This window comes from Pempheris klunzingeri, chromosome 9, assembly GCF_042242105.1.
Source record: "Pempheris klunzingeri isolate RE-2024b chromosome 9, fPemKlu1.hap1, whole genome shotgun sequence".
In the NCBI taxonomy this organism is placed as follows: domain Eukaryota; kingdom Metazoa; phylum Chordata; class Actinopteri; order Acropomatiformes; family Pempheridae; genus Pempheris; species Pempheris klunzingeri.
Window position 1 is genome coordinate 21,671,559 of NC_092020.1, and position 72,089 is coordinate 21,743,647.

The 72,089-nt window shown below is 40.3% G+C and overlaps 2 protein-coding genes across 2 annotated transcripts; both read left to right on the plus strand.

Moving 5' to 3' along the window:
* The first annotated feature begins 4,688 nt into the window (after nucleotides 1–4,688).
* On the plus strand, nucleotides 4,689–20,852 carry npm1b (nucleophosmin 1b). The gene is made up of 11 exons (XM_070836632.1): nucleotides 4,689–4,744; nucleotides 5,062–5,144; nucleotides 6,107–6,226; nucleotides 6,505–6,598; nucleotides 6,967–7,058; nucleotides 7,179–7,237; nucleotides 7,441–7,510; nucleotides 12,150–12,248; nucleotides 16,378–16,473; nucleotides 16,565–16,639; nucleotides 17,853–20,852. Exons 1-11 carry the CDS (start codon nucleotides 4,696–4,698, stop codon nucleotides 17,904–17,906), a joined length of 891 nt encoding a protein of 296 aa, XP_070692733.1. The 5' UTR covers nucleotides 4,689–4,695; the 3' UTR covers nucleotides 17,907–20,852.
* Nucleotides 20,853–38,262: 17,410 nt separating this feature from the next.
* fgf24 (fibroblast growth factor 24) lies at nucleotides 38,263–50,795 on the plus strand. The gene is made up of 5 exons (XM_070836584.1): nucleotides 38,263–38,391; nucleotides 38,575–38,611; nucleotides 43,177–43,354; nucleotides 47,192–47,298; nucleotides 48,953–50,795. The coding sequence occupies exons 1-5, from the start codon at nucleotides 38,360–38,362 to the stop codon at nucleotides 49,229–49,231; spliced, it is 633 nt and encodes a 210-aa protein (XP_070692685.1). The 5' UTR covers nucleotides 38,263–38,359; the 3' UTR covers nucleotides 49,232–50,795.
* The last annotated feature ends 21,294 nt before the right edge of the window (nucleotides 50,796–72,089 follow it).

Genomic DNA, 72,089 nt, shown 5'->3' on the forward strand with positions numbered 1-72,089 from the left:
ACACAGCGCCTATGTTTAGTTTAGTTTTTAAGGGCATCTTGCCTGGTTGGGATCCTGTCAATAGCAGGCAGTTCTCCAGGTGACGCCTCCTCAACCCCCACTTCCTCCGCTCCCTGCTGCTTTCATCTCTCTGTCTCGGATGCCTTGAAGACGTGACTTGGCCCATTCTGGAAAAATTCCTCCCTTTGCTGTTTTCAAAACCCTGCATTGTGTTTTACTACAGGTGCTTAAAGATTTTTCTGCTCTCTTGTCATGTCTCATGTTTTTTTTCTCACCCCCCCCTTCTCCCCCCAGTCTCTCACTCTCTCTCTCTCTTGCTGCCAAACAGCCAAGCCCTTATCCAATAAAATGTCACCACACAAGATGAACAAGAGCAAGAGGCTCAGGGTATATCAGACTTCCTATCAAGCGCCCTGTTTTGAACAGGGGCACCAAAAAAACTGTTCAGTGCATACTCTGTGTTGTGCTCTGCGTCACGCTCCGTCTGCTCCCGTCAGTTGTTTCCATTCTTGAGAAACGCAGTAAACACTGAAATCATTTTCAGGCTGCTGATGGAGCTTCAGTGATCCAGTGAGTTGAACGCTGCCAGCTTTGTGAGTCTGACTCCTAAAGAGAGGCTGATAGACATTCTCCAGCAAATGTCATTTTGCTTTTGTATCAAATGGTCACTTTACGAGAATATACAGATCATTCAGACAGTTTAACAGTAATACGAGGTGACATCAACTAATATGATCAATGATTTGTCAAACACGAACATTACATAACCCAGAAAAGGCTTTTCTCATGCACACTTGGCAGATTTCAGAAGACTTCAGTCTCTTTATTGAATCCAGTATTTTCAACGTTCACTGTCTCTGTTTTAACCCTTTCATGCATGAATTATGATAACCTCAAATGTTCTTATTCATCTTTATTCATGAAAAACAAGGTTTGAACAACCCCAAATTTTATGAAGATATTTTTACATGTCCAGTAGTAGTTTAAAATCAATACTTGGAAAATGTAGCAATTGCATGACTCCTTACATGTTACCTGATGCCCCCATATTTTTCTTACCTGCAGGGGTCTCTTTTTATAGAAGGTTTGAACAGAAAGAAATGAGCAACTTGGTGTTTCTGGCTGTCTGTCGGCCATCTTGGCTTCCCACTGGGTGCAGTAGCTTCACTGTAGTGGCTGATGTGCAACTATGCCATCAAAACTCATGCATATACAAGAAAACAGCTTTTGAACAGCTGCACACTGTAGTGACCTCTGTGCATGAAAGGGTTAACGATTCCTTATACAAAGCTGAGCATTAGGTTTGTCTAAATAAAGATTACTTGTAGTTTTCTGAAGAGTCTGGTTTATCTAACATGTTTATTTAAGTGTGGCACGAGGGCCAAAATGTTCAGTGGGAACGTCTGCAACATTTCCCCATTTACAAATGACATGATTTGATACGAGCTTAAGGGTGATATGGAAATTCTGCCTCTTTTGCTTGTTTGTTTTATGTGTGATACCAGTTGTAATGAAGTTAGGCCACAGTCCTAACAACAGTTTTCTGGCCATGACAGCTGCTGTAACCACATCATTTCGTAGGAAAGCAATACCCACCACCAACTGCCAAACTCTCTATGATTGCTGCTAATGTGTTGACATGGAAGGCTTTGTTGACAAAAGGCTTTTATGGTTCTTGACATTAACATTCTGCCACTGTATGTTCGTTATGAGTTACTTGGAAAATAGTGATTGCTTATTTTTAGAGGAACTCTGCTGTGGAGGGACAATACTGGGAGTAGAGTTAGCTCTAAGTCCACAATAGGCCCTGATAGGCATATTCACTCTGATGTTTGGTCAACTATGAAGACTTCTTTCAATATATTGCCATAAACAGGTCTTTACATGTAGGTGAAATCAGAGTTCTCGAAGAAGACACAAATGAAAATCATGGACTAGTTTTGCTCCACTAAATGTGAAAGGCTAAGCACATTACATCTCTGAACCAGAGTCAACTGAGATGGAAAGCTCGAACCAGACCAGATCAGCTTGGCATTTGATCAACCAAATGAAAACATTTTACATGACAGATATGTCAATGATTTTCACTTCATTGGTCACCAAACATTAGGAATGACTCAGAACTCTTATTAATTATTTTTTTTGTTTTGCTTTCCAATGTATTATTGCATGGGAAACACATAAAGCTTTTCATGGTGTCCAGTGGGTTCTTTTGATTTGAATTGATTGATTTTGATTCAAATGAGGTGGAGACTGTTTTGAATGACACTAACTGGTTTGACAAGACATCCATCCATCCATTGTCTATGCCGCTTATCCACACAAACGTGGGGAGAACGCGCACATGCACACGGAAAGGTTCAAGGATCAAACCTGCCGGCTAGCGGATTCAAACCTGGAACCTTCTTGCGGTGAGACAACAGTGCTAACCACTTCACCACCAAGACGGTGTGACAAAACGGATTGACTTCTTATGTTTTTGGGCACAAAAGAACAAATTAGGGTGACTGGAGCTCCAAATTGCTTGTAAAAAATGCTTTTAATGGCATAACTTCTCAAAAGAGATGCAATTTAATTTATGTCTTAAGCAAATATCTACAAACAAACGTATGAAACTCAAGACACCTTGAATTCATAGAGGACTTTTACTAAAATGATGTATGCACCTGTATTGATTGTGACAGAGACGTGGAGGGGAACACTGTTAAAAATGTTATTTTTTTTAGTACTGTAAATCAACCTTTGGCTTTTCTTTTCGGTTGGCTGCTGTAGCAGGATGCTGCATGGAGACACGACCAGCTGAGTCAAGTGAAGAATGAAGAACTCTCTCTGCAGTCTGACAGCATGACAGAGACTTCAGAGCTAACTCAACCTGCTGGCATGACAGGCTTTCATCTCTCTCTCTCTCTCTCTCTCTCTCTCTCTCTCTCTGTTTCACATATGTGCATTCACTCACGTACACACGTCCTCACTCCCATAAACATGTACAAACATTTGGACGTAGTAGTTTTGCATAGAAGAGTGCATGCAGGGACAAAAATCAAGCATGCACATGCTCACACACATACATGAACATATTCCTATTGGCATTAGTGCTAAGCCAAAAGCAAGTAGGTACATTAAAACGTCAACTTTACGTTAAATTCTTGTAACTGGAAAACGGTAAACTAAAAATTGTAAACATCGATAAAGAATATATCTGTAGTGATGGAAGATGATGAGTCAATGCGGCATCAAGTTAATATAAAAAGCAACTTCTCATATCCCTACGCCTTCAGGAATGTGTACTAAAGTGCAAAGTAAATGTGTTGAGTAAGTCCACGGGCAACAGCACCGTATCAGCCATGAGAACAGATCTGCAGACATGTCCTTTCAATCTGCGACACGTTAAAACCTTCACAAGCTTTCAGGCATGCATGAAGACGACTCATTTCTTTTGGGTAATACTGGTACTATGGCTCAGTGACTCAACACCTGCTCAATACAGGCCAGCTACTGACACACTGTGAGGCACTTATTAAACTTTGAGAGATATTTCACAATTAATCAACTCAGCTGCTGTTTCACAATTGGATTGTAGGCATTTTGCTTAAGATGTGTCTGTTCCCTGACGTGTTGTCTTTTCTAATGGAAATGAAAAAAAGTCTAGTAGTAAGATAGTCGAGGAAAAGGCTGTTTTTCTGTCTCCAAAAAATTCTGTTAAGCCCGCAGTTGGTAAGTAGACTGTCCACCTACTGAGTGGCTTCGATTCAAGCTATAAGAATGTGCTTGAGCAAACAATTAATCCTCACCTGCTTTGGGAAACTGATACTAGGAGCAAGACGAGGAATCCAGAGTGCCAAAAATCAAAAATATAGGTATGGTATGACTGAACGTATGATCCTTGGTTTTGGAGCTACATGTACAAATCAGCTGATTTATATTACTCTCAACTTAAAAGAGGATGTATGATCTTAGCTTTCCCCCAAAACAAACAGTGCCATTGATAAAATCATTTAGTGTGCAGTTTGGGAAGTTTAATAAAAGCTTCATTTCTCTCTCTAATATCTGAGACTGCAATGACTCTCTGTTTTATTATCAATACTTTTAACAACCACGGAAGACTCTTCAAAGGCAGCAACTGCCCCCTGGGCTGGACTTTTAATATCACTGGCCAAAGGCCTCTTTTATTTAGTCCAAACAGCACATTAAGCGATGGACGTAGGGGAGAATATCCCAATCTTAATATAAAAGCTGTAATGCTTATTGGAGGAAGTCTTTACACGGAAGATTAGGGAGATACAAACAACTATATAAAGACCACGCAGATAATCAGAAAATTGGTGGAGGTGGGATCTATCTATCTATCTATCTATCTATCTATCTATCTATCTATCTATCTATCTATCTATCTATCTATCTATCTATCTATCTATCTATCTATCTATCTATCTATCTATCTATCTATCTTTAACATATACTAATACTATAATAGTTTTAGTTTTTGTAGATGTTATTTACTTGTAGGACCCTAAATCCATATTACGACATCCCCATCTAGTGTTCATCCTTTAACATTTACCAAATGTGGTCCCGCCCAAACTCCAATTCAATTGGCTTATTTTTTAGGTCTACGTCAGTATGTTCTGCTTATTCATTGGCTTGGCGACGTGTCTGTCACGCCAGTTTACGGAAGTGTAACCACCCACTTCAAAGATGGAGGACGATATCTCAGATTTGAGCAGACCACAAATGTATTTGTTTGGTGAGCTCGTTTATTTTGACAAACCTAATTTTTGTGCGGTCGCGCAATCAGTTTCGCTGTCATGTTATCACGCACATATAGCCATTAAACATTTTCAGTCGGAGGAAGTTGGCTAAATAGCTGGCTAACGTGCCTGCCCCTACTCGCGCCAATTCAGCTCTTTTGTTAGTTAGCTAGCCGAGCAAAGCATGGAGATACACAGCTATTGCAAAGAGTGAACCCTTGCATCTCAAACAGTTTCGTGCATTTGTGTATGTTGTTCAAGATGAATTCATAAGATAAGGTTAGTTACACGTTGCACGTATCGTTTTCTCTAGGTTGTACACTCAAATCGGACAGACGGGAGTTCAAAGTTGACGTAGACGACGACGATACGGAGCAGCAGCTGTCACTCAAAGCAGTAAGGAAGACACTTTCCAATGCATGAGGAATGTCTGTTCCCAGGCTGTAATGCACGATTGAAAGGGGGAGATCATAATGGTTAAATGTATAAATCTGCAGTTTGTTTGCACACAGTAGTGATGTCTTAATTTGGGCAAGCGTTAGGGTAGGTTACATTTATTTCTATCTGTCCTATGTGCTTTCCTGGCATGATCTGTAAAGACACAAGTGGTGCCAATGTATGTAATAGGAAATCTGTGACAAAGACAAAAAAAACCCTGCCCTATAATCATCAGCAGTGACTTAGAAAAAACATGTAATATCCATTCTAAGTACTTTTGTTAGGCTGTCTTTAATACACATCTAATCTGATTGTACAAACACAGGTCAGGTCAAAATCCATACATTGTATGTTCTACATTATTCAGATATGTATTTCATTAAAGTTTAAATCTGTATTGTCTTGTAGCAGCAGGTAGCAAACTGAGCTGCTGGTCTTGTAGTTTTCATGACTTCCCCAGTTTAAAAAAAGTTTTTCATTTGCTGGTATGGTCATAAAGGCTGGATACGCTCTGATAGAATACTGTAACATTTTGGGTGCACACAGAGTTTGTTCTCTTTGTTTTGCTGTCCTGGTGACAGTGGTTACAGATATGTTTTGGTGGTTTCCATGATTTCATATCACAGCCTTTTTAGTACTCGTTCCATCTCTGTCTAAAAAAGAGCAGCTGTCGAAAATCAAAAACATGCCAAAATGCTGCTCATTACATTGGACTGCACAGTTGAAGCTGCTGCCAATTATTATATTTAGTCGATTAATTTAGTATTTTATTATCAATAATTGTTTATTAAAGCAAGAAATTAGTCTGATTCTAGTCTGAGCTCTACTTTTAACAGCTGTACCCTGAAAGTTGGAACATTTCACCCATCATGGTGCATCAGGAGCGACGCTAGCCTGATGGAGGTGTGTTGCTTTTCCAGGTGTGTCTGGGAGCCGAGGCTGAGGATAAGTTCCACATGGTGGAAGTCGAGGGCCTCACTTATGATGGAAAAACTACCAAAGTTCCTCTGGTTGTCCTGAAACCATCCGTCCTGCCCTCTGTGAGTGAACGTCATAGCTGACAGCATTTTACAGTGCTACTCAATGGTATACAAGCAAAATAAACTCCCACCTATTAGTTGAAATGTGTCTCTCCGTCATGCTTAATAACATATATAACATGCTTAATAACTAAAAAGGAAAACTCATTCTTACCATGAAGCATACAGAAACCGGTAGTGACAAACGTAAATGCAAATCCTACATCCTAATGGAAGAATGCAAATTTGTATATTAATTATTAAATAGTTTGTGCAATTGTCATCTTTTTCTCGTCCAGATGAGCTTGGGGGCATTTGAGATCACACCTCCAGTTACCTTCCGTCTGCTGTCCGGCTCTGGACCAGTTCACATCAGCGGGCAGCATTTTGTTAGTGAGTATTAAGGCAACAGCTGCTGCTGCTGCTTCTTATAGAATTATTGACATACACGGATAAAGTATGACTCGGGCTGCACTTCACCACATCATTGAAATGAAGCTACTCTACACTATATCAGTCAAAGTTAGTCAATTATCTCTGCCTTCCAGAATTAGTTAATGGAGCCTCATTTGACGGACACATAAAATATCAATTTTTTCTATTTTCAGTTGTTAGAACATTCCACTGATTAATTGATAATAAATATCACTCTCTTTCACTTTCTAATGATGTTAAAAGTTCCCATAAGGGCTCTCCAGGTAAATCTAAACTGCTAACAATTCATCACTATGCAGCTACAGTAACCAGCGTTTGCTTTGTAGGTGTGAAGGATTCAGAGGATGAAGAAGAGGAGAACAACACGTCACCAGTAAAGCGGCCTGCGAGCCTGATGGCGGGGAAGAAGCCTCCATTGGTAGCTACTTCAGAGTGGTGTTTGAATTACTTTAGTCACAGAGCTTCAACTCTGAAGGAAGATTATGTCAAAGTAAAATTGTGATTTTTTTCACGAAAAGATGACTCATTTTCCTTGTAGAAAAAACTAAAGATGGATTCTGACGATGATGAAGATGACAGCGAAGACGATGATGACGAGTATGTGGTTTTTTTTTTTTTTTTAAATGCTGAATATTTCCAGTCACTGCCTCAAAAATGCCACATTCAAGTGCCTAAAATTTCAGTTGCATAAGAAATCATCTCATTCACTCTTTTTATTTTTTTCTAGCATTTTACAGAGCCATCTCAGCCATATTGTTTTTTTTTACTTGAGTTAACGGTTTTTTCCCTCCTCTTTGTAGTGATGATGAAGATGACAGTGATGAAAATGATGTGAAACCTCAGAAGAATGTCGGCAAAGACTTCAAAAGGGTAGGTCTGTTTTATTTCTGTGTATAAATAATATAATCAACATTTGATTGTACCTGTTTTTTTAGTTAAGTTCTTTTACTAACGTGATGCACATATTTTTAGATTCAGTGTGATACACTCCAAGGACATCCATGTCTAATTCTGATGTGTATCACAAATTAGTGGCCATAAACCTGGGTACAAATCAGAGAAAAAAAAGATGTGCTGGTGAGATGCATTTGTCTCGATGAAGGCGGGACTCAGTGTCAGACTGAAAAGCCCTGACGTCTGATGTGTGATACAAAGGTGGTTATGGTGACGTAAACATATATAATTACCATCAGAAGCAAACACCAACCATTAAGAAGCACTTGCAGTATCACTAATCTGTGACTGGAGCAACCCAGTGTGACCACCATGACCTTAAAGGGAAAGGGCAGATTTATTTTTTATTTTTAAATGGGGTTTTATGAGGTGCTTATCCATAGTCAGGTGTATTACTTATGCTAGACTGCAGTCAGCACACCCCCAGCTTGGAGAAGCAGGCAGGAGTCTTGGTACAGACACTGAGCAATGTACAGCTGTGGACAGAGTCTGCAGAAAACCATGTTTTAGCCACCTAAAGAAAAGCCCACACAAAAATATTAATGTCATTTTAAGTCTACGTTATATTGAGATTATTTTCACTGCTTCACCGTGCTGCCAGACAGCTCTTTGACGGGGAACTGAAGTCGTTCTTTTTTAGGTGGAACTTTCTTTTACGTGACTAAAGTCTGTTTTGCTGCTGACCCCGTCCACAGCAGCACATTGCTTAATGTCTGCGTCAGGACCCCTGCCTGCGTCACCAAACTGGTGTGCTGACTGCCATCAACTTTAATTAGTACAGTGTTTTAACATTGTGGAGTATTAACCTAGTGGGGTTCACCTGTGCAAGTGAAACAATTAGGTGAAACTACGTCAACTTGAGTGGAACCAAATAATCAAACTAATGCAGGTTGAAAGATGAGTTTCAGTCCTGTGTAAAAGAAACAAGCAACTTTAACATCAAATGTTTGTAGGTTTTTGTTCATTGTTCACATTTGGTGAGTGCCATGTTTTGAAAGCCTGTTGTGATACAATGAGTCTGAACAGATTGTCCTCGATAATCAGTTACTTCATCAGCTTTTCTTTTGGGTTATGGGCATTAATAGTATCAGATTGCATTTGAATAAAATGATATAGCCTGGAATGAGATTAGTTTTTTTGGCTTTTGAGATGTAGGTGTTTAAGATTCCTGCAGTGTTTGTTCATCTTCCAGTGTTTTTTAAAGATTTGGACTGTTTTTTAACCCCATTCCCTAATTTCCATCACTGCTCAAACCAAACTAAAACAGACATTGATTTGTAGTGGATTGAAGTAGCTTGGAGTGTTTCCAGTCCCTTGTTGTCCACCAGGTGTCAGGGTAGCCCTCATTTGGTTTGCGTAAGAAGAATTTCTCTGTGTTGCAGCAATCTGTCCGCTCCCCTTTTGTTTCTACCACGTAATTTAAACTCCCAGAGACTGTATTCTATAGTAGCATTTCATTTCAGTTGGCCCTTCCCATCCCTGCACTCACTGACCGGCCGCCTTTTTGTATGAGACAAAACATGCAACTTTTTCATCCTGTTCACTCATGTACCCACCTGTTTTCCACGAGTAAAACACAGGGTCTGTGTGGCATAATGATTGGATTTCTCCTCTGTAATCTGCTTGAATTCTCACTGTCTCACCAACAAGACGGCACTATGTTATCCTATACATACTCTCACACACACACATTAACACACGAGCACACACACACACACACACTTAAAGCTGTATATACTCACACTTTAGACTTGTACTCTTATGTGTAAGTCCACGTGCATACTTGCAAAAATGCACACAGTCTGCAAACATTAACAGTCCATTTCTACAGCACATATGCAGAGATGCTCACATTAAATACAGTTCAGTATACATAATCGCACACACACACACACACACACACACACACACACCAGTTAAGGGAAACGTTTTCCCCCACTTTTCTGTAACACTGCATATCTTTGTCCCTCTGTCATCCCACTGTTAATATGATTGCTCCTTTTTATCGTCTCTCATGCCATTTCAGCTTTGCACCTGGCCTTTGCCTTTGAACACTTGTTTTGCATGTTACCACAATCATTTGCAAGTGTGTGGGTGTATGTGTGTATCGGCCTCGTTTTTTACGTCTGTGTCTGTTTGTGATTTCTTTTTTCTTTTTTTTTTTTTTAACACGCTATCCCGGTGCAAACTGTGCCAGGCAAAAGATCAAAGCAAGGCAGATGCGCATACCTGCGACGTGAGCGCCGATCCTTGCCTCAGGGTCAGATGACAGCTGAGCATTTCTGTCACCTGTTGATTTATTCTGTTGTCTTCTCCTCCACCTCCTGCTCCCCACACCCTCCCCTCCCCTTAATCCTTTTCTTCACCGTTCTTCTCTTTAGTTCCACAGATATCCAGTCTCATTCTGTAGTAATGAAAGCCTAAGAATGTCAAAATTAGGGCTGGGAACAATTATTACTTTTTTGATGGCTGCTTCATCAATGTATCACTATGCTTTTGTTGTGTTGAATCTCAAAACTGTGGTATGGAAAATCAAATGCTTGGTACTAATATAATATTATAATAACACTTGTTCTTTGATCAGATTTGTTCTGAACAGGAAATGAGGAAGCATTTCTACATCTAGACCAAATCGTAAACTGTCAAAGTTGTAGTACGGCTGCTTGCACTATTATCAAGTACTGAATAAGTATCTTTTCGTGTACTGGTATTGAAACTCATTACATGCAGACACAGTGGCATTGCTCTAATCTGAGCTCGATTTTACTTTCAACCGCACTCAGCTGAAAGTGTGGCTGTGTTGAATTTTCCTGTCACGGTATTTTAATGTTCTCTGCTCTATGTGAAGAGCAAACACGTTTATGGAGTTGCATCATTTTCCATTCAGATTTGGACCACATTGGATGTGTTTTACAAAATAAGCTCTTGAGGCATGTGGTCTACGTGAGACTTGTATTTAGATCAGTCTGACAGTCTTGAGGAAAGAAAATAGCTTAGACTCCTTGGGTTTTGTTCAGTCAAAACCTGTTGCCTCTCAGACAAGCACTGGGTAGCTGGTTTCAAATAAGCAGATCTTCACTACGACAGAGACAGGTGTTTAGCCTTTGTCTCCTTCCAAACATGACATGAACAATGCAATGACTTTGGTCTTGTCACATGTACAAAAACACCAACGAAGAAATATGATTATGATTATTGCCAAAAGACTGTTGCACTAAACAAAGACCAGAATAGAGGCAAGCACAATATTTCTCTACTACTTTCTCACTAGTTCTGTCCTATATGTATTCATATCCTTCTGTCTTGGCAGCCACCCCGAAGCAGCCTTACAGCTTCTTGTGTTACCAGGTATTGCTCTAGGAAAGAACATGTGTAATTGCCTTGTAGTAGTTATGTCAACACTGGCAATTACACTTCTTGCCCATTCCAAGGTGAATACCAGTGATTGCAAAAATGGGTTGGTGCTCAGGAAATGCAGTTACCTGGCTCGGCTATTACAAGGTAATTACACAGGTGACTGAGAGCAATGGAAACCTGACGGGAAGGCCTCCAGTGTGGAGCAGAACAATGACAGGTTATTGGGGTACTAAGTATTTGATCAGTGACAAATTACCAAGTATGTCTCGTACTTCCTCCGTAATTTCATATAGTGATGGTGCTTGGAGATAATTTCAGTTTTGGCTGCACATTATCCTCACTTTGGTTGCAGTTATGTTTTTCGTACAGTCTTCAGACGGACAAACATTACTGAGTCCAAATAAACTATCAATTTTGAACATTAGGACTGCCACTACTCCTTTATCTTTTGTAATGACTTTATCCTGTTGTCCTTGTTGTTTCTTTTGTAGATTGTGTTTTTTTTTTTTCATCTTCTATAGTTAAAATACTTTTAAAGTTACTGTGTAAGTTACTTTGCCAATATTAGCTCAAAAACTAGAAAGGTATATCTCACGCTGCCTCCAACCTCTCTGGGTAACGAGTGTCACTATTACATGTGCACAGCATTTAACCCCAACTTGCTCCAAACCCACAAAACCAGCCTGGAAATGAAGGAAATCTGAAATGATTGCATTAGAAGCTATGGAGCACAGCTGTATAGTAGACCCTAGTCAGACCCTGGTCAGACCCTGGTCAGACCCTGGTCAGACCCTGGTCAGACCCTGGTCGGAGCTGGTCAGTGTCACGCTGTCATTGGCCAGTCAGCGTTTGAGGGGAGGGACTCAGCTAAAGGTCGATTGGCCAACAATGTAACCTGACCCACCTTTGTAGCAGTGTTTGCAATTCTTACTTTGTTCAAAGTTTTGCTAAAATTTTCAGCTGCTTGTGTAACTTCAGTATGGCGCCCCCTGCTGTCAGCTCACATTTGATTTTGTTTGCTGTGATCAAACTTCAATAATCAGTTTAGCATACATTTCCTTTTTCCTTGTTCTGCTTGTTTTCTTTTTATTTTCTCTTTGATTATCTCATATATTATCACAATTTTTGTAAAGCTGAACATGGGACTATCATGCTACGGATGTCTTATTTATGAATTTTGCTGGTGTTTCATTTTCAGAGCCCCGAGTTGTCAGCAAAGAAGCCTAACAAGACGCCAGTGAAACAAAACGGCCCTGCAGGAAAACCATCAGGATCAGCTGTCAAACCACAGGCTCAGGTAGGAAGGGCTGTACCAACTGCTTTGTTTTGTTTACTTATAGTTATTTCATTGATTGAGTGACAACCATTAGAAAGTGGGACAGCTGTTAGGATCGACAATGATCGCCATTTTTATTCATCAATTTTTATTGGAAGAACAACAACAGGTTTACAATACAATACAGGTGGAACAGTTTTTTCCAGATTTAAACAAAATAATGAGATGTCTGGAGTTACACCAAACTAAAGTCAAAGCCAGTAATTATTCCTAATGAAAGACATCATGCCACTCTCAAAAGTACCCTGGGGAATGGTAGATGATGAAAATGGGAGAAGGAGCACTCATATTTCTACTGCGTCATTAAGGGGCAACTTTGATAGGCGTAGTGCTACCAAATGTATTGTGTCACAACACATGCAGAAAGGAAATCAAGTTTCCACAGAATAAAGCAGTGCAGAGCAACAAATTGAAAACTCCCTCTTCTTTGCAAACAGACACGAACCTCCCACTACTTTCAGTATGTCTGAAGTCAAAATCTGATAAGGCCAGGAAGCAAAATGCATTATAACGTGTAGTGCACCTAAAAAACAAACAAACAAAATAAACACTAAAACAATTTGATCCTTTTGTGTTAAATTATTTCTGTTGTTTGCATGTATTGGCATTTGCAATTGAAAGATGCCAAAAAAAGAAAAAAAAACTTGGGAGAGCCGTGCCATTCCTCTGCCAAGGAATGTGATAAATGCACATTGCAATTAGCTCAACCTGATAGTTAATTTCTTGGATGGAATGTCTTGGACAGCCGCCTCTCAAAACCCAAAGCTTGAACTCTGCCTCTCTTAAAGCAAACACACCTGACCTCTAAACGGGTTTCCTGGGGCAAGGTTTAAACCTGCGACCCCTTGGCCTGACCCTGCCATCATGAGTTGCAGCCACCTTTGATGCCCCCCAACCCCCTGTAGCACACATACACATCAGGGGATACAAATGGGCAAGATTTGCTGGAAGTTTACACGTTTTAGAAAAACACTAGAGTGATAAAAATGATTTGGACAGAAACTCAGTTTAGATAAGGCATTGTGTGCTAAAACATGGCTTAGGCACACCGTCTCACATACTCACGCACCCATTGCTCATAAGAACACTGTCATTTCTTGCCGGACATCTTTTAAAGAAAGCTGTGTATATTTATAAAGTTTAACACTGAGCCTCAGGTTTGCTAAATTCCTACGGCAAGAAGCGATTGCCTGGGGGCCAGCGTTCTTGGTGTGTGGGAGAGTGCAGCTAATTCTGTAGTAGCCGCTGCCCAGACATAACACAGTGACTCTTAAACCGCTCTGGGGTTTTAGCTGATGGGCAGCTGAACTGCTGAAACCATCCTGCAACGTTAACTTTCTGGTCTGTGGAGCTCGAACTGCCCCCATCTCCTCTACACTTATACACAACAACTGTTCCCTCTCTACAACCTCTTCACACCCCTCGCTTCCTGGACACACCTTCTCCCAATTGCTCTCATTACCAGTGTTTGATGTCTGGTGCAGCTTGCGCTTCCAGATGCCCCAGAGGAGCGAGGAAGCGGGCGTGGATGTCTGTTTTTTCTTTACTAAATGCAGGTGACTGGTCATTAGATTGGCTTGTCAGATCTGTTGCCAGTACCGCAGTTCTCACCTCTCACAGCCCAGCATGTAGCTGCACCTTCTTGCGTAACAGGCTCGACATGAGAACCCGTTAACTCGAGTTGTGCTGATCTGAAGTAACTTTATCTTGCAGCTGGTGTCTTTTGATTGATGGGTTTGGAGAAGTCGATGCCTTCGAGCACACGTCACAGTCGTAAAGTTGTTAACCACTCCACTCGGGCTTATCCCAAAAGGGTGTGAGTCATTGTTTTAGCGACTGATTGACATGTGTTACAGCAGGTGCCTATCTTGTTTGCGCTTATTTACTTTTCCCATGAGCATAAGGATGTTTGCTTCTAACTATGACTCTACGGACTGGCCTTGTTGTGTATGAAAGACTAACCCCTTTAATTACATATAAATAAACAAGTCATAGGATTAGAGTCAGCGTTCCCACTGACCTGATGCTCTCACCAGACAAAGGCCTTCAAAGCTCTCATTCCGACAAAATGACAATAACCACCTCGGACAAACCTGATGAGCCAAGGTGTCACAACCATGTGTTTGCACTGGATTGAAGACAAGTGATTGCATCAAATGATAGCGTGCTTGTGATTAAGTTCCATGTCTCGTGGCATCTGTAATCAGTGTCTGGCCCAGATGAAAAAGCTTGTTGCCTTTGTGTGTTTATCAGCTGTCTCACGTCCACATCTGTCCTTTGGAAGTAGAGAACTGCCCATAAATAATAAATGCGTAGTGCATTTGTCTGGCCAGGAGCCAGCGGCATATGTGCTCTTTTTTTTTTGTAGTGTGGTATGTGTGCGTCAAGGTTTTCATCATTTTATACCTTTTGATCTGTGCTATAAAGTGCAGATCTCTTGGGGACAGGGACAGATAATTGCATTTTTCCAACTAGAGAAAGAATTTATTTTCTCAAAATCAGTCCACCTGTTTTTAACAATTTCAAGCCTTCCGCTGGTTTTGAAAGCCTGAGTTGCTAAAGGTGTTTGAAGTATCAAGTATTAACACATGACAATCATTGATTGTTATTTCCCAAAGAACCCTACCATTGAAGTTGGGTGTAGAGAACTAGCTCTGAATTTGAACCAGTTCCAAATGTATTAGAAGTGGGGAATTGTTAAGAAACTGATTTTTTTTGTTATGAAACTGTTTTTTGACAAAATTTTGACCAGCTGCAGTTCCACTTTCATATCTGCTTAGTGACCACGTACTGTGGTCTGAGGTCTATGTGGCAGATTAGAGCTGCTGTTTACAATTGTGGTTAAACTGCACATATAACATAAGCGTTCAACTTTTCTTCACTTAATTATTTCAATCAAAACAAATCAAACCGCATTAGGGCATTTATGACAAATCAGTGGCAGCCTGAGTCTTCTTGGTTTAGTTTCTCACTCAAGTAATATTACAATGATTGTAACTAGTTTGTACAAATCAAATTAGCTAAAATCTGATACAAACAATTATACCAAAACCTATTTACAACTGAACAGAAACAATCACTGTCCATTTGCTCATGAGGTTTTTGCGACTCACAGGGTAAAGAGTTGCTTCATACATGGCTTCTCTCTTCTTTCAAATGTGTCTCTGGCTATCAATGAAACCCTGCAATTTCACTGGATTCCACACTGGCTTTGCATGTAGGGACAAGCTCCGTGGCTTGTGTAACATGCAGTCACACAGCGTACGGTGTGTGTTGTTGTTGTGTCACATTCATACGCTTCTAATCGAGGACTTCTGGGGCCTCGGCTGCCCAGGTCTGGACACACCTGTGGACCCGCTAGTTCAGTGCTCATGTCGGCCTCGTCTTCACAAACACAGGAGACTCGCCATGTGTCGAATTTACGCCTACAATGTCACCAAAAATTATAAAGAAGGGTTGCCTGTGTCTGTATCGTTTCCGTCTTGACCATTCGTGACAGAAAATGAGTCATCTTGACTCATCTTTGAGTCATTAATTTGATTGGAGTATAAGTTTTTATTGAGAAACAAACACTCAGAACATTAGCTGCACTTTGACCCTTTTTTCCTTTAGTTCAATCGTTGAGATTTGCCATCAAGGGAAAAACACATTTGACAAACAATCTCTATTGGTGAGTTAGGGTTTGCCCTCTCCTGCATGCAAACAATAAAAACATAATTTGTACCTGATGTATTTGTAAAGAAAGATGGTGTAATTAGGCTAGAATTTGTTGTCCTTTCAGATGCTTTTATCTTCTTCCAGCTGGTTGCCAATGCCAAGCCTGTAAACACAGACCCAGACAAAATGGGTCACGATAGGGCTGTAGCCCAGACTGGCCTGTTGGTCAAAAAACGGATTCATCCCCAATAATTAGAAGTAACAAATTCTATGTTGAGTATAAATGAGAACTAGAAAGTAATGGCAAGAACTGAACATGAGTACAAGAAATATTCTGGTGTAATTTGAAGTTATCTCTTTATCTACAACAGTATAAATCTCTTCATATTCGACATATCAATCAGTTCCTTATCTAGTTGATATATTTTTTAAGACACCTGCCACGGGAAAAGACAAACCCCAGGCTGGCCCGTCTAAATCTCCCTCTCTGACTGAGATTAAGAGCAAGTTGTCAACGGCGGCCAAGGAGGTAAGGCTGTCATCCTCCTTTGCAAATTACCACTCTTAATTGAATGTCTGACGTATGGTTAAGCTGATGATTTAATGGCCTTTTTCATCAGGGGAAACCTCTACCGAAGACAGAGCAGAAGTTTGAGAACTTTGTGAAGAGTTCTTTTAAAATCTCCGACAAAAAAGTAAGTAATCACGGGTCACGCGATGTATTGTGTATATATCTATTGATTGCACATGGTTTTGAGCGCCCTGATTGCGAGGCGTCTGAGATTGGTCTTTGTTTATTTCTAAGTCTGAAGTTTTTACATTTTCAGCTCTTATATCACAAGTGCAATTTATATCAATTTCCTGCTTTTTGCAATCTGCCATAGGGAGTTGTTTGGTTTCTAGAAATATTCCAGTTGCTTAGTGTTAGTAGCCATGGGCACATACATTTACATCAACCTTCATTGCAGCTTTAAGAGCTTTTTGCCATGATAGATACCCAAGAATGCATTATTGTTCCTCATAGTGTCCTCATACCTTACACTGTTCATTACGCCTCAAATGTCTCTCCAGCACTGCGTGTTCTCTTTGAATTATATTCATTTTGTGTCAACGGGCTCTTTCGAGATGGAATGGGAGTACACCTGCCAAGGCAAACTCTTTCTCAGTGATTTACTGGAGTGTGTGTCTTTTGTAGCGTTAATGAAGGGACTGGTGGTATGTGGATGGTACCAGTCTCTTTCACATTCAAGGCCTTTGACCAACCCAAAAAAGGTTTTTTTTTTTCTAAATGCAGGACTTAAATCTTGTTCTTGTCATTTCAGGGGAAAAAAACAACAGCCCCTCCACATTGTTTTGCTGAGTATGAATTAATCACCCAAAACTTTTAACACACAGACTGAATTATTCGAGGCTGTTTGTCAGGTAGTAAAGCTGCATTTTCTGCATGACAGCTTCTGTGAGAAGGCAATCACTACATTCATTTATGATCGCATTGCAGTGTTAAAATGCTAACTGTACAGCTATGAGAGCAGGTGAAAGCTCTTTAGACCAGCGCAACGGCTGGTTGGACAGGGAAAAGAGTGGGGGTGGATTTGGGTCGGGGAGAGCTTGTTGATCCCAGTGTGTAGAAACATCTGTGGAAGTGCTTTGGTTTCATCAGCCAAGGCTGAGATCTGTCAGACCTGGAGCACCTAGTCATATACTCTGGTATGTACTGTTGCCTCCACCCAACCCCTCGTCGTTCCCCAGAAGCCCCATCTAAAATGAGCGTTCCCACAGGCGAGACGCACAAAAAGCATGTTGTAGTAAAAGTGAGTCATGTGGCTAATAGTGTGTAGCACTTCATTTGGATGATTTATAATTTCTTTCTGTTGTTATCCCTCTCTCTCTTCTCTGTACCTTCCTCAGGTGGTCAAGGACCTTTGGAGTTTTGTACAAACGCTGAAGATTGAGAAGAAGTAACAAACCTTTACTTTGAAGCATTTCTATGTTTCGCATCCTGCAAGGCATTTAAAGGCACAGTCAGCGAGATTTCCTACTTGGCCTTATTATGTCATCATTGCGAGCTATGACTTAGAGTGAACAGAGGGACTGAGTGTTAAAAATGGGCAAAGCGATTAATAAATTGAGTGTCATTGTTTTTTTGTTTTTTTTTAGATGCGAAGCACCTCCTGGAGCTAGTTCGTAATTCTTTGAATTTTGCAATAGTATCTTTTTTGACACAAACATTTCCAAAACCTACACACGTCTGTCTGAGGTAAAATACAAGTCCTCAAACAGTGGCTATAAAAATGAATGCAACTGCAGGTAGTGTAGTTGTTAAATTACAGAAGCTCTTCGTTTCCTTGCCTCTAGAATGGGAGATCGGCATACCTACATGTTACCTTCTTCACATATAGTTGCCACGTGTTTCAATGGAACTGCAGGTGTGAAACTGTTGTCGCTGCAGCTCTGCAATTTGATGAAATTGACTGAGCCTGGTTTCTGGTGCTTCGCATCCACGACACTGTGTGTCCTTGTTAAGTCAACAGTGCAATAGGAGATATTGCAGAATGTGCCTTTAAATATCTCTACTGTAAACTGAGATACATCTGAGTCCCAATTAGTGTGAATTCGAGCAGCATATACGGGGCTGGTTAAGCCAGTACAGGGGGGGGGCAGTGAGTTCAGTTTTCCTCCAAAGTGGTGTTTTGTTGCTTTATTTTCTCTCTGGCTTCAGGAGGCTTTTTTAACTTGCGAAACCTGCTTACAGATTGTACTATGAATTTGTCTGGCATAGCTGCGTTATACAGTACTGTACAGACATTCATCTTCATATATTGAGTTGCGTCACTTAAATTTTTTTCAGTTTAACCATAGCAACTGTATTTTTTTAACAACTTGGATAACAAACACCAATGGTTACTTTGCTTTCTCCTGCAGTCATCAAGCAAATAAGCAAAACTGTTTCCCTCAGACTAAAAGAACACAGTCTGGAGAATAAGAACCGTAAATCTACATGGGAGCGTACAGTTTTAACCTTCCACCGTTGCTTATCTTTACCAGTTAATCTGATGAGAGAAATTATTCATTCCGTGTTTTTACCAGGAACACATCTGACATTTCTGGCGGAGAGCGTTGTCATTCTAAATAGTTTTTTAGTACTTTCAATACAAATGTGGTTAAGTTTATATCGGGATCATCTAAACTCAAGCTCAATCTGCAAAAATTACAAACCTGCTGACTGGAGTGTGAATTCATATCAAGGCCATTAACGTCTGTCATAACCTGAGAGGGTTTTCATTACAGTGGTAACAGCCAAAAAACGTGTAGCAAAAAATGTTTATAGACAAAACATTATTATGAGCTCTATAAAACCACAGATGCCCCGACTAAAATTGTTTTTCTTTTAAGTAGTATACATTACATACAAAAAGTTAAAGACAAAACGAAGAGATTGCTAACTAGCTCCAGGAGTGCATTTACGACGTGGCACTAACACTGTTTTCAGTGTACTTCAATGTACTCCAGTGCACTAAAAACAGATTAGAAGCCTATGATTAAAGCAGATGATTTATTACAACATAATCATAAAGTATATATCAGAAAATTACATCAGAGCAGCATGACGTCGCCTTTACAGAAACTCTCTAAAGAACACAACCCCATAATTGTGTTCACTCTTGTATGTCAGTGCTCTGGTGACAATAAGCGTAGACTCGCTCTGTGCTTATAACGTGTTTATGGTCCTGCATAATGGCTTTTATGAGCCAAATGTTGGCAGTTGGATACCATATTTACCCAATCAACCTGCTTGGTCAAACCATCTTGTAAAGGATATGTGAAATTCCTTCGATGTAAACAGTACACCCTCACACCTAATTTATGTCATTTAAGTCACCCTGGCAATTTTGTTAAATATTATGTTTTAAATATCTGTGATTTCCTCTTTTTACCAAGACTTCCATCGGTTTTTTTTAATACCCTCCTTGTATCAAACTTAATGAACTTTTTTTTTTTTATTTATCTCTTGCTTTTATTTTTAAGTGCGGCAGCTGAACAATGATATTTTTAATTGTATGCTTATTCCGCCCTTGCTAATGGCTGGTTTTGCAGCTTGGTTCTGTTGTCATGATCTTTATTTGAAATGTTGTGATCTAGTTTGGTATTGAAGTGTTTTATGTTGGGTATAAAACGTCTTTTGACATGTTTGAATTACTATCCTGTTTTTGTTAACTTTTTTTCTGTAGCCCTGCTGTTTGCCACCTTTAGATTGTCCTTCTTAGATTCTGTTCTGAGTCATTTTAAAGCCAGTGACTCAATGTGGTTGAAATTTGGCTTTCAAAAATACAGCAGGCACTCTAGCTTAACTGCTCCTTACAGTGCTACTAGCATTGTAAAATATTGAGTTTAGAGCAGCATGCAAACAATGTTGTCATTATTTTTTGTGTATTTTGAGTAGTAGTATCTCCCATTGTATCAGACTAAATTAGCTCTGAGAATTCTCTATGATTTACACTTTAGCGATCCAATGACCCCCGCTGTATTCTCTCTATCTATAATTTTGCCTTGTGTCTTTGACTTGAAATAGCTGCAGTAAATCATCAGTATGTAGTCGAGATCAGAAGATCAGTATGCATCTTCAGTTTGAAATGACAAGAAACAAGGCTTGTATGTATTTTGCATATGTCAGTGCAAATTAAATTGTAATCCACTGTACTATTGTCTAAGAATTGGTATGAGTAGATGGTGGCTAGGCTGACTCAACATGTGTTGAAAGAAAATGCATTTTGTCCATTTATTCCAACTTAATTGATTAGTTCATGCATGACTGCTGATGGTGGATATTCATTCATGGTTTGTTGAGATGAATATATCATTTTTTTTTATCCTACCTGTAACATTTACCTGAATAAAGTGAATCCCAGCTGGTTGTGAGTCACATTTTGAAGTCTTTTACTGGTCAACCAAGGCATGATATTAGTCCTCTAAATAGTTAAACAGTTTCCTATCACACCACTGGAACACTACAACAAAAAGATCAATGAAATAATAAACAAAGTCAGTTAGTCAGTGATCCTAAGATTTTCTTTATTGGAAAAGAGGTGGATCATCAATAACAGCTAACAGCTATTCTTGAGACAATGTAACACACAGCCATTCCACTTTGCAGTATGGTTCATGTAGCTATGAGAGCCACAGGCTGACATAGTATAGGTGGACATGCTGCTTGATTATCTGCAACTTGGACTTAGTTTGAGATCCCTGACAAATATCAGCTGGTCTGTCTGTGGTCAAAGTTGATGATGACTGTAAATGCAGCACAAAGACACAGTTCAGAAGCATCTTGGGCAACATTTGCTGCCCCTTTTGTCAGAGGTTAAAAGTAAAGTCCTAAAATATCCTTTTGTCAGAGAGAATGGATTCATATTTTGGATTGTATATTTTGTCTTTGTTACTATATACAAGCTGAGAAATTCCTCTCTAAAGCAGTTTCGGTTTAAGTGGGGGACACAATTCACAGCCCTTGTTCTGTCAAACATTCATTTTAAAGATAACATGATATGTAATTTGTCTGATTTATATAAATCAAGTTGCTATCTTTCAAAGTTTAAGTATTTTTAGGCTCAAAGTCAATTTTTGGGATTCCACCGACTGTTTGGCAAATTCTCACGGCTGAACATAAGAATTTGCTTTTCACCGAAATAGGACTGTGGATTTTGTCCCTTATCACTTACAATGAAGTTGCTTTAAGAGGAATCTTTATGCAGCCACCGTGGACAACAGGAACAATTAAAGCAAATTCTGAAGTATGCATGGGCATGTCAGTATTGGTTTTAGACATAATTGGAAAAAATGTGAACCTTTTCCTTTAATTGTAATAACCACCCACTCTTGTTGTCTCCACTGGGTGGCACTGAAGTCCAGGCGTGAACTTCAAAGCAAGACTTCATAATGATATAAATTGATTAAGCTTTTACCTGAAGTGTGAGTCAGGCATTACTTCACTGCCAGCTGAACACTTTTTGCCCTGTAGCCACGAGGAAGTGAGGCGCACTAGCGGATGCAGCCATAGGATGACGCACAATTTTATGTTCCAAACAAGACGACTGAGAGGCACGTGGAAATCCCCCCTTTGTGGTTGACTTGAATTCCAGTCCAGGGTTTGACTGAACCAGCCTGGAGGTATTGACACACACACACACCAAAATCCAAAGCATGCACACACACATGTATAATAAAAATGGTATAAGTTGCTCTGTGTACCTCAGTGCAGAGAAAATGGTACTATTGACACGAATAGCCATTATCAATAAAATCAGCATTAGTCAAGGGGTTGGAAAAAAGCTACAGACAACACAATCTAAAGTTCGTGCACTGATTTTACGCTGCAGATGTGACCATATCTTAAGTATAGTGCTCCAAACTGTTACAAAGTTGGTTAACTGAACAGCAGCGCGTTTGTCCAAGAACATATTAACAGTTCTGATTGGAACTATTTCTCCGGTAGAAAGCACAGCTTCAAAGAAAACAGTAAACAGCAATTTCTTTGCATTATCATCCTTATTGTTTTTGTATGGAGGCAGAAATAAGAGGCTGGCATCCCAGAACCTGGCCGAGTATAACTGCCTGCATGACTACATACCACTAGAGGTAAGTGAGAATGAATGTTTCTTTTGTAATTTGGGTGAATTATCCCTTTAATGCGAATCCTTATTCTGATTTACTATCAGAGACACCACACAGAGACACGGCTGGCACGCCGTACACGTGAGGCCGCAGGTATCACTACCCTACGTGTGGCAGCCAAACACAACATTAGGCCATTAGGGAAATATCGCCCTTTTCTCTCTAATCCAGCAGTCACACGATATGGGACAGAACAGTCACGACGGTCCGCTGTCAGACAGAGACGCCTCCATCTGAGGACGATCTCTTCAACCTGTGTATGTTTTTGTGCTCTTAGGAGAACAGGTGTGTTTTGTTAGTGAGTGTGTTTGTGCCCCCAATGTGTGTGAAGCACAGGACGGGCAGTTTGTGCTGTAAAAAAACAGCTTGTTCAGCCATCTGCCTGTTAAAAGCCTGAAGCGTGTGTGTGTGTGTGTTTGGAGGAATGGATTAAATAATCCGTCTGTTTGTTTAATAAACTGTTAAAGGGCATTTTAGCACAAACAAAACATAATTTGTAAAAAAAATTCTGAAACCTTGCAGCTCCAGGGATGTTGCAACTGAAAAGACAAACGACTGCAAACCAGACATGATCACACACACAAATAATTGTTTTCACAACTCTTCTTAGTGGAATAGCGGTCGGGGGCGGGGGTACAGTAGATGACATCTAATAGGCTCAGGCTGTTCTTGTACATTCAAACAATCTGTTGTAAAAGTAGCAAAAACCACTTGAAGAACCCTTTTATAGTTCTTAAGACACTTCTGAGCACTTCTGAAAGAATTCAATACTCGTGTAGTGTAAACCAGGGCGGCGTGTTTTACAAGTGACTGATAGTAGATAGTAAACCACAATACAAAATATGAACAGCAGCTGCCATAGAAGTGTTATTTGAATTCTTATCGCAAGTGTTACCATGGTGCAACATGGATGAGGGAACAGAAAAAAAATGTCTGCTATACTGCAAATTAAAGTGCATCAATCATGGATATAGGAATTTGTGCTTTAGGCTTTTTAAACAGTCTCTCCATCTTCATCACAACACTAAAAGCCATCTAAAATGTATTTATTTACACCTTGTTTAACACTATTTCTCTCAGCTTACACTTGTCCCCATTTCCCACTCTCCTCTGCATGATGGTTGTAGTTTCACCTGGATTTACCCAGGTCATGAGCCATGACAGAATTCTTGGCAAAGGTTCTGAATGCTTACGCATGAAGTTATGTGAAATTAAATGCAGTTTTTGACAGACTTAGTCCATAAATACATATCTTCCATGATATTTTTGGGTCTCAAATGATGAAATGGGATCCATTCTACCCATTCCAGTCAAATACTCTTAGCTTGTCGGTGTAACAGTCTGTCTCTTGTAGCTCAATTACAAGTTAAAGGTGTCCTGTGGGGCAGGGGCGTACAATAACTGTTTCTCACCTTTTGCAAAACCAATTTTTATATTTTAAATTTTGCATTGTCTGCAACCAACATGCATCGCACCACATTTTATTGTCATAGCGCTACAACATACCAACCAACATGGCACTACAAGCGGTCACATTGAGTTTGTACCAATGACAAAAGCCCATGTGGTTCAGTCATTTATGAAAAGATTAAAATCTTGGAAATCCGTTTACATAGGCTTGAATAAACAAACTCTCAAATTCACATTAAAACTCAGCCGTGTGGTGTCATCACCTCATCACCTGCTTTATCAGAACGACTTGTAGCAACGAGCATCAATTAAGTTACAAATTTCCATTTGATACAATCACCTGTGTTGCTGCCAAGAGTGTTACTCCACATGCTTCTCTCCAGACGACTTGGAAGTGTCAGTATATCTTTCTCAAAGACCAGGCACTCTTTTCCATAAATCTGAGGCACAGATTATGCAACCTCATCCTACACTGTTTTTTAAACTGCCTTCAGGGAATGCTAACACGACTGTCAGGCTGACTATATCACTCCACTCACAGTGCCTCACCCTGCATTTCTCCAGTTTTGATAGCTAAAAGCAGCGGTGGATGGCAACTAAATTTACTCTTATTATTGGGTTTATTAAGTAATGTCGCCTTTGAGAGTGCTGTTGCATCTGTTTTACTTTGAACTCCAACTTTTTGTTAGGTGCTGAGCATTAGAAGTTTCTTTAAAAGTTCAGTGAGATAATGTATTATCAGTCAAAGTGTCTTCCTAGGGTTTACCTGCAGGATATCTAATTTAGGACAATATTTTCATAGTCATCTCTGGTGGAAAGAAATGTAAGGTCATGTCTCTGCAGGCATGTACATTTCCGCCCTCTTTTTTCTCACGACCCAAAGGGATGTGTGATTTTAAACACATCTGTGCATCTAGTTTGAAAAAAATCCACCTCACAACAACAGGTGTTGTTAACACATGTTAATACCATACAATAATTCTGTGGTTAGGACATGTGGTCAGTACTGTAACTGGTGATAAGTGTTGTTATTAGGGAAGAGCGAAGTTGGACAGCAACTCAGTATTTGTCCTCCAAAATGGGACATGCAGATGTGTTGCAAAAGAAAAATTCTTTTAAAAGCTGGACTGTCAGATTTGCAGTTTGGCGGCCCCAAGTGGCAGTGAAAGACAATTTAGATTTTTAGATTGTTTGACTTAATTACCCATTATTAGCCTTGTAGTGTGACATAATGTGCTTTGGACAGATTTCTGCGTTTTGATTAGCTTCTTTGTGATCTCAAACAAATCAGCTGAATTTAATTTTATATACAAATACAGCAAAACACCGTCTCCGTCGCAAGGCACAGTTTGTGATTTAAACTGATAATGCATGCCGTATCTTCACACAAAAATCACAGATCTCAGAGAAAGTTTCTGCCAAGACGTCACAACATCTGTCACAGGCATGTTTGAATGAGCATGTTGTTAACAATATGTGTTTCCTGAGGTAGTTTGTACTTAACACGTCAAACTAAAACTCCAGAGTGTGGTCTATCAATCCCACACACACACACACACACACACACACACACACATACACATACACATGCCTATCCCTCTCATGACAATTGTTTTGACCTTTGCTCTGAGGAAATAAGGCCGTCTGTGCTTGAAGTGACAGGTTGGCACATCACCTGGATACAAGCAAATAAACGAGCAGAGGGAAAAAATATCAAGGGAACATTTCAAGCATTCACAGAGAGCTTTCAAAATGGAACAATGACTTTGCCTGGGGGGAAAAAGTGATCATGCTGGTATGTTTATATTAGACGGAAAGGAAGCCATCATTGTCATCACCAGTGATTTTCTCTTTCACGGCAAGATTTTGACAGTTGACTGTATCTTATTAACAATTCCTTCTATGTATAAGTCAATTGTCACGGATGATGCGCTTATGTAAACATTTTTCTTCACAAAAAAAGAGCAGGCAACTCTCTTCCTGTCAGGATTTGTGAACTCTGTGGCATTACCATGAATACTGTGAATACTAAACAGCTAAATAGCTTCTTTTTTTTACTGTTTCAGTCATAGATTAAGGCCTTGCACTCTATTGTGCAGTTGTTTTGTTCCCAATTTTTTGCTGGAAGTCTGCTCTTGGCATATGTGGGGGATGACAGGGTGGGGATGTGCGGGGGTTGCTCATTCAGGGATTGGGAACACTTCAGCGAAACAGACATCAGGGGAAGTAATCGTGTAAATTAGAGGAAGAGGTGGGGGAGTTCATCATCTATCTTCCCGTAAGCAAACCCTGGCCCAGTAAAACACAGCCCAGTTGGTACAGCAATAGGACATGCGGTTATTAATACAGAAGAGGGAGGTGCGCTCACCTCGACAAGCGCCAACACGCGAGCGCATTACCTCTACGGCTGCTATGGCAAAGATGTGAGCTGCATTCCTCTGCCCACAAACTCAGAGCTTTTTTCCCCTAACATAGAGGAGAGGCTTCTGAGAGTTAGGCTCAGATCTGGGGGAGGTTGTGTTCTCAGGAACTGCTAAAGAAAAGTCATCGAGACTTTGTTCTGTGGCCTCATGTCTCACATTTTCATCATTCTAAGATTTCACTTGCATGGTGATTTTACCAAAGAACCTTACCATTTTTTTTTGTTGTCATTTGACTAAATAGTGGCTGAGACAACAACTGTCTGGGTTTACACTGAAAAAATATGTTGCAATTGTAATTTCTGTTACCTGTTCATAAAGTTATAAAGGTTTAACTCCACGTAGTATGACTCAGAGCAAGAACGGCATTATGCAGCTCAGCTTTATTTGTGATGAAGTTATTTGAAGATGAACTGGCATTCTAAAAATATCCAGTAAAATGACAATGACTTTATGCACGGCCACACTAACGCATGATTGTGAGCTAAAATATATCAAACCAACATAGGGTGAATAACTCAATTCAAACCTCTCAAACTGTATTAGGAAAGTAAAACCTAAATCTTTTTAGGGCTACCCAACAGAAGACTGTGATGTTTGCCTACTTTCTTGGAAAAATTACATCAAATCTAGCACCCTGCATGACTTCCTCTACATTTACTGAATGAATCCCTCTTCCAGCTGCTCACACTTTATTTCCTCTTACATCCTCAAGGAAGTTATTAGTATTAGTAGTAGCTCTATTGCTTCCAGCTTGCTCTTAATTATTAACAATTCCCTTGTTACTGGTTATATCCCCACCTCTCTCAAGAATGCCAATATTAAGCCTTTCTCTAAAAAAAAAAAATCAACCATGATACCGTCTTTCTAAGAAGTTGTAGCTGCTTACAAACTATTTGTGGACGACCGCCTGATTAAAATGGAGGTGGAAACGCACCTGAAAACCGCAGCTGAAAAGCAGCCAGTATGAACAGCATGCAAGACAAAACAGACAACTTTTTTAGTCCCTGTCAACTTTCACTTGTGCAGTGCCACAGGTCTCAGTTGTTGGATCAGGCCTGTTTTCTTCACGTAGTGTGTGCTGCCATGTGAACCTGGGAGCTGTGGCGGCAACAGCACTTGGTAGGGTCTCCTGAGGGAAGTTGATTACAGGTAATGAGACAGTCTCAGGGTGATTTAAAGATGTCAATTGATCAGTGTCTAAAGGAAAAAGCTAATTCAGTCAGGAATAGTGAAACCCGGAGCCAGGATTTGGAGGGGACCCTGGCCTCTGTAAGGCCAAAGAGACAATAAGAGACTGCTGCTCTGTAGACCTGTAGACAGGGTCATGTGTAGGTGTCAGATGGATTGCAAACCCAGTGGCAGACTCTTGGGGTCTTCACGTGCCATGAAACTGGCTCTTGGGATGTTGTATATCACTTTCCAAGCCAAAGTGTGACAGGTGGAGCTACACTGCCAGTTCTGGAATCAAACTCCTGGTTAAGAGGCCGGCTTTTCTCCCTTTGTGGAGCTGTCCAGTGTGAGATGCACTGGACACACGTGGCTGTCGTGAGGTTCTGGTTCAGCGGCGCTATGGTGAACTTTTCCCTGGAGGATGATGGGGTTGTCTGTATGCAGCAATGCAGTATTATGCTGCATGGCCAAACCACCTGTTCACAAGTCTTCAACTGCATCCCAGGGAATCCTGGGGATGTAGAATCCAAATGAGTCCATTTCAAACCCTCTGTTGCAGAAATGGGTGGAGCAGTGCCCAAAAGATCGTGCATTCATGAAGTGACACAGAAGTGGTGTAATGTTTCACGGAGATGAAAAAAGGACTTTTGGTTAGCTCAGAATGGAGAGATACTTGCTCAGGTTGTTTTTAGCACAGGAGAACTGACCTTGACTGCTGATATCCTCTGAGTATTACCTGACAACAGGGCCTCCATGGAGAGATAGGGCCAGACGACTAAGGGAAAGCCTTACCTATCTCTCTGGCAGTGGTCACTGCAGTGGCAAGATGGCAGGGATGGAAGAGAATCTCCCTGACATACTTAAGCCTAATGTGATTAGCATGTCTGGGTTGGCATGCTTTTCCAGTGCTGTATTGAATTCAGGACAGAGCCTATGGACTGTTAGACTGAGGTGGTGATTCTCTGCCAGTGAGGTGGTGATTCTCCCCATGAAAGTATTTACCAGGACGCATCCAGATCTGCTTTTTCCTACTGATGTAGATCTGGTTGCTTTTTCTGTCTTGACCATGTTAGATTGACCCTTGTTGTGACTGGGCTATCTTGCTAATCCTGCTTCCGCCATGACTTGGACCAAGATAAGCAGTGGGATGTGGATGAATGGAAGAATGCTCAATTTCTCCTTAAATGAGAATAACAGATCTGAATAGCTGATGTTGTCTATTCAGTATAAGGCTGACCAGTATTTCAAATAAATCATTAATCATTGATTGACAGACATAGATGATGTGGAAAAGTTCATCTGCAGTCTGTCTGATCGTCAACCACTCCTTTTGCCACCATAAAGGACCCCATTCAAGCAGATGTGTCGCTACATCCCCAGCTGCCTGCAGTTAAGTGGAAAGCAGCATGTTACATTGAAACGATGGCCAAAACTATAAAGACAACAGATGCATCACCTGTAAAGTTGAGTTTCTATTCTTCAAACTGATGACAGTTACCTTTTGTTGACCATGAGTGGGAGTTTGAATTAAACTTTCTAATAACCACGACAACACAAGTTCACCAAACGCACATTTATGTATTTCACACTTATCTGTCCAAGATCAGCAGCAGCAGCAGCCTTAGGCAGCACTTTTATCATATCTTTGACAGACATGCCTCACTCAAACCTGTGTGGTTCAACAAGGTAATTTGTCAGTCTTCAAATAGCTGATATCTGTAATGACTTTAGCCCCCAAGCTCTGTGAGTCCATTATGCACCTTGCATGTTGCCTCAGTTGACATCTTTTCCAGCTTCCCCAGCATGTTCTCTAAAAGGTTTTAAGCATCGTTAAGGCGTCCGTTTCGTAATTAAATCAAACTGTGTCCACAATACTACAATGATTGGTTGGTTTTCTCTTTCTGCCAGTGCAATTGTTGATTTCACTATCTGGTTATCCATAGGACACTGAATAAAGAGGAACTGAGGTTATGCATAGACATCAATCAATCAATATACTTTATTAATCCCCGAGGGGAAATTATATTCACATACTAAACATTAAAATTGTCTGCCACATACAATCGTCATTGAGTCCTTTTCTGCAAAGGTAGGATAAAATGCAGAAATAGAATATTACCACATTAAAAGTGTTTCAACCCATAGAAGTTCCACCCACTCACACACACACACACATCCACTTAACCATGTGTTCCTCCCCAGCACAGGAGGGCAAGGGTGCAGGGCTATAGACAATTATGATTCACATTTAAAAGTGGTTTACACAAGAGGAGTATGGAGGAGGGATGACTTCCAACTTACAATGCACAACATCCCACTCTTTACTTGGGTTGAGCTGATGTATTTCCTGACCTACAACACACTTCTAGCAAAGCTGCACTTGGCTGTAACCTGACTTACTGCTTTTATTTTTGCTTGGCTCGCCCTGTTTATCTTCTTAATGTGCTTGCTTATCTTATCAATTATGACACAGAGACACACAGATGCACAAAACACAATAAAAAACTGCAGAGCAAGCCCCCAACCCAAATACCCGACTGGCTGTCAGGTAGTCAGTTAACTGACTTTCAGATATCTTGTGTACATATCATTGATGCCACAGATTTAAATGAATCATTCTGAACAATTAAACTACTATAAGAGATAAAAATCACCATAACAACTTTCTTGCTCTTTGACATCTTGCTATTAAGCACGTTCACTTAAAAATAATAGGGACATTCTGAAAATATCGCCAATATTTGTCTGTGTTGATTTGAAACTGACACAGAGGTTAATAATCCAATATTCCAATATTATTGATATGGATATACGCTCATCCACTCAGCACAGTACCATCACAAAACTGTGTCGGTGAATTGACTTGGAGTCCAAAAGAAGAACTAGGGTGATAACTGATGTCACTGTTTCATATTATGCTAATTTATGACCCAGCACTACATCATGCTAGGTAAAATTATGGGACTACAACTGAAACCAAAAGTAGGACAGCACCCTGTTACCTATTTTTACATGTATACTTATCTGTTATTTCTGACTAAAAGAGACTAGCAAACTTCTATTCACTATGATCCAAATAGGAAGTAGCATTGCAGAGTTTATAAATTAAAAGACATTGCCCTGAATTTCTCATAACAAAGCATTTGTAAGCTTTGCAGAGAGGACTGTGCCCACAATAAACCCAGCCTGATGAATATTTACTTGCTTTTTTTATCTGCATAAATGATCCAGAAACATTCCCAGGTGAAGTTCAGCCCCAAAAAGATCCGGTAAGATCTCAGCATGCTTTGACAGTGAGACTGCATCAATCATGTTTTATTTTATCTTTCATACTGTCTAAATTTAGTGTAAGGTGATGCAATACATCACATATTTCTTTGAAGGAAATGGCGTAGGCAAGAGCAAAAACAACATCAGCCATATCAAAGCTGGATGGGTGTGGAAGGGTCCAGCCTTTTTCTCGGTGGGTGGAGGTACCAGCCTGCCTTCCCTTTGTACATCTTACATCTGGAACGGGCACATTTTTCCCCCTCTTTTCCAAATAACATCTGCAGCTAAAAAGCCAGACAGGTAGTTAGAGTTGATTGGTCATGGATGGATTTTCTTTCTCTGTCCTCTCTTTCTACATTGCTCTCCCTCCCTTTTTTTCTATTCTACAAAGCCCAGAGGCTAGTATTTCAGTGATTACAGAGTCCCTCCATTTGAATGGTCGTTTGTGTATTGTCAGAACAAAGGGGCGAGCGGCCTCTGAAGAGGTGCTAGACAGGGGAATGGATTGGGCTCAGCGATTAGGATGAGTGGAACTGCAGGTTCAGGCTAGCTTACCAGAGCAGAGGCAGCTTAAGGAGGGACTCCACTCCAAATGCTCTGGGACCTTTCGTGACTGGGAAAAGAGGACTTGTATGCAGCAGCTGCACACAAGTGCAACTTAAATCGTAAGGGAGAGTATGAGGAGTTTTATTGTGGACTAAGGTCCTGTTCATACCTGGCATTAACATGATCTGATCTGATAACAAGTGGACAGCTTCACATATGTCAGGCAGCACCTAGAATTCATTTCCATTGGTGTCTCAAGTGGCTTTAGATCGGATCTCACTTTCCAGCTCTTTCCCGCTCTAAATATATCTAAAATGTTGCAGTGAGGGTGTTGGACTGAGGGAACGGATTGAGATGGTGGCGCTGGTTGTGGCATATGCTGATACCAGGGGTAAGATGGGCGGCGTTTGGCTGACACATTGTACTAAATGGAAATCGTGGTTAATGCACGAGAATCCATTTTTCCTGTTGTGGTTCTTGCCTGTTGTTGCACTGACTTAGATTGTACACCATATTTACCACCACTTATGCAGAGGATTTTGAAGAGTGCTGTCCACTTGTGATTGGATCACCCCAGACGCATGTTAATCCAGGTTTGAGCAGGACTGAACTGACCCCATGTGTTGGAGAAACCAGAAGATCTAAAAACCGCGGATATACAAACCATAAACGACCCAGCGTTTGCTCATCATTGTCACACCATTGTCACTCATCAGAGACAGTTTCGTCACTTCTATTGCTCATCCCATTCCAATCAGAGTAATCTCGACACAGGCTGATGGCCAGAGGTTATCCTGGTTTGGTCATTAGGGTTGAGGTCTTTACCTCCTAATGAAATTTTCATTATAACCTTAAAGCAACCATAAAGCAGCATTTGTAAATAAAAACAAAGAGTGCAGCAGTAAACACCTCATTCTGCCTAATGAGACGCCATATATTGATCCTAGTAATGTGCAGGTTTGGTCACTTCTTGGCTAATAACAAGTAGGGAATTGATACTGAAGTGCAAAATTATCTTTAGCTTTTGTCCGTCTTGTCATTTGTCTAAAGAATTGCCTCAAGTTGCAAATGTACACATCTTCTGAATCTAGCTTCAAAACAGCCTTGAAAAAATGAGAATGGTGGGATTTATTCTAAAAGATTGTAATTAATAGATAAAATGGTGTATTTTTTAAAACAACATTGCAGTTCTCCTGCATCTTACGAAATGGCATTGTCATCATTAAAATGTTCCTGGATTTGATAGCGTTACACAAGATGAGACCAATCTCGTGTGTTGCCACAACAAGGGCACAACCAACCAGTTGCACCTGAGGAAGTGCTTTTCAGACAGCGCGGTAATCAGATAAACATTAGCCTGACAGGTTTCGGCTTTGAACACTCACTTAGTACTTCTCACCCCTAACATGAAGGTAATGACTTAAAATCAAAGTCCTCATCAAATTCTGTGGGTGAGTCCGGGTCACACTCTTGGTGGGCTTTGACATCCTTTTGATTCTAAAGCATCACCTTTTTAAAGCTGTTTTTAAGCTGATTTTTAATTTACTCTGGGCTCTTTTGTCAGTAATGAGATCTATAAACTGCCATTCATCAAGGGTTGAAGATGCATTTTAAACACAGCGGGGCAGCTACGTGTTTTTAATGATTGTCAAAGAATCACACATTTTCTTCAAATGAGTCAAACCCTCTGGACAGTTTGCGGCTCTCAATTTTATGCCACATTGCAAACAGCCAGCCCCTTAATTTAGTAATTATGGCTATCCAAGAAAACAATTATGGGGTCGTTCAATTCAGGGAGGAAAAAGAAATTAAGGAGCTGACAAAAAAACTCTTACATCATTTTAAACTTTCACCAGCAGTCCACCCAGCTCTGAGGGCTTATTATGTCATTAAGGCACTCATATTGTTCAGCAAAAGTCTGAGAACAGAAACAAGACTTTTGAATTACCTCTGCTTGTCCAAGGGACTTGACATTTATCTGTCAAACACGGGCCAAAAACTTGGAACACATGGGGTCTGTGGATGATTGTTATTCAATTGTAGTGCTGTGACACATTTTGGCACTTCCTCTGTACTGAGCAATGGCAAAAGAATCCATCCAAGCAACAATAGTTTAGTGATGTCTTCAAAATGCATGTAGTCACATAAAGTTATTTCACGTGTTAGCAACTAGCAACAAGAGGGCCCATACTTTTGTTTGTGTATTTGGACAACTCTAAACTCCCTGCTGGATGAGATGGAGCAAATCATCATTAATGTCAAACAGGCGACTGGAGTCAGTGGAAACATTAATATGTTCCTGCGTGTACTGCAGTGCTCACAGATGATTTGTTGAGGAGCGACGCTTTAATTTTCACCCTTCACTCCCACTGCCTCTCCCCCAAAGAGCGCCCGCACCCAAATTCTCTGGCCTCTTCCCTTCAAGGCAAAACCTAAATGGCCCTTAATGACTCCATGCAAACAATGTGTGACGGGGGACAAATTACTAAAACACTTCCCGCTTTTTTTTTTTTTTTTTCTCTCCTCCCTCTCCTTCAGGTGATACTTGAAAGGTCTCCGAGGTAGCAGGCTAGCTGCGCCCTCCCTCCTCTGGCTCCTCTCTCTGTCACCCTCCACAATGTCAAGGTGTCGCGACCCTGTTACGACCCAAACCCACGTTAGCCATTGGACTTCAGTAGCTTGCAGAGGGGCATGGCCGACAGTGTGAAAAGGGATGTGAGTGTGTGTTTGGAGAGGTGGGGGTGGGGTCGGCATATACTAATGGGGTGAGGCTGATTTCAGTGAGATGAGAGGAAGAGGGCCGTCCCGTTTAGGTCTCACACGCTTGTCGGGCTGTGACTTCCAGTTAAAAAAGGCTTCTGGGTGGCTTATATGAGTCAGTGGTCATCCCTCTGCATCAATCGCCTCACCTTGAGACTTGAATGGGACACATACACCCCCCGACGCACACCATAACTACCCACATCTCCTTGGCGGCCCTGGCACCCCTCCTTTCCTTTAAGTCAATATGTCCGTGTCAGAGATGAAAGTGCAAAGTGGGAGGGACTCGGAGGGGGTCCTGACACTAATGTAGTACATTGGGCTTCACTTACTGATCTGCCAAGTTCTTTTGTCAAGCCCTAAATGCCTGCTAGGGCCCTTTGAACCGCTGAACGCTCGCCCGCCCTCAGATGCCTCCTCTCTTAGCTTCAATGAGATATCCTCACTGACATTCCCACAGTCCCGTCGCTGAGGACAGACACGCATTGCTGCACGGACGTGGCGAGGTTCAAATTCAAAGGCTTGAAAGGAATCTGGGAGTCGTCTAAATAACATCATTCGCCACTTTGCAGCTCTTGACTAAAAAGTTAAATTTCTTTTCATCAAAAGTGAAATAGAATTGGCAAGTGTGGCTGCAGAGGATCATTTCAGGCACCGTTTGAATCTGAGGTTTGAAAGCACTTTCATTGGCTGCCAAGCACAGCAAGCCAGGTAAACTAAGACCTTTAACTTGCTTGCTTGTTTTTCTCACTCCCTCACTCTTGTCAGCTAATCTCTGTGGGTAACCTTATCCCAACTCTTGAGTGGCTGCCCCCTTACCCCCCCCGCCCCCCCTCCAAGCCTCAGAAACTGGACTGTGAAACAGCTCTCCCCATTCATAAAGCTTACTCTTGTTAAGCTCAAGCAGCAGCATTCTGAATTTGATTGATTCTTGCTTTTTGATCAATTATCTTTTATTTTTTCAAATAGTGTCAAGCAATTTGTAAGGGGCACTAAATATTTTGACTGATTGTGTGAAAATGTATTTTTGGAATCCATGTTTAAAGTCACATCACTTTTAAACCAAAATCAATTGAAATATATATATATATGTATATATATATATATCTTTTTTTTCTGTCACTTCCAACACTATCTTACCATGAGGCTGTTGATAGATTTTAGTTGCTCAGGTTTGGAGATATATAAGAGATGCTCAAAGCATTAAAAGATTACATTTCAGAAATTCAACAGCGAAAACAGTGCTCCACTTATACTACTACTACTTTCACTGTAGCAGGGTGTCGGCAGAATTCTCAGAGATGTATAGTTAAAAGAAAAGGACAAGTGCAACAGTCTAGAAGCCTAGACATGGCTAGATAAAGCTAGACATACCTGTCGCCTTATATTTGACCTGATGTCACACATGCAGCAGTTGCACATGTTGATTTGGGGGCAGAAACATGATGAAATGACAAGACGGTCTTCAGAGGGGAAAAGTGTAAGACTCAGCCAATGACATGCTTTAATTTCACCAGAGAATTGAGAGCATTTTAAATCCCTTTTTGTCAGTTGAATTGTGTGTAGGTAGGTCATAAAGGTATGTTTTTTTTTTTTTTAAATCTACTTTGCTTTCTCCTGTGCCACATGTTCGTCTACATTTCTCGAATAAATCTGTCCCTCTGTCTCCTGATTGGACAGCTGCCAAAGTGAACGGTAGTCCAGACTAGTGCACAGCAGAGCCATCTCAAATTTGGCTTGTGGCCATCACTTATTTCTCATACTGTTAAGAGAAAGATAAAATGATAAAAGTCCACTTCAAAACTGGGATCAGAGATACACTTCCTCCTCCCCGTGACTCACAGGTGGCCACATCCGAGCCTGCTGCTGCGCTCTCTTTTCTCGGTTGTGGATTTACAGTCATGCTCTGAGAAGTTTGTCACAAACATGTGCTTAAGGGGCGATGAGTGATGCCACAATGCTGGCTCTATCACAGTCAGCGTGGTAATTGCTGTTTATCATCCTGCCGTCTTTAAATCACTTGTCAGGTGCCTTTTATTTTGGACTTTCAGAGAAATCTCCATCTGCGGTGAGCAACAGCTAATGCGAGCCTCATCTGATCAAACAGACCCAAAGCCTCGTATTTGTAAAGAAATCATCAAGTTATCTGTGTGGATAATTACTATTTGCTCATTTTTGCCGTGATTTCCCTCCCTTAGGCAGACAAGGCTAAATTAGCCATGCTTTAAATGACATTACACATGAGTTTTGTTACAGGGATTATCAAAGTGCACTGTGGTTGACTGGATCAAGTCTTCTTGTTAGGCAGGCAGCCATGAATCACAGGGTAAACCCACATCAGCAAACTTTATCCACATTTGTACTTACAGACAACACAAATGATTTTGTGAGTGTGGATCTAAAAACACTTAGTTGTTGTCTTTTAAATGAGAAGCATATATTGATATTTTTCTGGATGGATAATTGATTTTTGTTTATTTTGCTGTCTGTTTGCCTTATGCTGATCAGCAGCTGGAGCTCTTAGCCAAACACTCCTTTTCATTTCCCACTAAACTTACTACAGGAGGCCCTTTGAAATCCCCAACATGGGAAGTTTTGTATGTAATCATTTAGAATCATTTTGAATATCAATGGGGCAGGAATGCCGAGGATCCAGTTTTAATGGGACAATAAAGGCGAACCACAATGGTTTTCTTTTTTTTTAATGGCAGCAGGGATGTGGGCTCACTTTACTGCTGCCAGCTCGTAAACACATTCACACCTCTCTTTCATTTAAATGCGGGATAAGTTATAGCACATTATTGAAAAAAAAAAAAAAAAAATCGGGGTCGACAACAACCTGCATTTGAATGGTGTCTGGGAGAGCCGAGGCCAATCCACAAACCAGCAAGAGTTTAAAAAGCACAAATAACACACAGAGAGAAGCAGTTTCTGTAGCTGTTGCGACACAGCAGCTGTTTATTATCACTGACGGTAACGATGCCATGAATATAATGGTAATGATATTTTACAAAGGGCTTTAAGAAGTGAAAAGCAAAAGTAAAAATACAGTTTAACGTAAAAGTTGATAAAAAAAATTAAGTGAAACAATAACTGAAAAGGAGGCCTAGTTGATCTTATTCCATGCCTCCAATTATACCATATATAAAACCACAATATCCTTATCCATATATGAACACCAATTAAATAATTTCCCCCCAAAATTACTCAACTCTAAGTAAAAATCAAACATCCAAAAAGCAAGAAATGGTCTTCTGCTCTGCGCAGCTCTTAGCCCACCGAGAGGAAAAACCCTCTCCAAGCTGATGGTCTCTCCAAGATTACCCTATCAGGTGCAAACCGCTGACATGTTTCCACCCACCAACAACAAAAAAGCCTCTCTGTGCCCAAATCTCAAGCCACAGACGCACAAACACCACTGACAGGCACTGCTGCGCCATCATCAGCTCCCAAACCTCTCCAGGGATCCGCTGCTGCTGCCGCCGCGATTTCCACACCACTTTCTTCTTTTGAAAAAAAAAAAAAAAAACAACAACCTTTTTGTATGCCTGGGTACGCTTGTTTGCCCACTTTAATCGACTTGTTTTTTGGTGGACGGGTGTTTTCTTGTCCACAGTTTTCCCCTTTGCCACAGCAGCACTTGGTAGAATAAAATGACCCATGCAAGGTGTAGAAATCCCCCGCAGGTACGGACGGAGTTGAGGAGTCTGTGATATCTGGAGCAGCAGGATTGGGATTGTGGGGAAACTTGGCTGTAGGTGCGCAAAACGCGGAGGATATTTTTTTTGAGCGGAAGGATTTTTTTTTTTGGAATCTTTTCCACGCTTGGCACCAATTGACGGGGACGCTGCGGGGATTTCGGGGAGCGGAGACTCAGCTGTGAAAAAATAATCTTCTGGATAATTTCCCCCCCAACAAGGAAGCACCTAATGTTGCACCCCGTGACTCTGCTGCTGCTCTCCAGTGATATATCCTCACACTGGGATTCAGTCTCCTACTTACCGCCGGAGTTGTGTGCGTAAAGGACGCGCAAGGGAGTGAAAGCGAGAGAGAGAGGGAGAGAGAGAGAGAGAGAGAGAGAGAGAGGGGGGCGATTTCGCCAACCTTTCCTGGGGCTCTAAAATCTGTGGAAGCAGGTGTATTTCAGGTGTATTTCTGCAAGTCAAGATGTCTCTGCTGCCTTCGAGGTTCATATACGTGTAAGTGTTCCACATCTACGTTTGCCTTTTGCACATAAAACCATGCATTCTTACCAATAGAAGTCGCTAAAAGCTTCATATTTGAGCATTGCTTTCATTCAGGTAGGCTGCGTTTATTCTTCGTGTAATTGCCTGTGTGATTCACTCCCCTCCTCTCTTCTCTCTCCCTCTCTCTCCACATAGGTGTTTACATTTTCTGGCGCTCTATTTCCAGCTACAGGTATGTTCACCCCCACATTCAACACCCTTTTTGAGTATGCATGTGTTTTGTGTGTATGTGTAAGGTTTTTTTTTTTAAATTTTTATTTTTTAATGTGAGTTATGTCGATGATGGGTATGGGTTATTTTCAGGGTGGTCCATACAATATTCAAATATTACAATTTTTTAACTTGCTTCAGTCAAATATATATACATTCATATTTAGTGTCCTGAAGAAAAATGGGCCGATAACTGAAAAGCATAAACTACATGAAAAATAGGTTATAAAACAAATAAGAATACAGCAAAAAAAAAAAAAAAAAAAAAAGGGGGGGGGGGGTTAAGAAAGCACAATACATTTACTTAAACGACGGGAGATTGTAACCACATTATGGTGCCTCACAGTGAAAAAAGTGCATATATGTGTGTAAAAGCAGCCAAACTGTAAAGACATTTCCCTGCATTAATATTACAGCAGTAACATCGCGACACACTGCAGCAGATTAATATGCAGTTTTGCAGTGAAGAATAATAGAAGGAATTCGGCACTGGAGAAACTCCAATCTGAAACGTATCAGCTGTTTTGCACCCGGGTTAATCTACTAATATCTACCGATCAGAACTGTTAATCTAGGGGGGGAAAATGAATTGAAACCGGTTGTTTTTAATCTGGAGTTCAAGTAGCAGTTTGCAGTATTTTACAACAGGATTGTGTCATAAATATTTTCATCCCTGGGGTTAAAAGTTGTGCTTTGAACAGATGGGCTCGTTTGGCGCTTGTTGCTTCAGTTTTTATTAGTTGCGTCTCACTTTGAACAGTAATGATTTGCAGGCACCCACTCACCTAATTGCGCGCTGTGATTCAGATAAGATGCAGAGGGCACGCTCCAAAGCTATCTGATCAGTTTATTGGTATGACGTCTTTGATCATAACATCCCACGTGCTGTTGTTTTAAATTAATTTCTCAGTGTTGTTATAATGTTAAACTGGTTATACCGATTTAAAAAAAAAAAAAAAAAAAAAAGGGCAGATTAGATTTGATCTCTCATCCACTTCTGGGATGCATTTTCTCTCACATAAGCCTCACACAGTTGGCAACATTTGGTCATAGCTTTAATATAGATATATTTTTAACGAATCACAAGACGTCATTTTTTTTTTTTTGTCAGAGAAAATTGAATCTAATCTAGGTGGAGCCATAAAATTTGACCTTTTGAGACAACTAAAACTCTGCAGGAGGGAAAGTTTGTTTGTAAACTGCATAAAACACATTTCAAGGGTTGCACAAGTTGTTGTTTTTCCTCATGTAGTGCTGCTGGGATCACCTTGTCCAGGTCTCAGGGACAAAATAACATATCGGGGAGTACTTTTTCTGATCCAGGACTTTTTATGAAGTTTCCCAAAGACAAAATATATTAACTGGAAACCCCCCAAAACCAGAAACTGCAATGTTAAGTAAGTCGATGCTCTGATTATTCCAACAGATCTGGTGCAAAATAAGATATAGTGTCGACTGACCACTCCTCAAATGTAAGACAGGGTGAAGTTAATGCAGAATGTACACAGTTGGATTCATGAGGTGGACTGATGGATGATATTGTCAGTTTTGCTGTTTTAATATCTGATTTTCATGTTTGTTGTGGTTTCGAGGAAAAAGTCAGATTAGATACAGGCATTTATCAAACCGAGGAAATCCATTGTGGTTATTTGAGTGCTTTCGGGCTGATGATCAAACTATGCCGAAATAACCCTTTAATGCCCTCCTGTCACGTTGCCTGTCCGTGCTGTCGGCTCATTCTGCTTCCCAGCACTGCTCCGCGCAGCTAATGGCTCTTGCATGTCATGCTGTGACTGTGATTTCACGAGGAAAAACACCAGAAGCAACCACAGTTGGAAGTAAACTTTGAATGCACTGCCAGCATGTAAGCGAGTGTCTGTCCTTATTTGTGCGTGTGACCCTGTCTGTGTCGAGCAGATAGCAAGGTGTATCTTAGATGGATGCGACAACTAAGCTTCCTGAGTAAAGATGAGTGCCAGTCTTTTGAAGTTTCAACCATATCCGTTTTCATGCTGTGTCTTTGAAGAAAGGAGACAGAGTGATAAAAAACTGTTGTCGCTGGTGTTCACCTCAGCCATGTGCTTAGGCATGCCTTTCCCTTGACGCAAAATGCAACTGTCTACCAAACACACCTTTATGTTTGTTTAGAGATGAGGAGATGTGGGATAAATCCCTTAGCAGCCCAGTTAGGCCACGATTTGTTGTGTGTTACTTTTTTTGTCTGGCTCGTCAGCTTTGAGGTTCATTCCGGGAGAGAGTTGACAACACACGACGCTGATGTTTGGCTTTTGAAATGGTTGATTTTTAGATCAGCATGTATTTATTTAGTGTTAATCCAGCTCATTTTCTCTTTGTTGAAACACCTTTGGTCCCAAACTTTGTATTGGTGTTTTGTGAAGTGTGGAATTCACTTGTCAGTCATACAATTTGATTGGCACTTTGACGTCTTGTTCCTTGGATAAAAAGTCCGGTAGATTTGAGCTTTCTTTGTTCGTTCAGTCGTTGTGGCTGCTGCTGCTCGTGCTAACTGCTCAGCTTTTAGATTTCATCAAATGAAAGAGCATTCATGTAAATATAGTATATAGTCTGTATGTATTTATTGATATTAAGTTTAATATTAAGTGAGGATGGTAACAGTGACATGCGTTGCTCTAAATTTCTCAGACTGGTGTGCTGAAGATGACCAATCCTTTGCTAGAATCAGTTCTCAGGTGTACATGTGGCTCTTTATGCAGTGAAACTGTGAATCTCTTGGCTGAGTTCTGGTTGTCCTGGTCCTGGTTAAGTTTATAGGATTAAGGAAATGCCTGAGGGTGACTATAGGGTTGAGATTATCTTTGTAAAACTACAGAATGCATTGCTAATTGGCCGTAGGTAATTTTGTCTTTGAAAAAAATGAAATTATTATCCATGAGTAGAGATGCATAATCTGCTACCCCCAAGAGTTTATGGGTATTAAATGTTGTCCACAATAGAAATCCTGTTAGGTTTGTAGTAAAGTCATCACCATTTTTTTTTAGTTTTGATGTCTTGAAGTCCACAAATCTGTTGAATCAGAAGTCAACACGTTTTGATATCCAGCCTCTCATTTTCTGCGCTGCCTGATGCCAAAAGTAACATTATGGGCGTGTTTCCCAAATGTCAAGATACAGAAGCTGTGTCCCACTTTAGGGGGCTGGATCCTCTGAGGTCCACATTTCGAGACTAAATACGTCATAATGAGTCAACAAAGGCTGCTTAATGCTATGTCTATCTTACAATGCGTTCAGCATTTGAGAGCAAAATCTGTGTGAAAGAAAAGCGTAGCGTTTGTCTTTAGAAGTTGACGTCCCAACTCAAACTTCGAGGAGATTAAACCGTCACTTTTGGGAGACTGTGGAAGTCCAGCTTGAGGGATCCATCTTCATGAACCGTGTTCCTCAGAAGATTAGGCGCCTGAACTGGGGCACAACTTGTATGACACCTCGTTCGTGAGCGTCTTGTTAGGAGCCTCGATTAGATTTGTTCTCAGATCTGCAGAGCTTGTCTATTTTTCTTCTCACAGAGTTTAAGGATTTGTTCTTCCGAATCCACAATTTCTCATCACGTTTGCTACATGTCATTAATTGACTGAAGTTAGAATAACAAGCACTCAGGGTATGTAATGTGTATATAATTAGCCACCTGAGAACAGCCACATAAAAAGCCATTACTGTGCAATTACCACACCATACAGCTGGGGAAATGGGATCTTGGCGTGAACTGAGATTCCAGGGCTTCTGAAAGTATACGTTTCCTCTCGCTCTCCCACATGTTGGGTGACACAGTTGCTTTTTTGACATGCTGTCGAAGTGGAGTGTGATTTCCTCTGTTTTTATGTCAGGTCTAAGGTGACTCGTAAACAGCAGGCTAGTGAATTCTTAAAGGTGGATTTGGAGAATTTGGTCCAAAAAGATCCTCTTATAAAAGTGTTTTTGTGGTTCAAGGTGCCTCTTGCCATCTCTCAGTCTTGTCTTCCGCCGGCTGCGTTTGCTAATTTATGGACCCTACTTCGCCTGCAGGCAGATATTTGTTTGATGATAGTGCAACAGGTCTGGATGCTTCAGGTGTATAATTGCTACTGGCTTGCTTGCTTGTGGAAATGAAGTACAGGTTTCTCAATATCGCCCGGGGCACATACTATATCTCTATCTTGATATAAAGCAACAAAAGGTTGCACTATAGGCTTTGCACTTGTTCTGTGGGCTTTTTACTCAAATGGTGACTTCATTAACACATCTTGTAGCATAATTATCAGCTTGTAAATGCAATGCATATAAAATGTGCCAGTTGAGAGCGAAAAGGGAAGCATCAAAATGCCACAGCCGCAGTTTCTGGTTTCTCGGTTTTCAGCCCCTGAAGCAAAATTTTTTGACACAGGGCCCATAAAAGCAACACACATTACTATCAACACCTGTGCCGTGACGATCGCGCACTGTCTGTCTTTCGATGTTTCTTCATCATCTGTCTCACTTTCTGTGTTTCCCTCTGTCTCACACCTCTGTGCAGGAGTGCCAGCAGAGCTCTGCTGATTTCAGGTTTTACATCGAGAACCACACGAGGAACCCAGATGACCTTAGCCGGAAACAAGTCCGGATCTATCAGCTCTACAGCAGAACCACAGGGAAACATGTCCAGATCTTGGGGAAGAAAGTCAACGCCAATGGAGATGATGGGGGCAAGTATGGTATGGGAGAACTCCTGTGCATCTCACTTGACACTGTAGCTAGTTTGTTAAAACAAGATTAAGAATCACCGCCACTTACCATCCAGATTTGGGTGCTTCTTGAGATGTTTTCTCACTCCTCCAGTCTCTTTGGTTGTTTACTACCCATTGTTTGGAGGTGGTTTTCCAAGCTCTGTGTTTGGCTCGAGAAAAGTGGATGGTGACTTCTGGAAGCCACCAACTACTGGTTGGCGTGGCTGGAAACATTATGAAATTGCTGACCTTGCATTGGATGTTTACTGCGGCATTTGGGTATCCAGAGCAAGTCTAATTTTATCTTGATGGATTTATAGGCCAACAGTGTTATTTTTGGCCAGGATGCCCAATATGGACTAAATCTGACTTGGCTGCAAAATATGCTTTAATGCTGCTTTTCGAGTTTTAGGTTATGAACTTATACGCTTGTGTAGAAAGTTATCCTCATCTTTACTGTCTCTTAGGGGTGAAAACATTTATATAATTTAAATAGGTGTTTTTCTACATGGCATGGGACTGTGACTGTCCATATTGAGGACAGCGACAGTAGGAATCTTTAAGTTGTATTATCTTTAAGTTAAGAATAAATGTATAATCTTTCATTTTCTTCACTACTCAGTGATTTGCAATGGGCACGTGAAATGTATGGCCCATCAGGGTGAGTCAGCTCAGTCTAGCAATGCGACGGTACTTAATTTCATGAAAATGCTTGGACTGTATGGACTTGTTCACCATTTCAAATCAAAACAAATGTGATGGATGTGTTAATTGATGGTCAGTGAAGCACTCTTTGATGCAGTGGCACAAACATAAGGCAGCAGGACTTGTGTTGTACTTTCCTGCAGATATTTTGCTCATAACAGCTGACTCACTGCTAGAAAATTGCTGGTCTTGAATGCCTCTGAGTGAGTGTGTTCAGTCACAGATGCGCCGAGGCGAAGTTTCCTCACTGCTTGTTAGAGCTTGAGTGGAAGCAGATCCAATTTTTCCCATGAGGCCTCGCCAATTCTGCCCTCCACACCTCCTCCCCCTTCTCCCATCCCCCACCCCCTCCTCTATCTCCTCCTCCCCATCCAGCTGCAGTACCTGGCACCTGTGAACTCCTTTGCACTCACTAATAACACTCAGAAAACTACTTTCCTTACTTTAATCTACTCTCAGTCACTGCAGCTTCACGGCGGAGGGCCACAAACCACCACAGAAGACATATATTGCTTCAATGTAGACCTTTATCAACGCAAAGGCTGCATCACTGAAGCCAAAGTGCGGGTGTTACCATTCTTCTTAGGTATTAGCGTAGCATATTTATTACTTTTAAGAGACTAGAACAATCCTTTTCTAGAACAATCCCTCCTAAATGATGCCTGTTGACCCCTCAGAGCAGATTGTGGGTCACAGCAAATGCTTTTAAACTGACAAACGCTGCAGTGTGGAATTAAAAACAGGAGTTTTCAGCTTTTTTTGACAGGTGACCCCATACTGTGGCCAGTAAATGCCTGTGGCTCCACATTGTTCATATTGCACAGAGGATTAAAACACTGCACAAGTTAAGAGGTCACTGGAAGCGGAATTTAAAATAAAAAATTTCTTACAGGGTTTTCCGTATTGCCCTTTTATATATAACTATGGCCGCCATAGAAATACCCAGTATACCCATCATCACAGTGACCACTCACTGACTGGGTGCTGCTCTGTAAAATAAGCCTTCATCTTTTTTTAGACTCATTATTGTTATTTTACCTGCATCAGTTGACCTTCAATGAATTGTTGAAGCGTTTTGTTCATACATTTATAGACCGAGTGAAGATAGGGTTTGGACAGGGTCATGGGCAAAGGATAATTTACAGAAAGGAGAAGAAATATTGTTTTATCTGATATTCTAGTTCGAGGCTTCATACTTGAGGTTGAATTTTGGGTCTCCAAGCAAAACCCACTTAAAATGAGAAGGCCAACGCGTTGACTCAAATGACTCCTGAATGCACCGTGAATGCAGCCACAGTGCGGCTGTTATCATTTTTCTTAGATATTATCGTAGCATATTCATTACTTTTAAGAGACTAGAACAATCCTTTTCCAGAACAATCCCTCGTAAGTGATGCCTGTTGGCCACTCAGAGTAGATTGTGGGTCACTGTAAAGACTTTTAAAATGATAAACGCTGCAATGGGGAATTAAAACAGGAGTTTTCAGCTTCTTTGACAGGTGACCCCATGCTGTGGCCAATAAGTGCCTGTTTACGTGTCGATATTTTATGTTCAAACTTTTGCTGCCAGTGGAGTCTTGAGCGTGAGAACCCAGTCACTGACTGGGTGCTGTTCTGATGAAGTAAACTCACTATTTTTCATGTTTAGACTGAACAGCTCTTGCCTTGGAGGGCTTGCAATAGATATTTTCAGTGTTCTGTTCATATATTTATAGATGTAGTGAAGATAGGGCTTGGATGGAGACACGGACGAAGGATGACTTCCAGAAAGCAGGGAAATATTGTTTTATCTGATGTTCCGGGTTGCGGCGTCATAGTTGAGGTTGAATTTTGGGTCTCCATGCAAAACTGACTAGGACTGAGAAGGTCAACATGTTGTCAAATGACTCACTGATTTGACTTGAACTGCAATATCTTTTTACACATCATTTACAACACATACAAACCAGTGTTCAACCAGTGTTGTTCTTGAGGACCCAAGAAAGGTTGAGACTAATTTTTCCACTGATAAAAATTGAGAAATGCTGTTCTTGGACTCCAAATAGGATGGGAAAAACAGAAATCTCGTATAACAAGAGACAGAGCAACTTTTACCTTGGCTTAGTTTCACCTTTAAGACAGGTTTCCTTCTTTCCACTTTCCTCCCAAGGTTGGATTTTAGGGTAGGGGGAGGAGGAGGGGAGTTACTTCTGCCCTCGAGCCCGTCCCATCCCCTTCGCCTATTCTTCCTCTGCTCCCTTGAGTGCTACTGAATGGCCCTGTGTGTTAAACAAATGGATCATCTTAACTTTTTGATTGAGTGAGCACAGACTAAAGGGAACTTGAAACCTAATCCTGAGGGGCACATAACCGCTCCACAAATGTTTGGCAGATCTCTTTGCTGGTCGAGGGGCGAGCAGAGACAAAGGTGACCTCGCAGGGGTTAACATTTGGGATGGGGAGGAGGGAGGGGGGGGGATAAAAGAGCCGCCGGGATGCGTCTCGAGAGTGGGTTACTGCTGTGTCAGGTTGAAGTGATGGCGGCATTGTTGTTTTGGTGCATATATGGTAATGTATAAAGAAAGTTATACACTTTATATACCTTTAAAAATTTAATTATTTGCTCTAGAGACAATCTTTTTGTTAGAAAAGAGGCTAAAACAAAGTGTTTTTCCACATTCACAGAAAGTCATGCAATGTCTGCGGTGCGTGTCGGGTCGAGATTACTTATATAGCCTAAAATATAAATTAACATGCCCAGGATATTACAGAATGTTGATGGTTTCAACTATTAAAATCACTTATTTGCTGTAATCCATGATGCTACCAAAGGGAGTTTCATCGTTGGTACAATATACTCATGAAATATCAACTTAATAACCCTAAAATACCATGAACAATTTAATTAGTGTCCATTGTAGGCTAAATATTTGAATTGTCTGTGAGGCTCAATGCTTGTAAAAGCTCTGTGTTAGCCCCTCGATTGCAGAGCCTTCGGTCTGAAGGGTTCATTTATAGGACTGGCAATGTAGAAAAACATACCAGACTTGTTTAAATGCACAGGGATACTTAAACCATGTCTATGTGAGTGGAAAGACTTACAGACCCTTAACAAAGTCCACTTTTTCTTTTCTCTTCCAGCTCTTCTTGTTGTCGAGACAGAAACCTTCGGGAGCCACATTCGAATAAAAGGAAAAGAGAGCGAACATTACATTTGCATGACCGAGAAGGGCAAAATAGTCGGAAGGGTGAGTATCTTTTGGTTTTCAATTTGGGAATATTGTAAGAACAAACAATCCTTTAGTAAAAGATTAAATCGCCACTTTCTAATATCACAATTAATATTTTAAATCAAGCTCTTAATCCAGGCTAAACTGAACACAGCCTCAGATCTGCTTTCTCCTGCTGTTTTTGTACACCCTAACAAAACCCCTTTGATAACTCACAGCCCTTCTTCCATTACGTAATCGGCCTACTCCTTTGACACTCGATCAGTCAATTACTGACTGCAATCACCACAATGCATTGAGAGACTAATGGTCACTTAGGAGGAATGCCATTGCAATTATATCACTTAGTCACACCAGGTGGCCACAAGCGCGAGATGACTGCATGTGACTCTGCGGACGACCGCTTCGATATGGAAAAGAAGTTAATATTTGAAAACGTACACTGCTGAGGCACACTAGTGATTTTGTTGCATTAATAACTCATGCTGTCAGCATCGGAAGGGCTGCAGTAATTCACACAAGTTTTCACTCTCTCACCATGGTCATCTGTTAGAGACATGCATTTTCAGTTTCAATTGCTGGGGCCTCATTTGTTTAAAAAATGTTCTTTGACTTCATCCTTTAAACCACTATAGGACTATTTTAAATATCAGATAAAATAAAATTACTGATTGCAGGCGGCTTTCAGCATGCTTAAAGATGAAAATAAATTGTACAGTAAACGACAGAAATTTGGACAGATTCAGTTAAGCTCCCCAGTCAAGATTTTTACTTTTACTCTTTTCACCCAAATTTCAGAAAACCATATTTCTGACTTACCCCTATTGCTATGTAGATATGCAAATAGTTTTGTTGCTATGGGCTTTTGAGATGTGTCTCAGAGATTTTACTGCCACCCCAATTTTAGAAATTCAGCAACACTGTCTTTTTCTGGAAACGCTATGCTCCTGCCTTGGATAATAAGCAAGCCTCACTGTGAACAGTTGAGTTGCTTTCCTAACAAAGATGTTTTCAGGATGCTGTGATTATAGTACAGCATGCTGTAGTGTTTAGATTCCCATCAGTATTTACTGTTTTAATATCTAAATCACCTTAATATCTCATAAACTAATTAGATCTTTTCATGAATACATAACCCCCCAATCTTAAAGAAATACTTCATTATTTAGGGAAATTCCTTTCCTTGCCAAGAGTTAGAGGTTGATACCTGATCTTTTATCTGTGTGTTAATTATAAAGACTTTCCGGTCTTTATGCTAAGCTAAGCTAACTGCTCCTGGCTATTGCTACATATTTAGACTACAGACATGGAATTGATAGAAAACTCAAACTCTGCAATGAAACGAATGAACACATTACCCACAATGATAATAATAATAATAATACATTTTATTTATAATGCACTTTACATTTGGAGGTACAAATCTCAAAGCGCAATGTCATTTGTTAGCTAACTTTTTCAACTTTTCAATGTTTTCAATTTTACAATGTCAACATTCATGTTCTCAACACACAACCAGGATTTTAGACTCTATGCTACTTTATACAAAACCCCAAGAGAAAAAGCAAACTGAGTCTGAAAACACTGATGCAATGGAAATGAGCCAGAATGTTAGTTGAAAAAGAGGTCATGCTGCCATGTTAATAATTAATTAATGTCCTATTTTTTTCAGCCCGATGGAAGGAAGCAGGAGTGCGTCTTTGTCGAAGAATTCCTGGAGAACAACTACACAGCTCTTGTGTCGGCCAAGTACAAAGGATGGTACCTCGGCTTCAACAGGAAGGGTCGGCCCAAGAAAGGCTCACGGACCACGCAGAGGCAACAGGAAGTCCACTTCATGAAGCGCCCGCCGAAGGGCAGGGTGGACCCGCTGGAGGAGTTTCGTTTCACCACAGTAACAAAGCGGACACGAAGGGCTCGCCGATTAAAACCCAACTCCAAGAGGAACTGATGAGAGCAATGGGACAGCACTAATTTTCCTCTGGGGAAATCTCAAGCTTCTTGTCTGAACAGAATCACCTTAAAGACTTCACTTCTGTAAAAGAAAGACAGACAAAAAGAACAAAAAAAGTCAAAGATGTTTTATTTTTGTATTTCAGGATGACTGAATATTTCCTAACTCTTGGATTCTTCTGGGTTGATGTCATTGTGCTAACGTGTCTGTCATGTTATTTATACTGGATAAACTTAAGGACCTCTGAGAGAATTCCTGTCGCCGTCGTCCTCAGCTACATTTGTACTGCAAGCCGAAGGCATACTTTCTTTTTGACAATGGGGGCTGAAGCGGGAGCTGACGCAATGTTATAAAAATCAGCCAACTAGAGATTTATTGGAATACCTGTCGGTTTTTGTTTGTGTTGCCCCTGACAACGCGGATCCCATACTTTCCACTGGAATCAGACACCATGGAGATGATACGGAGAGAGGTGGCGGTCGCAGGTGACACTGTGCTGCCGGGATAACTGTGTAGCTTTGAGTGCAATATTTTACAGGTCTCTCTCTTTCTCCTCCTCTTTTTTTTCCATACATCTCTCAACCTCAGCTTCACTCGTGGCTCCAGGAATGCGCTGAACCCTCCCGAGTACTATGTGTGATTTCCTTGACATTTCCATGCAGCCTGTGATTCAGCTAAAACACGACATGCTTTGACTAGTCGGGCAGCAGCCGTGGCTTTAGTCTTGTTTAAACACACACACACACGCGAAAACAATACAAACAAAAATATAACCGCTGATGTGATTCATAATTCCACAAAGTCTTCCAACTTCATCACATTTGGGAGACGGATGTTAATCCCTTTCGTCTCCTCTTGGGCTCGCTTTTTAACAGCTCTTCCTCGCATGTGTTAAAGTTGTTCCAGAAAAGGATGCCTTGATTCTTTGAGCGTGAGCTAGCTAATATTTTGGGGTTGGTGATGAAGACTTCCTCTACCTCCTTGTTCTCTCTGTTTATCTTTACCGAGTCTGACTGTCTGTGTTCACTTAATGTCAAGAACCTTTCAATCGACGCCGAGCTGAACTGAGCTCCTCTGTTTTTTTTTTTTTTTCTTCCAAAATCATCTTTGGACTTCGCTCCTGTCACTCTCACTGGATGAACGTCTCAAAGATGCTTTCGGTAAGGCTTATCCCTGTGCTTGTTTGTCAAATCAGCGATCCACAGGCAGGAATTCTGTTGCCCTGACCAACCCTGATCACTTCATAAATCCACATTTGACAATTAAGACTTCTCCTCAGATGACCAACTTGTCCAGAATTGTGCTAACATTTTCAGTGACATGTGGTAGAGTTTGTGTCTGAATCCTGAAGAGAAAAGTCTGTGCTTCTGTCATTCCTTCTCTCACTGACAACAAACTCCAGCCCCCTCTCACCAGTAGTATGTATTCACCTGTCTGCCGGCAGGTTTTTGTATGAGTTGCTACTAACAACATGACACATTTATGATTTTTTTAAACAAATGTAAGCAAAAATAATTTTATGACTATTATTAAGATATTTATTGCCTCCCTTTGTAAATAAAATGTGATGAGTTTTATTTGGCCTCTGTTAATAAAATGAGGACTATATTTTAAAAAAATGACCTATTTTATGTCTTTATTGTAATGTGTTCCAGTTTAGACTGGAATTTTGTGATGTGCGCTTTGAATATCATCCTGCCTAAAAGAGAAATGCTGCAGGTAGTGATTGGTAGGACATAGAGTACATTCCCTTCTCTGCATGCTGCCAAGGTATGCATTTTTATATACAAACCCAAAGTGTTAGGACTGCTTTTAAAGTCAGTGTTTTTTAAATTGAGAAAGGCCTTTTGCAACACCTCTGAAGGCTTTTTATATCAGTGAGAGGTCACAGTTTGTGCTTTTTTTAAACATCGACATCATTACATAAGTATAAAAAGTATTTTTGGCAAAGAAAGTAGCAGTTCATCTTTGTACATGTTCATCCTTCAGTGTCAGAAACTATGATACACTTGTATTGATGAAATGGGATTAAATATTGCATCGTAAACCACGTCACAGCTCTCGTGAGTGGCACGGAAGTCACAACAGGAGAAAAATAAATCATCTTATTATTTGTCAAGAGTGTAGAAGATGGTCCGAGATGTACCTTTGCTAACCTCTGAGCACTTAAAACACAACTTACTTTGATGTAAATGCTCTGTTCTTCTGGCCAGTAAACATACAATATTTTAGACATTTTTCCATCTTTTAAAAGTGCTAAAGGAATGTGGAGTAGCATGTCTTATAATGCTGTGTGCAGGAATGATGTTTACAGTAACCGTCAGACTGAAAGATGGCGGCTTTGAGGGAGAAAAAAATACTTCTGTTTAAATTCCTAGCGATGCTATCAGGCACCCCCCTCCACTCCACTCCGGTAGTTACCTCCAACAGACCCAGAAGTCCCCCGTTCCGTCATGGGATTTTGGACGTCTGGCCTGCTTTTAAAGGTGGAAGCATAGTGCTTGATGTGTGACCCAGTAATTCACCATTAACATAATGGATCAGCGCTGAAGATCCTGCTCGTCTGGGCCAGGGAAGCAGTAAGAGAAGTAGCTGAGATGACTTCAGGGAGTGTTTTATGTCCCTTCACTTGTCATCATCTCCTCCAACTGCTTATTATCTCCCCTGTACAAAAATGATGATGTTATTGTGAAGAAAAAAAAAACATTTCCTGCAACAAGCAACAACCAGAGACATGAATATGTAATGTGAATGCCATTTAAAAAATTTGAAAAGATGGAAAGATTAAAACTGCTAGAAATAAATACGTATACTGCACTGTTTCCCATTTAAATTGCTAACGTTTTATCCTGTGCATCACAGATGTCTACAGATCTCCAATGTTCTGAAGGACTGGGAGTTAAAATCAGCCTTGTACATGGTCGAGGAATTTAATCAATGCAACTTTCGAAACCCTCGAAATTCTATTTATGCAAGCAAGAAGCTTTTCTCTTTTTTTCTCCATGCACATACTTCAAACTTGACCAAGCACAGCCAAACTGCATCTGGGTATATTGACATTTAAACGAGCGCCGATGGTTTCCAACATGTCGGCTGATTCGCAATAAGGAGACGACATTTTTGCATAAGCCTCCTGCTAGGCTTTTCTCTGACTCGACCTTTGATCATTGAAGGCTAGATGGTCTTGGAACTGGACCAATAACTTCAAAATGAAACATAGAATTCCCTTTTGCAAAGCCCAGCCCCTTTTCAAAGGAGGTGGAATCTTTAAATGCAGTCCTGCCTGCCAAGTAGTTTATATTCTATTATTAGAAAATCTCAGCACTCTGAAACTGTGCACAATGGATACAGTATGACTAGAGAGCAGTGTCAATTTAGAGAAAAACTTTGTGGTTCTGCGTAAGTTATAAAAATTTTAGTGGAACAACCAAAAGTGGTTCTTTGGCCTCGGGATCAGCAACCACACACTTAACAATTAGCCTTGTCAACAGAAATTTGTTCCTTTTGAGACATAAAACAAGTTTTGTCTCTCTGAATATTACTGAAATTGTCCCTCAAGGTCAGTAAAAAACAAATCTGTAACGCCAAACAAAATAGAGTTCAAGCTATAATATACCTTGTGCCATTAAATGCAGTTTCACGTCACGTCATTTACTGTCAAAACAGGAGTGCTGCTACCGCCCCTCTAAACTCATGCTAAACACTAAACCACAGTCGACTGGTTGCCTTTTATGACTGAAATCCACAGGGGAAACACTGTGATTCTCAAAGTATTTTTGAACACATGGCTGAGTTGTGTTTTTACAGGATTACAAATGTGCTTACTGTACATACAGTTTCTGGAAAGCCAGACCTCTTTGGTGTTCTCCTCATAACAGCATGTGGCCAGCATGTTATGAATGAGGGTCAGAGTAAAGGTCAGTAGGTGTAAAGTGTCAGCCTTACTCCATATTGCTCCAACTCAATGTGAAATATTGATTTTTGACAGTTAAAGCTCCAACTGATAATATGTTTGATCACATAAATGAAACGTATATATTCACCTACATAATTGCAAGGTTTGACTTTAAAAATCAGCATTTTGTGTTTTTCTGTACTTGTCACTAACAAAAACATGCATTTTTCTGCTCTGTGTACAGATTGTACCCTTCAAAACACACCTTTAATGCAGATTAAGTTATGGGCAGTGACAATGAGAAAGCTTCCTACCGCATGCTGGCATCAAACATGGGTATAAACAATTTTTTCCTTATGGTATTCATTCACACCTTTGAATTACCTGCCACTTTAACCTGATGCACTGTCGTGGCTCTTGTATGGTGTTAACGCTGAGGCAAAGGGACACACAGTGAGGAACCAGACAAAACCACATGTAAACATCCATAAAAACTTCGTCTCTCTTTCATATGTACACAAACACACACAGACACTCCAGCCAGGCCTTGTCCCAGCATCAACAGATGCCAGGTGACACAGCTCATTAACTTCTCCTCTCTCCTATTCTTTTGGCTCCTCATTGTCTTGAGATATGAGATGAGCCTTTGTTGAGAGTTTTGCCCCCTTTTCTCTCGGCCAGGCAGGGCCCATAATTAGTGCTTTGCGCTGGGCGTACTTTCTCACAGGGCTACGACACAATTAATCAGCACTTTCCCACCAATGAGCAGAAGCTGCTTGATTCTATCAAGGCCAGATTTTTAAGTTGTGATGCCTTTTTCCAGTAACAGAAATATCAGTGATTTTTGAGTATAGATGCTGCATTTGTAGGATGACAAATTAATGGATGCTTTGAACCGTTTTCTTGTTTTAGGTGGAGTCAAATATTATTTGAAAGAACTGTGATTTGTTCAAGTCTGTATAAGTGCCAGATTTGGAGGTTTGTTATGTAAAACAAAGCGGGCAGTGCCAGTAAGTTTACTGGAGAGTTTTTGGAAATCACATTAGCTCAGCAAGTGGCAACTTACCTGATATCTGAACAGTCCTGATCTCCACCCGTCTGGAGCGTCACATACATTAATACATTTTGCAAATGCTGTCCAGCTCAGATGTGTTCATGACATATGGAGAACTTAGTTTGATTTGTCTTCTGTTCAGGGGTTTTTGTTGACATCAAACTGATGGTACTATTAAACGATGATTCATTCTGTGAGTCAATGAATGTTCTCTGCTTTCTCATTATCTTCCCCTTCATCTGATAATGTGTCATCCTCTGTTTGTTCATCTTCTTAAATATGTGTTCTTAAATCTTAAGTTGGTTATTATCGGAGCCGCAGGGATGTTGTGACTCTTTCAAAACAAGACGTAGAATGATTTTAAATGAAAGAGTCAGAAAAACAATGAGAGAGAGATGATTGTTGATAGCGGTACATCAATAGTACATCACTGAGCTATTAAATTAATGAATCAGTCAATCAGCCAAGCAATAACTTCATTTTGTTAGCGCATTCTGTTTGAAATGTGTTTTCAAAAACCACTGGATTAGATTGACCAAAGGAGGGAATTAAAACAAAACGTTGCATAAAATTCCTCAAATGAAATAAAAAGAAAGAAAATAAATATTCAAAAGGAGACGCAAATATTAAAAGGTCAAATTGTATAAAAAGATCAGCAAAGTATGAAAAACATACAGTCACGGCCGTGAGCCACATCAAAAGGAGCCGGAAGAAACTAAAATGTGGTTGTCATGCTGGTGTGCTGTCTGGCTGCTGTATGAGACAAAGACATTTCACAATAAAGGCCTGAAAATCATGATTAATGAACTGCCTGGTAACAATGAATCAAGGTTGTTTTAATCCTTCATATGAATTAGCTCCATTACTCAGACTTTATCATCTTATTTTTTAGTCAGACATACCAAGGAGTAACACAAACCTTCAGTGTGAAATGGAATCAACTTCATCCTATCAACAAATCTACAGTTCTAAATGAACATGAACTCTTAAGCTAAACATAAAGCAAATTCTAAATGTTCAGTTATCTGGAATGGGATTTTCCAACAATACCAAAAAAATGAACACGCTGTATCATCCTTAATGATTATTATTGGGTTTAATTAAAATAGCCTGGGTAAAGTTAAGGATAAGATGTGTTATTGGTCCAATAACGAAACAAGCTTTCAATATATTTATTCATTTCTTTCTTTCTTAAGACATTGTGCTCATTAACCATTTCAAGAGATTGGACTAGTTATACTCATGATCAGACCAAAGTCAAAATACTCTTTGTCTTCGTGTATCTACATATTAAAATAACTCCATATCAAAATCAAATACAAAGTTACAAAAAAAGGTGGAGCGGAAAAATGGCAAAGAAAAAACAACTGTATTATCATACAGGCCAAACTAATGCAAAGAATAATGTGGGAAAATTGTCTAACCCAGGTCAACCGGAAGAACAGTAAGAAACAAACAAACAAATAAAAACTCATGCAGACCTTTCACCTGAGGTCGAAACACAGGTCCTCTGCTGCTAATCTGACATATGTTTTCATGAGCCAAGACAAGCAACCCTGCCATGGTGGCCGCTCTCCAAAACTAATGATGTCAAGTGATTCCCTCTAACAGAATCCCTTTTAAAACAGAATGAAAGAGGCAGAAAGGGAGGGAAGAGCGGGGACTCGGGGGGTCCAAATAGGGGATACAGTTGAAGAGGACTGGGGGGCACAAGTTGGAGCAAAGAAGTAGACTGAGACGACCCCCTCATTGTCAAAAAACTCAATTTGGTGCAGCTCAAAGACCCTACCAGCTACTTCCTGTGCCAAAACTTACCCCTCGCCACTATCATATCACTGTACAAAGAGAAAAGGGCTCACTTTTTATTTACGCTGTCATTATTGTCAGAATATTGCTTTTAATTACTGTCCTGAATTCCCCGCTGCGGTATAGGATGAGTCTGAGACGATTACTCAAAGTAATGGAGCATAATGATGTCTCGGAATGGTCCCTGAAGCCCAGGTCAGGGGTTGGACAATGTGAACATTCAGCTACTTAGCTTCCTTTGCAACTTTGTGACAAAATCTGTTTGCCCAACACCAATTAAGATGCCTCTCTGTACGCTCTGGTCAATGGGTTTGACGGAGGGGGTCGTCCAACGAGTTGACATGTCCCTGAGCACGAACAAGCTGGCCTGTGTCCTCGCCTCAATAATTGGTGTCCCTTGCAACGTGCCGCTTCCCAGGGCTGTCCTTTGTGTCCCCATGGCAGTCCTAAATGAGGGGAGTCAGGACTTTAATGGGACTCCTGTTAGTTTTAAACAAACACAGGGCGACCCCCTACTGTTCAGCATGTTGCATAGAACAGCTGGGAGTCCACGGGGCTCTCACTCGGGTGCCGACAACCCTCACGGGGGCCCAAAGGCCCGCTGCCCACTCCCCATTGTGCCTCTGATGACGTCCTCTCAGGAGCCTGACACTAATTCTGTTTTCACACCGCCAGCAGCAGAGATGGAGAGAGTACTAGAATATTCTACTTGAGTAAAAGTACTGTTACTTTAGTGAACTTTTATTCAAATAAAAATAAAAGGTCTTGTGTAAAAATGTAAAAAATATGTAGATAAAAGTGTCTGTGTGGGCGGGGAGGGTGATATATGATGCCACTGTTGAATTAAAGAACACCTTTAGGCTGTAAAATAAATGCGTTAAATGTCAATGTATACACTAGTGTAACGACATCAGTAACATGAGCCCTGATGTCCAAACCAACAATTAATTATATTTCTATGCGCTTTGCCTGTGCATACAGTTGATTATCAATTATATAATGACGATAAAGTTCCTTGAATCCTTGAATCCTATAAATATACAATGGTCTCTTCAGTGTAGCCTCAGTAGAATTAACCAGAATAGAGACAAAACTCAAACAATCAAACAAAATGATGTTTATTGACACCAAAGTAGGTGGAACAAGCTGCAGTGGTACAGAGGTTGAATATTAACGCAAAGAGCTGCACAGTTTTTACACGCCAGGTAGTGTGCACACAATGCTACATTGCTACGCTACACAGCATTTGTTGACGTCCCTCTCTGTGCAGCGAAGGTTTTGTTGTACTGATCTCTCTAAAGGGCATTTTTTGAGTCGTCTGCATTGCAAAGTCCTCCACAATCTGCAGCAGGTTCAACTTCTGTGCTCGTTCATTCTCAAAGCATATTATAACCTCTTCACTTAGCCTCTCTGTCCCTCGGCACTCCTCAAAGTTTTCAAACACTCAGAGCTGAAGGACACTCTCCAGTCACAGAGTAACAGAAACGCTCACAAACTGCAGAACGGCCTGCCACAGCTCACTGAAGGAAAAAGTCCCTCTGTGAACTCAGCAGAAAACGCTGCTGGAGGGTTCACCGTGACCCCGCATGTAGATCTGTAATCTGTAAAAAGGTTTAGACAGCTCCAGTTTGCCTCAGAATCAGAAAACAGAAACCTCACAGGAAAGTTGAACCTGGAAAACACTGAAAAATACAATAAAAACATGTGCTACAACCGTGAGCAAAGTGGGAAAAGATTGCTATGGTAGGTAGGAAGAGGGGCCTTGTAAGTGTTTATGTACAGGGGCCTGTTGTCTCGTGATCTGTCCATGACTACGTTCTATATTGTTTCTGTTGTAGATTGTAATCAGCACAATTAAAGCTGCAATACGTGGCCATTGGCCTGGAGGCAGGAAGTTCATTAGCTCCACCTGGGTCAAGTTCATGTCCCGATACTTGTCAGTCATAATGATGTGACCTGTCTGCTTTTAAACATCTAGCCTTAGGCTGAAGGAACCTGCAAGTTTGAGACCAGCAGGGGTAGCAGACAGACAGCAAACATAACAGCACACAACAAGAAAGCTCAGGTTTTCTTTTTTTCCAAACAGGCCTTATCCACTTTTACTTTACTAAAAGTTTGTATTTTGTTCCCATGTCGTGCCTTTGATATCATCAAAAAGCCAAGTTCAATTATACAATGAGTCAGAAACACACACGGACTATATGTGTGCATCTTACTGAGTTGCTGTTTATTTAAGATGACAACATTGCAAACTGCAGCTTGAATTATTCTTCACAGCATCATGAATTTCAACATTTAAGCCCCTCAATTTGCTGGGAAGGGAACATTGTGGCTCCTCGTCTGAATTTCATTGAGAAGGCAGGGAGGATTTGTCAATGGGGCTCTTGAGTGCAGTGTTGATGTTGTGTGGCTAATGTGTTTGCGCTGGCTGTGATAGAGGGGATTAGCTCCTTTGTGGTGGTCTGCTGGGACCGCAGACTACTGGACTTTGAAAGCATACTTGCCAACTTACTCACAGGCAAATCAAAGCCTGTGAAAAATTGTTCCCTCAGCACCTAGTTGACTGGTTGACCTCTCTTCGGAAGAGGTACAAGCGTACAAACACATGCTTGCACACACACACACAAACACACACACACACACACACACAACCAGAGAGCCCCATCGGAGTCTGTACCTCATAGTGTTTGTAGAACTGCTGAGGGTCAAGGTAACAAATGGCAAACACCAAATAAATCTTCTCTAAGGTGATCACCCACTAACTAGTCAGCCAACAATTAACCGACCTCTTCTGATAGGTCACTGCAAGAGATGACAACAGTTTTTTTTCTCCTATTACTATTTGTACTACTACCATACAACTCAAACCAACATTTACGTCAGTTTGAAGTGGTTGTACAACTGCCGTTCCTCACTATATATATATATATATACACATATATATATATATAATTTTTTGTCCAAGAACTATTTCATTACATGGATAAAATGGAAATATTATTGTTTTTCTTTCAAATATATGTATTAAAAAATCTTGAAATGGATATTACCCATTTTGATCTTTAGTTCAGAAATATGAAAATATTAAACCCATACAGGTCAAACTCACTCACTTCAGCAAAAATACGCCATCATCTCAATTCATCTCTACTTCCACCCCACTGTTTAAAGAGAAGTGGTCTTTTTTCCCATTGTTTCAGTCTCCATCACTGACTGCAACTTAACTCTTTGAAAGCACCGTGACAAAAGCCTCCACACCCACACACAAACACTCATATATGACCTCTGCGATGCCCCTGCCAGTGTGTTTACAGTAAACTGAACCAGTCCTAAGTGTACCCCACAAAGGACCCTGCAGCCTTTGTTTTCTAGCGCACTCTCTGGAGACTCTGAGGACGAAATAGAGATATGAGCAGCTAGAGTTACCTCCAAATGAAACATATCAACACCACCAATCACAGCAGCACAGACTGCCAATAGCACTGCACCATGACTGGACGACCTTTGGAGGGTGCAAATGAAGAAAGTCACCAGCAGAAGAGGAATTAACGTACAGCAACGAGTAGAAAGGTGTTGTGTGTGTGTATTTCGTAGTTAGCGGGAACAGACTTCTTCTGTGCTACAGAAAAGCAAGTTTTTCTTTTTCTAATTTAAAGCTGCAGTAACTGTATTCTTACTTCAACAGCGGATAAAATACCTGCAAAAATCATCAACAGCAAGAGGGTCCGCTGGATGTGTAAAAAGGCAAATATTTACTAAGTCTGCCAGAACAACTTTATGAGGTAATAATATGTCAGTGTTGCATTTACAGCACGTTCTGCTGCCCCCAAGTGACTGAAAGATTTGCTATTGCTGCTTCAACCATTATTTTTATCAGATCAAGTCAAATCAAATGAACTTTTTTAATGTCCCACACACATACACAATACAACACATAGCAAAATTATTAAGTGCATAACATAAACAAACATAAACTAAGAAAGTGCCAGACCACAGCCATGTCTAACCATAACCTAATCTAAACCTAATCCAAACTGTGGTGGGCACCACTACAGGAAACAGGAAACAAATCTGATGGGGGGGACAGACTTGGACACAACAGCTGTTAATGCTGGCTCACTTACAGTCAAGATGGCGGTGAAGATAACAGAAACAAGGATGTATTCATGCCGTATCATGCACGCTGGCTACATTTCTACCATGCGCACATTGGTTTTGATTTTGGCTCATCATATTAGGAAAATTATTGTTACTAATGTTAATGCTTCCTGGGAGGGATATATATTTAACCAAGGCTGTTATCCACAACAGCTTATCCTTTATCCTATCCTTTTTACCATTGACATCTTAGCTATAGAACCCTGGACTAAGTTAAACAAGATTAATGTCAATGACCTGTTTTAGTCCTTGTCAGTGAAAATATGTGCACACATCACAGCTTGACAGTCCTCATCAAAGCTGAACTAGATCATTAAAATCCCACAATTAGATTGTTAGCCAAATGGTTTTTGATGCCTTCAGTGAAATTAGTATTCGTATTAGTATTGACACCAAACATTTGGCAGATATGTTCAATATGAACATTTTGAACGTTTTGTTTGTTTGTTGGTCCTAAAAATGTCAGTAAACAAGCATGAACATGAAAAACCTTATCATTATTTAGTGCTTTATCGGCAGAAGTCTACATGTAACTACTAATAGGGTTAGCGGGGGTCAAGGTGTCCTGACAAGATGTCTAAAAAATATTCTTGTGCATAATCATATATAACACGCATAGTAAAAAATAACACTTTGCTCATTTTGGCAGAGTATGTGAAACTCTAGATAGCGAGATAAAGAAAGGAATGTCAATGTTTATTATTGTAGCAGCTGAATCATCTGAAAAATTGTCTCCACCTTTTCCAAAGCCAAAGTCTTCATGAAGTCTTGTGGCTTAATAATATTCTGCAAGATTAAGCTTCTTCAGGGAAATTCCCAAACAATGCTGAAATCACACAGCCTGTTGTAATGGGACAAGAGTTATTACAGCTATTTTGCAGCTGTGGGACAAAAACCACAAAGAAAAGAATGACAAGAATGCCTATTTTCTTATTGACAGCAGGAGTTTTTGAAATACGTGCAGCAGCGTTTTAACAGGTTTCAAAGCTCTCAGGATCGCAGAATTCTCTCAGCATATAAAAGTGAATTTTCACTCATGGTAAAAACTAGAAAAGCAAAAATAAATATTGTAACAGATTGTGAGTTGTGCCTCTTCCATTGAACTAAAGATGCGTCACCCAAGTTGGTGTACTTCTGCTCTGGTCTTGTTTATGTCAGCCTTTAAAGGACCAGTGCGCTATTGATTTGCACGTCTTCACTGTTAACAATTACTAATATGGTAGACCCTGCTAAGATTACATTTTATATACTATTTAATGTACAAGTTCCTCAAATCTAAAGGCAGATATCTATGACCTATATGTACCACTATGTGTTGCAAGGCTGCCCTATCCCATCTAGACAAACTGCATTATTTGTTTGTGCGCAGTCAAAACAATGTCCGTTTTTTTTTTTTCAAAAGTAAGAAATCTCCCTTTTCTTAATCCATATTACTACATTTTAGTCACAAGTCTGTTGGGATGGTTGTTTCTGTATTGCTCCTTCTTTTGGAAAGCTTACAAGTTGAGCTTGTTCCACAGAATTACAAGAACTATTTCTTGTGCACATCCTGCCATGTAGAATTGCCTGGTGGTCCGTGACAGGAAACTGGAATTTGGGATTAGATTTAAGGATGGGAAATGCTGACATATCAACTGTTAGATGACTTCATTGTAACTCTTCACAGGACTAAATATATACCGCATACTTTCCATCCTCCAAAAAGTTCTTTACTCGGAGCTACAATGGTGCAGCCATGATTTGCAAGGAGATTTGTAAGTTTTACCTTGTTGCTATTAGCAGCAGACCAATTACATTGATAAAGCACAGCTATCCGGTACACGGTGAGAATTGCAGGCACGGCTGGAACGCATCACTGACCAATCACTTCTGTTAGATGTTGTATGATAAGCAGTGTGGTCTGTGTGGTCTGACTGAGCATATTAGGCTTCATAAGGGAGGAAAATGGCTCTGAAAGTATGACAGGTATGATAAACCTTTCTCTAAATGTAGTCCAGTTGGAATGCACGTCTAAATAAAACACAGACGAACATGTTGCTACAGGTGACAAATAAAATAAACTGGTGAGAGTTTAGCGAATATGAAGAGGTTGTTTCCAAACAGCTTCGTATGAAGTCATGGTTACAATCGCAGGCGTCGACACCAGAAATACCAGTGACTTTTTATAGTTGATGATGACGATTTCATATTTAACCGCTGCAACTCTTCAACTGTAAAATACTCACGAGCATTAAAACAGGTCCTCTCTGTGTGGTGAAGCTCTGAAACAATGCAGCCTCAGAAGACTTCACCGCTACACCTTCCAGTAACCACTGGAATTACAGTACTGTTGGGTACTATGTTACATACTACTGCTAGAGCTAGAGGTACTACTATAATCACTACTGCTGTTACTACTACTGTAATCAACCGTTTCCTACTTTTTCTACAGGAATCACAACTGAGACTGGCTCTTTCCACATGCTGAAGGATGTATTGAAAGTTTCATTAAAAGTTAAAAGTTTAATAAGTAATAAGTTTTAAGCAGCTGAATCTTCTTAAAGTATCATAAGTACTATGATAGTCAGTACTAATTATGCAAATTGACCCCAATCAGAGTTACATTTATCATATTTATATTATTTGAATATTGTTAGTGCTACATTAACACATAAGCAGCATTTTAAGTAAGTTTAAGTTCACAGTTTTGATGCTGTTAGTGGCTATTAATAATATTTTTTTGCTGTTGACATTCAGTGTATTTACGTTCAGTAGTTACCTCTCATCAATTCAGCTCACAGCCAATACATGAAATCATAGCAGCGTTGTATATTGGATAGTGTGGCTGCTTTATATTGCAAATCTGACTTCTCGGAACACAAACAGGGTTTTAAACATTACTGTCAGTAAAATGTGTAATTTTCCTTTTCTATTGGAATTGGTGTATCTAACTGCAATACAGTCATTATCAATTTTATTAATTAAACTTGTGTTTTACCTGCTATCACATGTCACAACATCTTTTTTTCAACTTTCATTGTGTTTAATAATATTTTTCTTTCATTTTGTTATGCTATCACTTCTGTTACTGCTGTAGTTTCTATGACTGCTGGAAGTGTCAATATGTAGCTGACTAATTGATCATCTTTTGTTGTTGCTGTTGGCACAGTCAAAAAGCTTTAAAGTTGAATGTAAAGGTTCACATGAGGGGAACAGGCTGATTGCATGTCACCCAGCCAACTTGTGCTCAACGCCAGAACACACATGAAGAAGCTTCTCTTCACTGCTCCAACGCTAAACAGAAATCTTGAAACTTGTCTGTGTGGGACTTTCCACTATGACTATAGCTACACTCATTAATCAGCCCCCAAAAAGCAATGTCAAACCATATTTGTCACATTTTTATGATTCATTGCTCTGAGAGGGGAGAAAAGGAGAAAAACTCTCCCCTGAAGCTGGGATTTCACCCGCAAAAGCAATTCAAAAGCAATTTGTTGCTTTGTCATGTAAAGGTTGCACAGATAGTGACGGATTGCCCGTCATTGGGTTTTTGTTTGCACAGGGTTCACTGTCATACAAGAAGCCGGAGGAGTTCAAAACTGAGACTGTTTTCATACAGCTGTGATGTATGATCCCACAGATTATCCTCAGATTATCTGTGATCACATTGCAGAAGCTCCTGCTGACCCAACACCTGTTGTAGGTGGGAGACCAGACAACTTCTGTCCAGGATAATTTGACCAAAGCTGCAAGAAAAACACAGTTGTAAAAAAAGGGTGATAAGGATCTTTACTTTTAGAAGTGTCTTCTTGACTCAGTTCCTCGGTGTATCCTGATACAATTCTGCTCTAAGGTCTGTCAAAGCCAGTATGTGTAGATTTTGTAGTCAGAGAATCAGATTTTGATGGCGTTTTTGCTTCTAGAAAAAATGCGACAATTATGGGAATTGTGATTATCTTTAATGTCAAATTCATGATTGTCTGCCATAGTGTTTCTTATACGACCACTGGGGGGTGCCAAATAAAGTTTTAAAGCCCCTGAAAAAAATATTCTCTGTCAGCTTCTTAACATAGTTAATGGGACCCCACATGAACACATTGTTTTCTGACAAAGTTAAGGCAGTTTTGTACGCAATACAATGAGACTGGATGTATCACTTCAGACCGAGTGGCCAGTCAGCCTTGATCATTGTCCCAGTGACAAACTGTGCTGCTGTACAAAAGACTTGAGCAAAAACGACATTTTCCCCATTGACTCCCATTCAAAGACATGGGCTGGAAAGTACACTCTAGCATGCATGGGCTGTAGGCTGCACAATGTGGAAAACAACCAGGATGGAGAAACCTTTCTTTGGATTGATTGGGGGCCATGTTGTAGTCCAGTACCTAGTATCTAGTTATCATAAACCATCCTTAAACTGTGAGCACTCTGAGTTTAAAGGGAAATGAGATTAAAAGTTTTTACTCAAACCTGCATTGAGTGATGTTTATTGACACTAACAATGAATCAAACGACTCCATGAAGTGTATAAATGTTGCTAGCAAGAAAGTTGGCCGACAGCCTCCAGTAGGAATAAAAAAAATGCCGATGGTATTACAGAGGTATCCTGAAATTATTAACTTTTTAATGATAAACTTCAACATTCAGACAAGATCTTCATGTACTGGACCTAAAGTCACAATGTATTGCACTCCAAACATACCGAGTGTCTATACATGCAACATTTTCTATCTTGAGAATGCATGTTGAAATACTTTCTCACAGATTCTTCAGAATAATAAATATAAGCATAACCATAACAATGTTTTAAAAGTGTCACTTCACAGTGTCAGAAAAGCATCGCAGATGTGTTCCTGTGCCAACTCCTTTTGTCTGGGAAGGGAAAATATCACAGAAAAGCCTTTACAGATTTGTGACCCTTTGGTATGAGTGCTGTCTTCTCCTTTGTCTCCCCCCCCCCCACACACACACACACAGATCTTCTTAAACTAACAAACGTCTAGTTTACATTGAAGAGTAAAAAGGGGGCATATACTGTGTGACTTGTACCAAAAAAAGAAAGATATTCAGTTGCTTCCAAAGTGTTTAAGTCTGGTTATTTTATCAGATTTTTATAGATGAGTGGAGGAGGGACAAAAAAACAAGAGGAATGTTTTAAAAGTGCCAAGGGGTAATAAAAGAAAATATCCTGGTCTTAAACAGAGCTTATCCTGTAGATGATAATAATATTTGTCTGTCAGCCCCAGTAGAGTTGTGGTGCTGAATGTCTGTTGGCAATGAAACTGCATTCAATCCACAGACTGCAGAAGGAGGCAGAATACCCAGAGAATCCAAAATGATTAGTAAAGGTGAAACAAGAGCCATAATACATTGACATGCACTATAATTTTTCGCTGGTTGACCGTAGCCTACCATTTGAAAACGTCAGTATTTTGTTTGGGCAGTTTTTTGTGTCCCTCAGTGCCTCTGGGAATTTATGATTTTTCTGATTACAAGAATGAACACAAATTCACCAAATTCCCAATCGATGATATGCAATTTTTCCTTTTTTTTTTGCAATTAAATTGATTATTTGCAATTCAATATTAACCTTCACAAACCTTGTAAATATGATGATGCAAATTTAAGATCTGGTGTTCTCAGCCAGCATTTGCTCTTGGGCTATTTGTCACTCATTATTTTCTTAGTACTAAAAGTACTAAAACGGTAAAAGGTATGGTGTGTTCCACTGAGGTTAGCATATGGACCCAATTTAGGGGGAAAAAATAAGAGAAAAGGTACATTACAACAGTCTGTTCAGCCTCTGCAATTTCTGTCAGTCTAGTTTTTTTTTACAGCTGATTTGCAATTCTTAAATATAACTGCATTTCTTTTTTTCTTTTTTTTTTCCCAAATGAGCAATATTTTAGGACAAATATTCAAAAACTTCTGCAAATAGTCATTTTGCATGGCCACAATCATAAAGAAATCTGTCTAAAGTTCCAGTGAAGTTTGTCCTTTGCTTTCAGTTAAAGAGCCACAATGGGGAACACTGAAACAAAGAAACAAAGAGTCAGGTTCCTCAATCTAATAACTTGTGGACAATTGCCAGTTACAACTTATAGGGAGGGTGATGTAATGTTTATACAATATAGGAATATTTCACTTCCCTGTCAAAGCGGCAACTCACCTGCGTTTATCCAATCCCCAAAGAATCCTCGGCTGCTGCATAGGTGGCAAGACAATGATCGGTCTGTCACTGAACAGGGCGGTGGGCGGGGTGGTCCGAGCTGGGACAGACCTTTAGTCAGTGGTGGTGGGGCTAATGGGGCATGTTAACCACTTAACCAAACCTGGCCTGAACTGAACTTAACCAAGCTCAACTAACCTCGGCTGAACAAAATCCAGGTCTGTGTGCAGACAGAGGTGGGTATTATTACGCATTATTACAGGACCACCTGCATTTTTTTTACTCCCCTATCTTTTTTTTTTTTGTGGTGCACTAAACAAAGCAGATTCTCCACAGGCAGCACAAATCATATAAATATCTATACTTATGTGTTGCGAATGTACAAACAGTATCTATAATGACTGATCAAGACAGACAGTTTTGCTATGAGCTTCCTGGCTTCACTATAGACTTTGACTAAATTTGAGTCCCCACAGTGTGGTTGTGTCATGAGGTCTGTGTCCCCACAGTGTGATTAACATGAGTCTCAGTACAACAACAACAACTCTGTGTGAGGTGTCCCTCCATACTGCTTCTTCAGTGGAACTTATCTGTGGAGCCAAGAGTGTAAACTCTGATTTATGCCTCTCTGTTGAGGCGGTCTGGTGGTCCAGTCATATCTCCCCACCTCAGGGTGTTATCCTTGATTCTCACAGCACCACCACAACGAAGGATGGATGTGTCATTGATTATGAAGCCAAAATACTAACATTTACATTCTCTTATCAATTGTATGTGAGAAACAATCATGGTAAGGAGAAGGTATAATCGTGTCATAGTTCTTGTCATCTCCATACTTCAGCAGTACTTGTAATCTCAATATGCACTTGTATTTTTGTGGAGGTGCACGGTAGCCAGATGTTGATGTTAGTTAGTTTAACTCTATTTTCTGTCTTCTCTGTCCGTCTTTGTCTCTGTGCAATACCCAATATTTTACACGATCAGAGAGGCAGTAACAAGTGCGTTACCAATATTAAGTGATAGAGACTATAGAGACACCCCTTGGCTACACTCCACCAAAAATATGCAAAGTGAACATCATCACTCTTGTGGCTCAGAGGTAGAGGGGGTCGTCTATCAACCGTAAGGTCGTTGGTTCGATCCAACGAATGAGGATGTGATGTAAAAACGCTTCGAACAGTCAAAATGACTAGAAAGGCGCGATACACATGCAGACCATTTGCCATCTTAAGAACAACAGAGCCGGCGAAAGCAATGATATTTTGATATGATTTGATTTCACTGTGATCAAGCGGAGCAGCCTTTTGATGTGTGATTAAAAGAGTGACAGGAGAGATGTGAGAGTTAGACACAAAATGAATAGGGTGAGAGAGATTTGAGGCTACAGTATCACAGACTGTGTTACAGTACAAAGTGTACCGACTGGACCCGCCGTACTGCAAGTCGCAGCAGGCAGGTGGAGGGAGGAAGCCAGACTCAAAAACAACAAGAAGTAAAAGTACTTCTGCTACATCAGCTACTAATACTGCTACCACCACTCCCAGCACATTTATTGCTGTTGTCACTTCTGCAATTTTATCTAGTTTTACCTCGACTGCTCAGACTCTAAAGTTATCCTAACAGCTGTTACTACTGTCCCTATTTCTCCTACTAGTATTACTGCTGTACTGCTGCATTACCACTCCTACTCTTACTACAACCACTACTACTATTAGTCTACTACACTGCTGCTACTGGAGCTATCATTGCTACGGTACTAGTATTATTTCTATTGCTATGAATATGAATATTTTGCTAATTTTATTACTTCTTTAACTCTTCAGAGTCTCGGACCGCCTGTCAGCGTCAAAGACACAAACACAAAGAAAGCAAGCTAAACAGTTTTAATGGGAAACACAAAGGTAAAATGAAAAGTAGTAAAAAACGGCTATTTTACCCCAAGACTCTGGAGGGTTAAGTACTATTCATACTTCTAGTACTGTGCTATCACTCATACCACAAGTAGTACTGCTATTTGTACTGCTACCACTAAAGTTATCCAGCCCAGTGCTACTGGTACTTTAACTAAGCAAATACAACATCTATCCTGCACTGTGACTGAATACATTTACAAAATAAGAGCTTTACTTTCATCTAAGTACAATTTTGAGGTAATTGTATTTTGTAATTTACCCAAGTATTTCTATTTAATGCAACTCACTGTTACTCCACTATATTTTGCAAGTAGAATTTGATAGTTTCATAGATTTTACTCACAAAACGTGCTCAGTTTATAAAATATGATCCATTGTAAAAGATTATAAAAATTCAAATTCAAATGACATCCAGCTTTACCAGGTGTCAGAATACTGCTCCAATAATACTTCATTAGTACTTGAGTTCTTGACTTTTGCATTCAGGACTTGAAATAACTTGTAATCGAGTGTTTTTACATTGTGCAATTGCTACTTGTTTTAAGCCAAAGATCTGGATTGTCCCTCCACTACTGCATGATGTTAATGAAGATCTGAATAGCAGTCAGCCAAAATAATGCTAAAAAACTTTATATTTTAATACAACAGAACACACGGTGAGCTGTTAAAAAGAGAAACAGTGGAAGGGCGGAGAAATATTGAAATGGAGAGAATGAGGCACAGAGGGGGGTGGCGGGATGATGAGGGGTACAAGTGTAAGTGGGGTCATGGGTTTAGCATTGCTCAGTCATGTTCTCATGTAGCGTCGTTACAGGCAGTCCGTGCCAAGTCGAGGCTCACGCTTTATGTAATGCTTGAGAGGTGGAGTACTGAGCTCTGCTCAGAATCAAACCCGCCTTTGTTTAACAAAACACCCACTAATCTGTGACGTTGGAATATTTTAGACATCTATTCTGATGGAATCGGACGCCGTCAGGTAAACTCGATGCACCCAAAATGTTTTGACAGATTCCAAGGTTACTGAGGTATTTTGATGAAAGGCTGAGCAAAATATTTTGATAAGCAGAATGCTGTGATCCAAAATTAATGGCATATTGTTGAGCTGGTCTTCAGCTTTCTCTTGCTGGATTGGTTCACGGTTTAACTCATTAGATCCAGGCCCATCTGAATGACATAATCGTTACATCAAAGGCCACCCTGTGTTTAACTCATAGCAAGAAGTTACACAATACAAACTGAGTCCGAGTCTGCATGGTTTGGCACACAATGGCACCAGTCAATACTGACCTTTGGTGTTATGGTGCAATTTTAAAAATATAGTACCCTGAAAGCATCAGCCACATGCCTGACAGAGCATTAACCCTGCAAGCCAATTCATTGTGCTGTTCTGGTGACTAGTATCATTTTGCAATTTATAATTTTTTTTCAATTTATTTACACATTTAATGCTTTTAAAATGTTTACATTGCTACCTGAGAAGCAAATAGTTTGTGCATAAACAGAATACAGACACACAATAAAGCCCTTTTTAGGTCAGGTAAAATGTCATGAATGATGTATGTAATGAAACCAGCAGTCTCCCATGTTAATGTCACGTGTGTGGTTGAACCATCCCTCCACCGTGGCCTCCGTCATAAGAGGTTTTGCAGAGCTAATAACAATGTCATAACAATAACTCACAAGAGAAGATTTTAGTATACATAAACTGCACTGAAAGAAGGAGAAAATAAATAAATAAAAGGGAAAAAGCACACTGTGCAATGACAACATGTGTTCAGGATAACGGAATAGTCCAGTGGAAAAAGCATATTTGAGCAGAGTGTTGAAATTCGCAGGCAGCCCCAGTGACGTTTGAGCACACATTCTTTATTATAGCAATAAAATCCAAGAGAGGATTCTGTAGCAATGATTTTGTGTACAACGGTGATGTAGCCTCATATCATTTCTTTAAAACAGTCAGCGCGAATAATTTACAAATACGAGTATGATACAGTGGAGAAAGCAAGACAGATTGTCTTCGAGCTCCCTGGTTACCGTGAGTTAGAATTTAAACCATTTCCATTTTTCATAACGTCTAGCCAATGCATTGTGGGATTACCGGCACGGCTGGAACGCATCAGTGACCAATCAGGTGGTTTGGCTGCAACTATCTGTTGTATAAGAGGCTGTGTGGTCTCATCCTGAGAATGTGAATGAGCATATTAGGCATCATAAGGGAGGGAAATGGCTCTGAAAGTATGACAGGTATGATAAACCTTTCTCTTAATGTGGTCCGATTGGAATGCAGGTCTAAATAAAACACAGGAGACACAGTTGCTACAGGTAGAAAATAAAATAAAATGAAGCCTAAAAAGAATTTCTTTTCAGCATTTCAGCATTTACAATCTTGTATAATATATCAAATGCAATCTGTTTGTAAAAATCAGCTATACTCTTAACAAATAAGATGATTTCAACATTATTAACAGTTTCTCAATGCCAGTGAGAATCTGGGACTAATACCTTCATCTCTTCATTTTTTCCTTGTTGAAATACTTGCATTGTAACATAGCAAGCCAAATCTTATACTAAAACCCCCTTAATCTCACCCATCACACCTTGACAAGGTGAATGCTGCAACACGAAACTGTGTTGATAGAAAAGAACATTATGAATGTGGTGGCACTTGTAAACCACATCATCAGGTCTTATCTGCCTGATAATTTGAATCCCATTTATGAGTGCTTCTTTTTCTTTTTTCCTTGGACTGAGATGTTCAGTTTAAGTGGTAAGTACTGTTAAAAGGCTCAAAGCTGCAGAGAGATCTCCCTCCGATGAAGATAAATGTCATCCCCTATTCCTGTGTGAAGTTTGTCAAGCGTGGATGTGTTCCCAGGATAAACACTGGGTGATAAAAACACCAGCCTGCAAGAATTATGCTCCTCTAAAAGCAACATAAAGCACCAAGGATTTATCATAGATTCTCAACATAAAGACGTGAGGGAGGAAATCTGGGCTGGATTCACTACAATTACTCCTCCAATGAAATACTGTTCAGGTGGGAGTACCTCTTGTTTACAAAGACAATAGAAATTTTAACGGATGTGGCTGACTCCTTGCAAAGAGAGATGTAAATGGAGGTAATTCATTTTTGATATCTTGTCAACTTTCTTTGTCAACAGAACGTGAACTTTACAACATCACTGAAAAACTGTAAGAGATTATATATACATACATATATACATATTCGGGGCAACCTGCTGACTTCAGGTTTTAACCCACTCACCTTGTAATTGTTATGTCCCTCTACTGAAGTCCAGCAAGAGACCTTTGTTGAATTTCATTCTTCTTCCCCTCTCTTATCTAGTTTTAAGAATTGGTTTATATATTTCAACAATAGCTGTACCAACAAGTCCTCATTCCTAAATGGTAACTAATTCGAGCATTAGGTAGGTTAGCATTGTTTGTCAATGCCTACCGACCGAAGCATTTCCTGAACTGCTTGGTTAAGTTTAGGGAACAGTCACATCACGGTTTAAAGATGGCTTTCTTGACTCTTGGTAGAAAAAGGGATTCAAGCTGCTCTCTCCTCTGTTAACGTGCAACGCTTTATGCACTTTGGTTTAAACTCTCAGCAAATCAAACCAAATGATTTGCATGGCTGCATACCCCTGGAATTGAATGGGAAAAGATGTGTTTTGTGATTTAGGTGGATTGACCCTTTAAACACAGCGTCATGTTAAAGTTTTGAACATTTACCGCACCATGAAAAGACAAAAGAGAGAGTACAGTATCGACACTTGACCGTCACTGGTCTCTCAGAACACTTTACTCAGTCCTACAATGTCTAATCTGATCCCTGACTGTAAATGGATCCTGAGTTGAGATAGTTTTGTCACTAG

Coding starts and splice junctions, on each gene's coding strand:
- fgf24 (XM_070836584.1), top strand. CDS start 38,360: ATGTCTCTGCTGCCTTCGAGGTTCATATACGT. Junction 38,612..43,176: donor CGCTCTATTTCCAGCTACAG/GTATGTTCACCC, acceptor ACCTCTGTGCAG/GAGTGCCAGCAGAGCTCTGC. Junction 47,299..48,952: donor AGGGCAAAATAGTCGGAAGG/GTGAGTATCTTT, acceptor TATTTTTTTCAG/CCCGATGGAAGGAAGCAGGA.
- npm1b (XM_070836632.1), top strand. CDS start 4,696: ATGGAGGACGATATCTCAGATTTGAGCAGACCACAAATGTATTTGTTT. Junction 7,511..12,149: donor TCGGCAAAGACTTCAAAAGG/GTAGGTCTGTTT, acceptor TTTCATTTTCAG/AGCCCCGAGTTGTCAGCAAA. Junction 16,474..16,564: donor TGTCAACGGCGGCCAAGGAG/GTAAGGCTGTCA, acceptor CTTTTTCATCAG/GGGAAACCTCTACCGAAGAC.